Source organism: Pinus tabuliformis, chromosome 1_1 (assembly GCF_031772625.1).
Source record: "Pinus tabuliformis cultivar Carrire ecotype Pingquan chromosome 1_1, CPIR1, whole genome shotgun sequence".
NCBI lineage: Eukaryota > Viridiplantae > Streptophyta > Pinopsida > Pinales > Pinaceae > Pinus > Pinus tabuliformis.
Window position 1 is genome coordinate 250,316,905 of NC_142297.1, and position 72,089 is coordinate 250,388,993.

Genomic DNA, 72,089 nt, shown 5'->3' on the forward strand with positions numbered 1-72,089 from the left:
GGAAAGAATTGCAAGCAGCACAGGAGATACAATCTCTAAGGCAGCAGATACAAGAAAAGGAAGCCCAACTGGCTTGCATGGCTAGTTGGGCAATAGAGGCCATGCAATGTAGGTAGCCTACCAAATCATACGCCTTGTACCTTAAGGATCAATGGTTGCAGTTTCAGATCAACACCTTGGCCCAAAGGGGCACCATGCCATTTCAAGATTATCAGCAATTCATGACTCTATGTGAGAGTAGCTCATCAGAGGACAAGGCCAAATTGTCAGAGTTTTATCTACACAACCTATCCCTTTCAAACATGAACTCATGGGACCCCAACACTGTGGTAGGGGATGTGCAACTTATGGCCATGGCCTCTTGGCTAAATCACGAGGAAAAGAGGGTAGCAGAGGTCCGAAATATCATGAGCAGGGAACTCAATGAACCACTAATGATCAGGGCAGAACCGGAGGATCCCTCAGCACTCATAACCGCCCACCAGCACTTGGCCAACAACTCTCAGGCCTTACCGAATTACATTGAACAACAAACTCAAGCCATTGCCCATTTTGAGGATATGGAAAGACTGTTGGGGGACAACTGTGTTCACGCTTGCACACAAAGGTGGAACACACTGTCCCATAATATAAAAATACGGGAATACCACTCCCCAACCAGGATGAGGGAGGCCTTGGCAAGAGTACCCCTCTACAAACAGTCCGTGCAGAATCTTCAGGCCAACTGAATCGGCCTCAAGTTGAGTCCTCCTTTGCTTTTGGGACTGTTGGAAGGTGTCAGAGAAGAGGAAGAGCATAGGCAGTGGGAAGAAGTGGAAAAGAAAGAAAAATTTCATGACAGTAAGGAGGATATCACCGCGGAGGCCTGGGATGTGAGAGAGGCGGTCAAGGCAATCAAGGATGATGAGTTGGATTAGTTGCTTAGAGGATGAGCAACCCATTCACCAGGGGGTGATGATGAGCCCTTAAATTGGGTAACTTATTGGGATCATTTTGCCTAATTTTTCTTTGTCAATCCACCATTTTTCATAGTTCATGCATGTTTTTTGAGTATATTTATGTTAATTGAATGAATCAGGATAGTCACTTGACCAAGAAGGCTAACATGTGATTATTGCATATTTTTGGACAAATTTTGGACCAATGCCAAGAAATTATGAGCTAGATGACAGCTAAGCATGAAGGAACAAAGGTGAGGATTCATAGGAAGGGTGTCTTCTGCATTAAATGGCCCCTTCCTCGAAATCTCCTCCCTCAGCTCGGAGTTCACAAGCCACCAAAATGGATTTCCAAAGGCAGCTGAGCAGTCTTGTGTCAAGTAACTGATCACTGGCAGTTAGAGCAGCCAAGCCCTTTGAGTCAAGCAGGGTTGTTGGAGACCCTCGTAGGCACAAATAGGAAGGCTTCCAGCCTTCGTAGGTTACTTTTTGAGCAGTTGTATCTTGCACCATAGTGTTGCCAGTTTCTAAGATCATTTTTTGTAGCTACTGCTGGACAACTTTTTGTGACATGATTATTTTTTAATAATGAAAGGCAGCTTTATTTGGCATCAGCTCTAAAGTTTCCTTAGGAGCCTCTATCTCTTGGGGCTGGGCCCAACCCAAGTGCAAAGGCTTCCTTTGTGTACTGTTATTTGCTTCTTATGTCTTTGCAAAATCATTTCTGTTAAGTAGATTAACATCTTGCTGGTTACATAGGTCATGGTTGATGATTAGGTAGGCTTTTCATGTTCAGATTTAGTTGATAGGCTAACAATAGGGAAGATATTTAGAAAAAGGGCCTCAAGCACCTCTGATCTCACCTCTTCCTCAGTGGGATCGTGAGCTGGGACAAAGGTGACATTGCTACCAACAAGAAAAACATTGTTTTTGCTTTGTCATGCAATCATTAGTGTTGGAATTCTCATTTGCAGACGTTGATATTAGTTGTGTTTAAATGCTCCAGTTTATGATTGCTTAGTTGCATAGTTATTTCATGTATTTCATTGCAAATAAACTCCTGTTCATTTCCTTTCGCTGTTACTTAGGTCAGATTAGAGTGAAGTAACTAGGTCATTGGTTTTCCAAGTGTTTGTTTGTTCAGTTTGAAAAATAACTTGCAAAGCGCCTATCATACTTCTCCATCTACCTGTACTCCATCCAACCTACCTGCTCCACCCTCTACTTTGGATCCCTACCTTACCATTTCCACGTTACCTCACTTTGACCTAATTTCCATCTTTTCATGCAACATTGCTCTACCCCTTCTTGAACAAATCCAACCATCCTCGCCACTCCTCAGCTCCATCCACCAAAACCTGGACCACCTCACACCCTTATTCAACCTCCATACCCACTTCTCCACCTTTCTTCACCCATCAACCCTATAAAACCCATTTTCTGAACATCCTGTAGAAATACATAGCATCCTGTAGAAATTCTGGAACATCCTGTAAAACCCCTGCAGACTTCCTGTAGAAGCTCACGAAAGCAGTTTTTTGAGACCCAATCTCTGTGAGACTCTCTGGAAGGGTGCTAGGGACTCCTTAGGCCTTCTTCTAACCTCACCAACCTCCTAAAAGCATTTCCTTTCTCCAAATCCACCTCTGCACAATCCAAAAACAGTTAAAAGCACATGCATAATAATCCTACAAAATCATTCAAAAATACAAAAAGATGTTTTCTTCAAATTTCATTATAAAAGTAGCTTAGACACATGCATTTCACCCTCCTAGAAGTCAATGGCATCTCATTTAGCAGCTTGCATCTTCCTTCTTGCATCAGTAGGACTAGCTGGTAGAATTAGGGTTTGCTAGTGTTTATGTTTCTTTTTGGCTTTCAGTTTCTTTCCGTAAGTAGATCAACCTCCTTTGAGTTAGCTTTCATCCATCAGTTGAAAAGCTTCTTCTAGGAGCTCATAGAAGTTGGCTTAAGCTCCTAGCGGACTTCTGCCAGCTAACCAAGTGACAATTGCGGCAAGAGCTAGTACTTGTGCATACAGCACCATCGCTTCCAAGTTTGTTACAAACAACCGGGTTGATAAAATTAAAGAAGGAAGTCCCAGGAGTTGCAGCATTATTGCTGCAATACTGCAGCCCACCATGTTGTCAACTCTAGTTTAATCCCTTCTACTGTACAAAAGCTTTTAAACTCATTGGAGACATATTCTCCACCATTATCATTCCATAAAGCTTTAACCCTCTTGCTTGACTCTTTCTTGACCAATGCTTTGAATTCAAAGAACTTTGGGAATATTTGATCCTTTCTTTGCATGAAAAATATCCAACATTTACGAGAATAGTCACCTACAAATATAACATAATACTTGTGTTTGGCACTGGATACTATCCAGAATGGTCCACACACATCTGAATAGACTCTCTCCATAATATACTATGCTTGATTGTCTCTGTCTCCAAAGGAAGCCTTGGTGTATTTTCCCAAAGTACAACCCTTGCATGTATCAACTTGCTCAAGCATACCTTTGCGAATACAGGTAGATATTTACTGCAATATCTTCAAAGCTCCATGATGCAAGTAGCCCAATCACATTTGACACAACTCGTTGATGTCTCAACTCAACATCTTTTTCACTTTTGTACTCAAAGCAGCACAATCCTCTAACTCTATCTTATAGAGATTTTGAACTCGAATCCCTATCTTCTTTACTTGACCTGTTGCTATGTGTCGAAGGAATGCCTTTCCTTTTGAAAAGATCACATCATAGCCTTTATCCTCAAGCATGGCAATGTATACCAAGTTCTTCTTCAGTCTAGGTACATGCATAAAATTATTCAAGGTGAGTGGAGCTACATGCTCCCACTAAAAAGTAATAGTGCCCACACTAGTAACACTATACTTATCATCATCACCCATCTCGATATGCATCTTGAGATCCATTTCACTGAATAGCTCTTTGTCACGAGTCATGTGGAAAGAAGCTCTACTACCTAAGTACCATATTGTTCCCATCATTGAAGACACCGTGCATGCAATGAGGGAAAATTCATTATTCACATATTATTTCAAGAGTGTTAATTTGTAATTCACCCCAATAGATTCAATAAAAGTGTCACCTTCACCAATATTTCCTTACTCATTCATGTACCAGAACCATGATCCAACTCTGTACCTAAGCCATGATTGGTACACCATGATCCAATAATGTACCTGAGCCATGATCCAACGAATACTATAATGGATGTGACGTGATGAAGGAGAATGAGGACACCCTTAGTCAAAATTTAAACTCAAATCTATGAAAGGGGAAAACATGGACAATCATTGTAAATTGGGGCAAATTCTGCTTAAACAGAGCTAAATTGATGCAATTGATAAGTCTCTAGAAGCCTTGATTAAATGTAATTATCTACCATGTATTCATATAGATAGATTTACGGGTTTGATTGAGAGATTGCGGGAGAAACTCATGGATATTAAACAATCCCTCCCTTTTTAATATAAGAGAGTCCGTGTTGTGTGAAAGAGATATATAGAGTATGCAATGTAGTCGCAGGGCGATTTGTGATTCAGCCTGTGAGGCCTTAGCCTGTAAAGAGATAGGATCTACAATGTAGTCGCAGGGCAATTTTTTATTAAGGCCATGAAGCCTTAGCCTTTAATCAAGTTCTATATATAATTGAAATATGTGTGTTATCTAGATTTTGTGTATATGTGTATTGTTTACATATTGTAAGTTGAAAAATATGCGTATGCGAGTCTAAGGGAGAAAGTTCTTATGAACTTTGCCTTAAGAAAGTATGGCAGAGATAAATTTGTCTTGTAATGAGAATTCCATCGATAAGTAAACGAGAGCTGTTAGATTTGAGAACTGATCAACAGAGGAGATTGCAACTAGAGTTGATTGAACAGAAGAGCGGAAACCATCAGATCGTCTAGATCGATAGATAATATTGGTGGAACGAGAGAGCACAAAAAAAGTTGTGTGTATTCGGAGGAAACATCATAGTCATCCAACGGAAAAAGATCCATAGTGATCACGTGTTAACAAGCACAAATGTTAATTTAAAAAACGGGCGTGAGAATTTATAGAACTGAGTTAATAGATCAGTTAATCATGACCGTCTACTTGAAGGGGTCAGATCTGATGTAATCACGTCGGAAAATGCACGGGGTTTGATCCAAATTTTGGACGTGATATTTTATGGACCGTGATTTAATCCAATTTGATTTTGGATTGATCGTAGCCATTCATTGTGAAGCATTGAGATCCGATGGATATCGCTCCAGAAGGTGCGTGCTACTTACTCTAAAATCCAGACGTGATAAGGTTTAAACTAGATTTTAAATAATTTGGGATCCACATAAGAGATCAGTGTTTGATATTTTAATTAAACATGTTTTTAATTGTTTAAGTTTTGGATTTATGTAATTGCCGTAGCTTCACTTCACCAAAGATGTATATGTGGGCCCATAACCCACAGGTCCAAGTAGGAATTACGTAAAGATGGAGCTTTGCTGGTATCAGAGCAGAAGAAGATTCTTTGTAGAGGTGAAAACTTGTTGAATATTGGTGAGTTTGTGGTCTTTATATTGCCTTACAGCAAATGACAGAAGAAGGTGAGAAGATTGCAGAAATCTAGAGCAAGGAGTGCTCAAATGGTTCCAAAGAAGAAAGAACTAGGGAGATGCCAAAAGACTGAGCTTAGAGGAGAGAAGCTTGGTGAGGTATCGTGTAGCAAGGAGGGCTTGTTACTATAGAGGTTTTGTTGTAGCTCACAGAAATATCATAAAGGAAATTCCATAGAGGATGTGGGTAGAATTGCTAAGGGATGAAGAAGGCATATGACAAGGAGGTCATAAAATTTTTGTACCTCGGAAGTCTGATGCAGGAGCATCAGGATAACCTTCGCCAAAATTTAAACTCAAAGTTGTGAAAGAGGAAAACATGGACAATCATTTTAAACCGGGGCAAATTCTATTTAAACAAAGCTAAATTGATGGAATTGATAATTCTTTAGAAGACATGATTAAATGTAATTATCTACCATGTGTGCTTATAGAGAGACTTAGGGTTTTGATTGAGTGATTGTGGGAAAAACTCATGGATCTTAAATGATCCCTCCCTTTGTAATATAAGAGAGTATGTGTCTTATGAAAGAGATATATAGAGTACACAAGTAGACACAGGGCAATTTGTGGTTCAAGCCGTGAGGCCTGAACCTGTAAAGAGATAGGATATACAATGTAGTTGCAGGGCAATTTGTGATTAAGGCCGTGATGTCTTAGCCTGTAATCAAGTTCTCTATATAATTGAAATATGCCTACTATCTGGATTTTGTGTGTGTGGTATTGTTTACAAATGTTCTTTATTATAAGTTGATAAATATGCATGTGTGAGTGTAAGGGACAAAGGTCCTATGAACTTCGCCTTAAGAAATTATGGTAGAGTTGACTCTATGTTATAAAGCGAATTCCATTGATAAGCGAATGAGAGCCATTAGATATGAGAACTGATGAATGGAGTAGATCGCAACTGGAGTCGATTAAACAGCACAATGGAAACCATCAGATCATCTAGATCGACAGATAATATTGGCGGAACGAGAGAACACGACAAAAAATATGGGAATTCAGAGGAAACATCATAGCCGTCCGATGGAAAAAGATCCATGGTGATCGCGTGCTAACAAGCGCGAACGTTAATTTCAAAAACAGGTGCTAGAATTTATAAAACTGAGTTAATAGCTAAGTTAATCATGACCATCTATTTGAAGGGGTCAAATCTAATGGTAATCACGTCAAAAAATGCATGGGGTTTGATCTAGATTTCGGACGCGATATGTTATGGACCGTGATTTAATCTAGTTGGATTATGGATCAATTGTAGTCCTTCATTGTGAAGGGACGAGATCAAATGGATATCGCTCCAGAATATGCATGCTGGTTATTCTAAAATCCTGACGTGATAAGGTTTAAACTAGATTTTAATTAATTTGGGATCTGCCTAAGAGATTAGGGTTCGATAGTTTAATTAAACAGGGGTTTAATTGTTTAATTTCTTGATTTGTGTAATCACCGCAGCTTCACTTCATCAAAGATGTATACATTGTCCCATAACCCATAGGTCCAAGTGCGAATTACGTAAAGATGCAGATTTGTTGTCATCGAAATGGTATTAGAACAAAAGAAGATTCTGCGTAGAGGTGCAAATGTTGAAGATTGGTAAGTTTGTGATCTTTATATTGTTGCACAGCGAACGATAGAAGAAGGTGATAAGATTGTGGAAACATAGAGTAAGGAGTTATCAAATGGTTCCAAAGAAGAGAGAGCTAGAGAGATGCCGAAAGCCTGAGCTTAGAGGAGAGAAGCTTGGTGAGGTATCTTGTAGTAGGGAGGACTCATTACTGCAGAGGTTTTGTTGCAGCTCATAGAAATATCATAAAGGAAAATCCACAGAGGATGTGGGTAGAACTGCTAAGGGATGAAGAAGGCATATGATCAGGAGGTCATAAAATATTTGTTCCTCGGAAGTCTGATGCAGGAGCATCAGGACAACCTTAGTCAAAATTTAAACTCAAAGCTATGAAAGGGAAAAACGTGGACAATCATTGTAAACCGGGGCAAATTTTGTTTAAACAAAGCTAAATTGATGGAATTGATAAGGCTCTAGAAGGCTTTATTAAATGTAATTATCTGCCATGTATGCGTATAGAGAGATTTAGGGTTTTGATTAAGGGATTGTGGGAGAAACTCATGGATCTTAAATGATCCCCCCTTTGTAATATAAGAGAGTCTGTGTTGTGTGAAAGAGATATATAGAGTACGTAATGTAGTCACAGGGTGGTTTGTGATTCGGGTCATGAGGCCTAAGCCTGTAAGGAGATAGGATATACAATGTAGTCGCAGGGAAATTTGTGACTAAGGCTGTGAAGCCTCAGCTTGTAATCAAGTTTTTTATATAATTGAAATATGCATGTTATGTAGATTTTGTGTGTTTGTGTATTGTTTACATATACATTCTTTATTGTAAGTTTATAAATATGCGTGTGTGAGTGTAGGGGATGAAGTTCCTATGAACTTTGCCTTAAGAAAGTATGGCAGAAATAACTTTGTGTTGTAATGCGAATTCCATCAATATACGAATGAGAGTCGTTAGATTTGAGAACTCATCAACAGAGGAGATCGCAACTGGAGTTGATTGAGCAGCACAGCGAAAACCTTTCAATTGTCTACATCGACAGATAATATTGGTGGAATGAGAGAACATGACAAAAATCGTGGGAATCTAGAGGAAACATCATAGCCATGTGATGGAAGCAGATCCATGGTGATCACATGCTGACAAGAGCGAATGTTAATTTTAGAAATGGACGCGAGAATTTCTAAAACTAAGTTGATAGCTAAGTCAATCATGACCATCTATTTGAAGGGGTCAGATTTGACAGTAATCGCGAGGAAAATGCATAGGGTTTAATCTAGATTTCAGACGCAATATGTTATGGACCGTGATTTAATCTAGTTGGATTCTAGATCGATCGTAGTCGTTCATTGTGAAGGGATGAGATCCGAACGTGATAATGTTTAAACTAGATTTTAATTAATTTGGGATCAACGTAAGAGATCGGGTCTGATAGTTTAATTAAACATAGGTTTAATTGTTCAATTTCTTGATTTGTTTAATTGTCGCAGGTTCACTTCATCAAAGATGTATACATGGTCCCACAACCCACAGGTCCAAGCAGGAATTATGTAAAGATGCAGCTATGTTGTCATCATGATGATTCTCCACTTTATCTATGCACTTCATTTTTCCATGACATTTGTTCTTGGACATGTGCATTCTCTTTATTGAAATTTATTATAAGAACTCAATATTTCAATCCATTGTAATGTGACGTTTAACATTTTGACTAAGTCAAATTACATTAAAATAAAAATAAAATGTTTGTTTACAAATAAAATTAAAGAAAAACATTAATGTAATGTAAACATTTTAACTTGGTCAAAATAAAATAAAAGTAACCAAATAGAAATAACCCTATAAAATTTAAATAAAAATAAAAATAACTTGGTTAAAATAAAATGAAAGTAACCAAATAGAAATAACCTTATAAAAATGAAATAAAAATAAAAATGGTCCATGGTATTGAGAACCCATGGTATTGACCCATATTATTGATGTGGAAGGTAGCCTATTTAAATTAGGAATTAAACCAACCTAGATCCATTTTAACTCATCTATCAAGTGTTGAGAGGAATCAAATCTCCTGATTTACAAACCTATTTTAGAGTGAAAAGAGATTTGATCCCTCTCAACAAATTCCCATCAACCCTTAGATTTAAAACTAAAATAGATCCCTCGACATTTAAATTTAAAATTAAAATAGATCTAGAGTGGTTCTTGAAACAGTGTAATTAAAAATATAATATAAATAATTTTTATATTATTTCATCATTTTACCACTATCTTTTTGCATATCGAGTTTACTTTGGTTTCATTTTATTTTCCTCAATTTTGTACAATTGATTAATTAATGAATGAAATATATTTGACAGTGTTGTTTCCAGAAACCATAAAGGTAAAGCTGACATTTCATATTTGGTTTTAATAACTATGATCATCCATATACTTATTATAAATAGTAATTTTGGTTCAATGCATCATTCTTGTATTCACAAATCTTCCCATCTGTGTATTGATCCAGTTGAGTTAGAAATATGGAAATGGAAGAGAGAGGTCTTGTTGGTAGCTGTTGGGCAGAATCAGTTGATCTTCAAATGGAGATATTAGCTCAGCTACCAGTGGAATATGTGTATAGTTATCACATCTTCTTGAAGCAATGGAACAATTTTCTTTCTTCAAACTACTTTTTAACAAAGTGGGTTGACGCACCTCTCAACAGGCAACAACAACCATGACTTGTTCTGTTCAATAAGAATATCAATATGCGATTTACAGTGTTCTGTTTCCACACACGGACATGGATTAAGTCCTGCATTACCCTTTCTTTCTTGGAGGACTGGATACTGGAAACTTGGACGAGAGATGTTTACAAATAGTCTGTGGGAGGACTCACCTTCCTCGTCAGACTCGATTTCTTCGGCAGTGCAACTCGCAAGGTTTGCAATCCTTGTTCCATCGAAATGTGTAATGTGCAGTCTCTCTAGGAATTTCCTCAAGCTGAGATACACATTGCATAGTTCCAGTCATCAAGCTTCCACCTTGACTATTGGAACTGTGTAGTTCGCATTTCCCATAGTCAGTCAGTCACCCATGTTAAGAAAAAATGTGCAATCCCTCACAGAAGTGCCCATCTTGCTACTTGAAGTTGCCTTGAAGTTATTTTTGTTTCTAAAGGACATTTTCTTGCCATGAGTGTCATCTATGTCCCTTAGTTACAACACTTGTGGAGAATCTCTCTAGTAGTGACAATTAACATGCCATCCAAGAGATCTACATCAAAGTAAACCGCCAAGAGAATGATTGGGGAAGAATTTAAGTATATATCAGTTGATTTACCAGTATATGCAGATACTGGCCTGTTTATTCAGAAGGGAAAAACAATGACATGGAAAAAAATCAAAAATACATTTGCAAAAGACTTTAGGGGAGGTTTGGAGAAATGACAAGCTTATCTTAGAATTCGACAGTCAGGGTTATACAAGTTTGCATGCATGTATCTTGCCTTCCCATGTGAAGACATCATCAATTGGATTGTCTCACATACAGATGAATAGACTTTGACATTGAGTAGTGCTAGCGGGATGAATCTTTCCACCTTCAACGTATAATAATTTTAGCAGATGTATCAGTGTCCCGAGTCAGTGAAGCACATGGACTCACTCTTATATGCTACTAATAGATATGTGAACACAAGAGACATTATCAAGCATTGAGTGAAAGAATTGTGTAAAAGAGCTATCAAAGTTTAGATAAGAACCCACCCATATTTACAAGGAAAAGTCCCTCAAGAAGGCTTACCAGTTATTGATCATATTTTCTTGTAGAATATATGGTCAAGAGAGCACAAAGACCTTCCCTGAAGGGTGGGAAATCTTACTTAACTAGTTGGTAAGTGATGGTAGGCCACTCAACTTTTTAGATCTATTGGCTCAATAGTTGAAGTCCCATATAGCGAAGGCTCATAATCTGCCGAAGAATGAGCAAGCAAAGGTTTTGTATGTCTGCATACTTATTAGATGCAATCTGAATGCAACAACAGTTCCATGGTATGAGATGGATATGGACACCACAAGACACTGTCATGAACATCTATTGAAATTTTCTTTATGATTGCAGTTATCGAGGAGTGATGGCAAGGCTAACTGACCACTTTATCATCTCGCTATACAAGCTTATATTTGAGCAAGATCCACCTTGCATGTCTTGAGAATCAATGGAGCCGATAGTAAAAATTGCAGATTGGTATGCCTCGCCAGGTGGCACCTTCATCGGAATGTTTGGTAGAGAGAAGTCTATGCATGTCTTACCATGGTATGCCACTGAAAAACATATTTTGCAATAAGTATGATACCACCTTACTACAAGATTTTCAGCGGGACTATATAGGAAGAAGAAATCACCATGTCCCACTCTTCCTTTGGGAATCACATTATACGAGATTAAGAGCTTGAAGGATGAAAATGTCGAGGATAAGGACTTGGTGAAATTTGATTTCGACACCAAATATTTTAATATGTATGATCCACATAGTATTTTCAAGGACCGCTATTTGAGATTTTACTTTCCGTGGCTCAGCGGGGAATTTCATAGGCCAAATGAGGATCCTTGGAGGTATTACTACAATGCCTCGATAATGAAGGAGCTGATTAGTATACAAAGGGCTTGGAAGGCTCCTCCAAGGGATGACAATTGCTCCAGAAGAAAGAACAACAACAACAACAAAAGGAAGAAATCTAGTGTAGGGCAAAAGAAAGAGGAAGAATGCTAATGATCCAAAGGGAGAGAAAAGCAACAAAATGATGGAATATCTTATTACCATGAAGGTAGCTTTGGCAGTGGAAGAAAAAATGGAGTAGAGGATAAAGAGAGAAGAGCAAAGGAAGAGAGAAAAGTAGATGTTGGAGGAAGCAAAACTAAGGTTGTAGGAGACAAAGAAGAAGTTGAAGGAACAAGAATTTAGGAGGAGATAATGGAAAGATAAGATAAAGCAAGAAGAAGAACAACGACAAGGCATGATGATAAAAGAAACAACACCAATATAGGTTGATGATCCAGAACAACTAGTAGCTAAGGAAGAAGGTGAACAAATGCATGAACAGGAACTTGCTCAGGAGATTGAGAAATTGATTGTAGTGAAAAACATGGAGTTGGAACAATATTCTTAGCATGAGGACACTAACATGATGTGGAAAGCAAAACTGGTCATCCCTTAGTCTCCACCAATTGCAGTAGGAGATCCAACCCTCAATGAGCAAGGAGATGTGTTCCTTCTTGATGATGATCTGGTCATGCATGTGTAAAATATGTCATTCGATGAGTTTCAAAAGAGGATTATACAAGTGTAGAAGAATTACTTTTTGGATGATCACGCATCACCTACATTCATCAAGGAAAGGGTGATAGTGTCAAACACCAGGAAGCATCCAACTTCCATTTCCAAAGCCAACTTTGCTTATGTAGGAGAAACAAACTCAAACATTTAGTATATTATGGCAATTAATGAAAAACTGACAAAGAGCCTCCAGGATATTAGGAAATATGAAGAAAAACTCTGAGCATTAACACAGAATGTATTTTCCGCATTAGTGGAGATGAGAACAACTATACTTAATGAAGTATCGACACTTGGAGAAACCATGCAGAATCTCTATGACGGATTTGTCACCGTGCATAAAGCAGTTGTCTGTTTGCATGACCTACACCAGTGGAGCAAAGAGTTTGTTGGAACTCTAATATATATATATATATATATATATATATATATATATATATATATATATATATATACTATAATTTCCCTTGTACAAGAGTGGATGATGCCGTATAAAGGGGTGCTACCTGATTTTGTAAAGAAGATGAAGCCACAAGTATATTTGGAGAAACAAAAGGTCCCAATGTTGATTCAGAACAATGAGAAACTTGCCTCATTCATCAACATCACAGAGACCTCATATGTGTGGTTGTACAGTGGTTTGGATGTCCTAGTGAGAAAACACAAGTTCCCATCAATCGATTCCCTCATGGATGCTAAACCCAAGAACCAATTTTGACAGGGGGTTGATGAATACTTAGAGCAAATAAGACAAGAAGCCAGTAGTAGATACATGGAGTTGAACTTACACAACATGAAGAAACTTCTTAGATAAGACAAGAAGCCACCATTGGATACTTTCAGTCAACGCCAAGAAAATGTTTCCCATGCTTCAGAATAAGGTGGACACAGGTTGTAAGACAATATACCAAGATGCCATGGAGACTAGAGTCTGTTTCTAGAAATACATAATTAAGAAGTTTGGGGACACCATCACATAGTACCAATATTGGAACCAATATGTGACCGAGAAGCATCAAATGAATGTTGCTAAGATGGACTTCCCTCGAACTCCAGAATAACATTGTTGTGCCTTGTTAGTTTGTCCCCGTCCTATTTTGTCCTATATGGTTACATGTGGAAAATGTAATATTATTTGTAATTATGTTGTAAGTGAAATTCCAAGTGTCAATATTGGAATATGAAAAGTCACCATGTAATTTAATGTCATTGTGTCAATAAGTTGAAGAGTTGTGAGGGTAGTCTAAAGGTCACAAAAGGGAGTTGAAGAGTCACTCCTTTTTGTTAAAAGTAGAACCTCATAACTCATAGAACAGGATTTTGGGACGGAAGATTTCGGCTAGGCTTAGGCTTGGAAAGAGCTTGGGAGTATTTAGAAGATCCTTTGCTTCTCCATAGGGTAGAGGAAGTATACATCTTTGGAGGACCAGGTTTTCTTGATTGTAACATTCCACTATTGGGGCTAGTGGTCATGAATGGTGTATGGATGTAACTTTCCCTTATAATAATAAGATTAGAGTTAGGACGCTTTCATGCATATCCTTTAAATATATTAGCACTATTCTTGTTGTATTTCAAATGTATGTTATTCAACTTACACATATCCTTATGAACTACTTTGCATGAATTTGTATGAATCTTGTTGAATATGTGTTGTTGGATTAACTCATCACTTTAATTTGAGGAATATTTTTCATTTTAGCTTATGATGTTATTTCTCTCATGTATTCCTTTTAAGATGCGTACTATTAAAGGTTTCCAAAGGACACTTTATTTTCCCTTCCATGTGTTATAACCTTCATGCATCACACTTGAATCTCTGCGGGTTCACACACTTGCTCTCACCCAAAGTTATCATACTTTCCTTTATGCATTCCCATGCTCTAGACATTTAAAGGTCTAGGCTAGAGACGTGTTCCGGTGTCGTAAAGCCTGGTAACTGTTGTCCTCACTGATGCTTGGGTGATTCCTCCACTTTGAGACGATAAGTGCCAGTACGGACTTGTGTCGGCCGCCCTATTGATCGCAATGCACCGAACACAACATTCGGGAAGATTGACTGTCGTACCGTAAAAATTATTCTGCAGTTTTGCGATTGGTTTGGTACTCCCTCTACCTAGATCTCCAGAGTAGTCCCTTTTGTTCCTTTTCAGACTCATTAACGGAAAAGGTCCATCTGAGCACTTGTCACTTCAGGCTCATTAAAAATCGAAGGAGACTAGAGTCATCTTTTGTTTTTTCTCGACTCTTAAAAACTGAAAAAACAAGTTGTGTCAAAGCGTGTTAAAATTTATTTTAAACGGAATAATCATACCCTTTTCCTACGTTGATCTTTGGGTTGAGAAAATGGAGCCTACCAACCAAGGAATTCCCCTTGGTGGAAATCCTAGTCCCTTCTTCTCTTGGGGAGATGTTGGTGCGCCCCATATGGCCACATTGTCGCTTCCAGGACTGACAATTGGCTTGCCAGTATGGCTCTTCTCAACCAATGTCGTTCAGCACACCACTATTCCTGAACAGTCGAATCAGCAACTAGACGAGTCCAAAGTTGCCCACCAACCTTCTACTTCCTCTAACTTTTCCTCTCTTCCTTCCTCTTCGCTTGATGGGGCTGGTAAAGCCAAAAGTTAAGTTCTTAAGGAGAAGAAGGGAAAGAAGAAGAAGGAGAAGAAGAAGAAGGAGCCAAAAGCAAATGGGGGCAAACGAGTGTCGTCTAACGAAAATCCACACACTGCACCAACCAAGCCTAAATCACCATGTGTCATTTGCAGAGGAGACCACTTTCACAGAGATTGTACTTGCATCCCTCGGATACTAAGGGACTGGTCTCCTCGTTTGCACAATCCGGTGTCATCAACCTCTGGTGATCATGTTGAAAGCACACCGTCAACTAGAGAAAGTGAAGCCCCAGGACAAAAAGGGAAAGCTAGATTTCCCTGTAAACTGTGCGAAGGCAATCATGCCGTCCATCATTGTCCCTTCTTAGATGAAGCTAAAAGAGTTTTGGATGATCGTCCAGTTTCACCATTACGACTTCCTCCTGGATATAAAAAAATCTTGCCGAGTCCATCACTAGTTGAGAATCTGGCTGGCCCACTCAGGTGGTCGGCTGAAACGCCTATCATTGAAGATGAACCAACTGAATCCATACCATACGAAAGTCAAAAGGTCGAGGCGGCAGTTGACCCGGTCTTGCCTTCAGAGGTTTTATCTTCGGATGATACAGTCACTGAAGAGAACAAGGATGACACCGTCCAAATTCTTTTCATAAGCACAGACTCCAACGAACATGGGGGCAATTTACCCGTTCCTTTACCGCAGGAAGGAAGTTTGTCAGAGTTGTACCCGGCCGTCTACTCGGTCCCACCTCCAAGCAACCTAGTTGTCTCCTTCGACTGGAATCAACTAGGCAGACCTCGCTTACCAGCAAGCATACCATTCCGAATTATCGTTCAAATATATAGAATGGTCATGGCTGGTACCATCATAGATGAGGGGGCTTCTGTGAGTATCCTTTCCTCAACTGCTTGGAAAGCACTTGGTTCTCCATCGCTTTTGTCTGAGATGAGAAATCTGACGGGCTTTGATAAAGGAACCAGTCGACCTTTAGGGATCCTTCCCGATGTGCCCATAACATTGAGAGGGAAGATAGTTCGCATGAACGTCATGGTAGTTCAAGGACCCTTGGATTATAACCTACTCCTTGGACGAGACTATATTTATTGCATGGGAGCCATCGTCTCCTCACTCTTTAGAGTAATGTGTTTTCCGCACGAAGGAAGAGTGGTCAAGCTCATGGACCAGCTTTCATTTCCCGGATCATGCATAGCAAATAGTCATATACCATCCCTAAATGGTCTCTTCATGCAAGAAATGTCTCAATCCCCAGTCCGTCCTCCTGATGAGCACAAGTAATTCGGAGGGATATGACTGAAACCCAGGGGGAATGCATCCTGGTCTGCTTCGGCAGGAAAACTTCAGATATAGAGTAGGTTTCCGCGAGAGAATATGACTAGTCTATACCCCGCCCATGCTGGAAGAGGGTTATTCTAGAATAAGATTCTCTTGTCAAAGTTATGTGAGTGGGCGTGCCACGACACTTACCCTTGTTTATCTTGGTAGACATCGCCGAAGAAGTGTTTTGTTTACGCCGTAAATAGAACAATCTTTGGGTAACCTGTAAGAGGTAGGCCTCTCTCGGTAAAACAAATGTTTTAACGGACTAAAGAAGGGGTAACCTTGAAATTCTGTTCTATACCTGGGGGCATGCAAACCTTTTGGAATGCAAGCGAAGGGCAACTATTTATTTTTTAAATTTTTAGGTCCTCCCTTTAAACCCGTAGGCTAACCCTTTAAACTCGTAGGATTAGTCGTCACATAACTTGCATAAAGAAAGGATGTGGGGAAAAAATATAAAAGTTGCCGATTTTATATGAGACATTCTTATCATATGACTGGATTAATCGAGCAGTTTTAGCGCATAGTTCAAGCTCGTTAAAAAATAAACATAAGACCGAGCAAATATTTCCACCCGCATTTAAGCTCGTTAAAAAATGAACTATTCCCCAGTAAATAACCACCGTGAATGAAACATTTCAACCATTAAAGCCTTGGTCGTGTTTGCACCGTCACCTCCACTTTTCATTGGCCGATCATTCACCTCCATTTGATTGTTTACCCATTTTGAGGAACAGCTGCGAAGAGTGATTTCACTAGCCATCCTTGTAACACTGCCGTGATTGGAAAATTCCAAAGCTTACTTGGAATCAGCTGCTACCCATTTTATCACTCGTTCCTCAAAAGACGAGTCTTCTTTAAGCTCTTTTCAACTGACTCGTAAAATATGAAAAGATTGCCAAGTCCTTGGCCTTCCAACTCATTAAAGGGACAGGAAGTGCTATCCCTCCTCTAGATTTTAATCTTTTTGGACCTGAGGGATTATTGCACAAAAAGATCGAGCGCTTGTTTTGTTCGGCTCGTTAAAACTATCGAAAATTCATCCCTTCTGTATTGTTTTATACTTTTTCGGACTTAAGGGATTAGATGACGAAAAAGGAATTTTGGAGTTGCCTTTACGTACCTTTTCAGACTCTCTAAAAATGAAAAGGACCGAGTTATCTTTGTCGTTAAACTCGTTAAAAATATTAATAACGACAAACTTGTCTTTAGACGAGAACGAGTTTCACTATCGCTAGGCTCGTTAAAACATAGCGATGGGTTTGCCCGAAGGGAAAATTATAGAACAAGCATATGTTATCCTCCTCAAGCTTGACAAAAATAAAGAGGTACTGGTCAGCAATGACTAGGGAAAATTTGGGAAGAAAACTTAAAGAATCTTTATTGGTAGCAAGTCGCTCTTGAACATGACACTTCCACTCCGTGTCCGAGTCGGGTTGGGTTGTTTCATTCACCGGTCACATAACCATGGTCACGCCATACCATCCACATTTGGGGTAAATGCTACCAATCCATCACATAAGTGTCGCCGACATGTTCAAGAGAAGTCATCCAGAGAAGTCGCCTGTGTCCCGTCCACTACCATACATTATACTTCATTCTTTCATGACCGCCATCCTGAACCGTATATCATCAGATTGTTTTCACCTCCATCAAAATCATTTGCTCCGTTCCGTGTCATTGATGTGGGATTCATTAAGGCCCTCCTTTGACGGGTCGCTTCTTGTCGACATCAGCTCATTATCCAAGAAGTTGATCTAGGAACACCCCATTCAGTACTTTGAAGCTTGCATGCCTCAATGGCAAGTTTCTCACTTCCGGCGACAGGTATACCTCAATGACCTTCGACCGAAAGATTTTGCGTGGTGTTCGACGCCAAGTCCTTTATTCACACCACGTGAATTGTACTGCAGTACCTTGAGGGTCATTATCATTATCGGTGATTCCTCTCGTGCTTGTTAACAGTTTACATCATTGACTGGTAATCAAGCGATGTCTTTCCATGTTCGACTTCAAAACATTTCTCACATGGATCGACTTGTACTTCGAGTGAAGATTGGACGAGATTGAAGACCCCGGATCTAGTTCCATCCATTCGAGCTGCGATATATATTCAGGAAAATAAAGACATTGAAATGTACAGCATTGCAGCACAGATAATCATCCTACCAAAAGGATGATGGCTCTATCAGAATCATCAGTCTACCATCAGACGATTGTCTGTCCTATGTACATGAAAATGAATTTATAAAGCTGAGCATGGAATGCCCGCCTCAGCTAGATCATGAAAACAGTATGAAGATAATGTATTGTATTGTATTTTATTACAGGTCTCCTCCCAGCATTGAAAGAACTTCGGATCCTCCTAATAAAGCATTTCACCCGATAAATGGCCTCATACTTTAGGGGGCAACTGTTATAGACATTTTTGTGCCTTACAGCTCTAAGCATAAAATGTCCATAAACCAAGGGATCCTAAGTCCCTAAAAGTTTTGTTCCGACCCCTAAAGGAACAAGGTCAACAAATTACAGCTTCTCCTAGAAGTTCTCCACCATAAACTGCTCAGAATCAGTCAAATCAGGATCATTTCAGCTACTCCACTGGCTAGCTGCGTTGCATAGCACCCAAATACACTAGCTAGGTGCGTTGCAACGCACTTGAATGCACTACCAGGGTGCGTTGAGTGGGAAATGACAAATGGCAGTGCCATTCTGCGAGTTGGAAAGACAATGGAAGCTTCCAGAATCTTCTCCAATGACACTTGCCTCACTAAGTTCGACCAAGGATGAGTAAGAGGCTATGAGTCTCCAAGTGGAAGCAAGAACTAACAGAGAGAAGCCACTAGTCAAATCATAAGCTAACTCATCTTCCTTGCATACATCTATATATGGATCCCTCATCCCAGAGATCCAGAGGCTGGAATTTTGTACATTGCAAAGAATTGTTGTTGGTTTTGAGATAGATATGAGAGTATTGGGTGATTTATGCTTTGTTGGAGGTGAAGAGGGGCTTCTTTGCTGGGAGGTTGATGCTGGATCAGGAATCATTGGTTGTAACTCCTCCTGGATCTTCTTGTTATATCAATAAAACTATTTGAGTTTCTCCTACATGCTTGTGTATCATTGATGTTTGTTACATTTGTATGTTTAGCTCAAATCTGATCCTAAGCTTTTTATGAACATAAACCCATGTCTTTGTATAGTTTCCTTCTTCTGTGATCTTGCAGGTACTTGGTGAAGCTGGGCAAGTAAGGGAACAGGTAGCTGGAAGTTGTCAAAGAGGAGAGAGATTGGATCAAAGGACTAGCACAAGACACAGGTTGGTTCATCCTATTCCTCTTCGTTTATAGTTCATAAAGAAGAATACAAAAGTATTTTTCTCTGTTTGTTTCTAAGGTCACTGTCACACCTTAGTGGGATAGGGCCGTTCTGAATAGACACTTTTCTCGATAACAAAATGGCGACCATACTGGGGAGTGATTGTCTAATTAGTTTGTTTTTGTTTCTCTTGTTGTTTGTTTCATAAGCTTAGAAGTAGCAATTGAACTGCATTTGCCATTAACAAATGCAAAGTAGACATCTGCTACTTCAATCCATTCACTGGATCTGTTTATGATTTGAACAGCTGATTCACAAATGATCTGATTGTCCTTTGTGATAGCTCTTAGACCTTCTTTAAATCTACCCTCTGATTGTGCATTACTGATTGCTTTTACTCGGCCAAAAACCATAGATTAAACTGCAAACCGTGACCCAGAACCCGAATAGAATTCCGTTTCTGCCCCAGCGTAGGCTCTGTGAAGAGGTTCTGCATTTCAACGCAGGTCCCAAGAGGGCTACCTGCACTACAATCCAGTTTCTCTGTGTTCGTTTCAGGTACCCTCTCGGGACCTGCATTGAAATGCAAAACCTCTTCACATAGCCTGCGCTGGGGTAGAAACGAGAATTCTATCCGGGTTCTGGGTCACAGTTTGCAGTTTAATCTATGGTTTTTGGCCGAGTAAAAGCAATCAGTAATGCACAATCAGAGGGTAGATTTAAAGAAGGTCTAAGAGCTATCACAAAGGACAATCAGATCATTTGTGAATCAGTTGTTCAAATCATAAACAGATCCAGTGAATGGATTGAAGTAGCAGATGTCTACTTTGCATTTGTTAATGGCAAATGCAGTTTGATTGCTACTTCTAAGCTTATGAAAAAAACAACAAGAGAAACACAAACAAACTAATTAGACAATCGTCCCCAGTGGAGTCGCCATTTTGTTATCGGGATGTCTATTCAGAACGACTCTATCCCACTAAGGTGTGACAGTGACCTTAGAAACAAACAGAGAAAACTACTTTCGTATTCTTCTTTACGAACTATAAACGAAGAGGAATAGGATGAACCAACCTGTGTCTTGCGCTAGTCCTTTGATCCAATTTCTCTCCTCTTTCACAACTTCCAGCTACCTGCTCCCTTACTTGCCCAGCTTCACCAAGTACCTGCAAGATCACAGAAGAAGGAAACTATACAAAGACATGGGTTTATGTTCATAAAAATCTTAGGATTAGATTTAAGCTAAACATACAAATGTAACAAACATCAATGATACACAAGCATGTAGGAGAAACTCAAATAGTTTTATTGATATAACAAGAAGATCCAGGAGGAGTTACAGCCGATGATTCCTGATCCAACATCAACCTCCCAGCAAAGAAGCCCCTCTTCACCTCCAGCAAAGCATAAATCACCCAATACTCTGATATCTATCTCAAAACCAACAGCGATTCTTTGCAATGTACAAAATTCCAGCCTCTGGATCTCTGGGATGAGGGATCCATATATAGATGTATGCAAGGAAGATGAGTCAGCTTATGATTTGACTAGTGGCTTCTCTCTATCAGTTCTTGCTTCCACTTGGAGACTGAGAGCCTCTTACTCATCCTTGGTTGAACTCAGTGAGGCAAGTGTCATTGGAGAAGATTCTGGAAGCTTCCATTGTCTTTCCACCTCGCGGAATGGCACTGCCATTTGTCATTTCCTGCTCAACGCAACCTGGTAGTGCATTTAAGTGCGTTGCAATGCACCTAGCTAGTGTATTTGGGTGCTATGCAACGCAGCTAGCCAATGGAGCAACTGAAATGATCCTGATTTGACTGATTCTGAGCAGTTTCTGGTGGAGAACTTCTGGGAGAAGCTGTAATTTGTTGACCTTGTTCCTTTAGGGGTCGGAAAAACACTTTTAGGGACAAAAATGTCTATAACACCCACAGTTGGGACTCCTACTCCAAAGGGTGTGAGGTGTAGTTGGAACTTCACATTGGGGAGATCCCTTGAATGTTGGTGCATCCAACACTGTCAACACATGTCTACTAGCCTTAATGGAGATTTTTCTAGCTCACTTTGATCACGTATCGACATCTTGCGATATCTCTTGAAGGATGTATCCCGTGTGAAATTTATTCACAATAATATTATTTCTGTTAGGAATATAGATCGTATACTCCTTTCAAATTTCTCTACCCAACGAATAACTTGTTCTCTATAGTCTGATTTAACTTAGTGCATTTCTCATCTAGTAAATGGTAGTATGCTACACTACCAATGATCCTGAAGTGACTATCCTTTGGCTTCTTCCCTAAGAAAACATCTTCTGGTTTTATATTCCTTTATTCTCTATGAGGAACCCTATTCCGTGTATAAATCTCCTTGTTACATGTTTTCTCTCATAGAAACTTGGGCATGTCCTAGTGATATAACATAGCTTTCGATACCCTAACTATAGAGATGATTTTCCTCTCCACTACCCTATTATGTTATGGATTATATGGACATTTACACTCCCTCTTAGTGGCCACCTTTACATAGAAGCCCAAGAAGTCACTTCCTATGCACTCTCCTCTATTATCCATGTGAAGCACCTTTATTCTCTTCGCTGTCACATTTTGAACTAGAGTTTTCAACTTGTGGAAATGATTGAAGACCTCAGCCTTAGCCTTAAGCAAGTACATATAGGTCTTGATGGAGTAGTCATCTACTATGGTGACAAATTACTCATACCTTATGAGAGATATGATGGAGACAGGCCCACAAATGTTTTAGTGCATAAGAAACAACAGATCATCTTATTCATTGTCACTGCATCGTAATATTTCGTTTTCGTATTTTTGAAGTACACACCCTTTGTACACATCATCATGTTCCATGCTCAATTATGGTGCACTTGTCACTATCTTGCTAATCATCCTAGGTGATCCATGGTGTAGATGTACCATTCTCCTATGCCATAATTATTTCAGGTCTCTCCCATTTCGACCGCAATCAAGGTTGTTGTTGCTAACTAGTATCTTTGGGAAGTCTAGCTCTAACTAGTACAACTTGTTGCTATAATATCTAATTTGATTCCCTTCTTTCAGTTATGGTGTTTGATGAACACCTTTTTCTCTACAAAGTAGGAATCATATCCCTAAGTTTCTTATACTTATGATACTACACTTAGGTTCATACCCAAGCTTGTCATGCACAACACATTTGTAACACTAGTGCTCGTTTTTTACTCCCTCTCAATGTCGATGGTACATCTACCAATTGTAGTACATTTTCTCTTGTTTCTCATCTATATTTTGATGTTAATCTACGCCTCCTTGTACCTAGAGAAATAGTCTCTAACACTTGTCAAATGAGTTTATGCTCCACTGTTTATATTTCAGACACCCTATGAAATTGAGGTAGAGAGGTAAGATATCTTAGTGAATTCATATTCAAATCATGAAGTCAAATTCGCAGTGTCCTGATTGTTGGTCTTTCTACAACCATGCTATAAAATATGAGAATCTTCAAATACACTCAATAAGTCCTAGGTATATTTATTTGTGTGGTTTTCTCTTCTTTCCATAAGTAGATCTGCAACTTCAAACCCTTGTTGCAAATCTTTGTTCCCATATCTACTCTGGAAATTTACTAATCTACTCTCCAGAAATTCTTTGTCTCAAATAAATTTTCTTTCATACAATGTGAAAATTGCTTTAACTACGACAACTAAGTATTATTCTTTGAACTTAACAATTTATTGTCTTTTGTAATTATTATTATGACAAATATCACATAAACCACACTGCAAATCTTCACCAATTAATATATCCAATGGAAATAAAATTACAGAAATATGAAATATATGCACACATAACAAAAATGACAACAATAATTTGGACTAAACATCCTTGGAAAAATCCCATAGGGAAAATCCATGCAATGGATGAGGGTTTAATTTATTATGGAAAATTTTGGAAATTTTACAACTAGATTCCAAAGTGGAAATTCTTTGGAAAATATATATCGTAACTAGAAAAATATATTATAGATCTCATATCTCGTCTCGAAACCAACTCAACCTCTATCCAACCACTCACACTCTCGGTTTGCGACTCCTAAGTCTACCTAGAATGCACAGTGGTGGTTCTATATCCGATCAAATTTCTTGGAAACTGACTTTGACTCAGCCATCATGTGTCCCTCTATCATTGTAGATGACTCACCATTCCTTCTAGAAACAAGTCTGGCCTTCTACTATTGATCTAGGGATCTCTTGGAATCTTGCATAGGGGTTTCTATCTATTCTCTCTCCTTGTACGACCTCTTCTGCATACGAATGCAACCTTCGTTGCTTTTCAGTTTCAGACTTTAAAAATACTAGGAATCTCTCCTCTCAATATCTAATCTCAAATCCCAACTTCTCTCTCTTTTGGTGCTATTTTCTTGGCCCAAACTATGCCCTCCCTAAGGACTGCGAACTGGCTAGCTTGATTTTCCTTGCTTATAATGATCACAGTGATGTTATGTCCAACCCTTCTATCTATTCTTATATTCTCTTCTTGGAGTCTTAGGGGCTATGATATAATCTCTATCAAGAAATAAGATCAATTAGACTTCATCAATATAATTCTCTAGAGAAATCTCAAACATCATTAATTAATTATCATTAATTCACCACTTTTCCTAAGTCAAGAAATATTTTAATTATGCCAAAATAATTTAATTAAGGTGTTTCCCAAGATTATGTCATGAAACATTCTTTATGCTTTGGAGATCTAGTATTCCTTAGCCTCTTAGCATTATCTGAGACTCGAAAACCTTTTTGATGCTACCATATCAATCAAAAAGCAAAATTCAATGCATCAGTAAAGAAAAAAGATTATCAAAGAATAACTACAAACCATATAAATTTGGAATAAAATAAAGTTGTTTAGTAAACGGTTATTGTTAACACACCCTCAAAACCTAATGTAGGTAACACATAGAATGATGTTGTGGAAACACTAATAAGCAATTCCAACCACCTAGTCAATTGTAACAGTGATATTCTTAAAATCCTTAGCCAAAACAGGGAACTCCCTTGTTGTCACTTCCACTCTTGTAAATGATAACCTCCATCCTTCATCAAAGGTTTTAATAACTATGATCATTCATATACTTACTAAAAATTGTAATTCAAGAATTGTTCAATGCATCATTCTTGCCATCACAAATCTTCGCGTCTGTGTATTGATCCAGTTGACTTACGCAAATCTTCGCGTCTGTGTATTGGTCCAGTTGAGTTATAAATATGGAAACGGAAGAAACGGGTGTTGTTGGCAGAATCGGTTGATCTTCAAGCGGAGATATTAGCAAGGCTGCCCGTGGAATATGTGTATAGTTATCGCATCATCTCGAAGCAATGGAAGGATTTTCTTTCTTCAAACTACTTTTTAACAAAGTGGGCTGACAGCAACAGGCAACAGCAGCCACAGCTTGTTCTGTTCAATAAGAATATCAATACGCCATTTACAGCGTTCTGTTTCCACACACGGACTTGGATTAAGTCCTGCTTTACCCTTTCTTTCCTGGAGGACTGGATACCGGAAACCTGGAGGAGAGATGTTTACAAACAGTCTGTGGGAGGACTAATATTCCTCGTCGGACTCGATTTCTTCGACAATGCGACTCGCAGGCTCTGCAATCCTTATACACAATCGTTCGTCGATATTCCATTACCACAGAATTGGCCCTTCTTTGAATGCATATTCCCCGATAAGAATCAGAAATCTGATCATACTTTTGCATACAAAATTGCGGCTGTTGGGTACGACGAATCGGACGAAAATTGGCTGAGGCAGAGACAGTTGGTGCAAATTTAGGAATGAGGGCCATGGAATATTGTGGGATACTTTTCAGAGGATGTAAGGGTGGACCTAGATCTCATTTTCTGCAACGGCTCATTCTACAGTTATTTTTCGGTGGAAGTGGACGTAACTATTGGCATCGTGTGTTTCACCATGCCTCCAGAGCCAAACGGTTCAGATGAAAATGTAGAGCCCAACTCCATTCCCGCGCTGTTTGCACCATTCCCTCAAATAGTGCGGGATTTGGGCCGCGGTTGATCACATGTGGGTCCCGTCTACTGTTAGTCGCTATGGCATGGCCGCCAGCTCTGCCTGAACAAGCTGGTGGAGAAGGCGAAGGGGAGGCGGCTATGGATACAGATACAGATACGCGGACAGTGGAGATTATCATCTGGGAGTTTAAGAATGAGGGCCGCCCCAAAGGAACTGTCTCAAAGTCAAAGTCAAAGTCGTGGAAATGGGTGGAGATTGCACGAATGCCTTCTGTGTTTTTCATAGAATGGTGTAATAAGCTTCGGTCATATTATGAAAGGGAATTTCTATGGCATTGCTGCATCGGAGTGGGAGATAATGTGTGTTTCGTACCGTCGTATTCAAGGTCTAGCTTATCAGATCTGGTAGAGGTGATTGTTTACAATTTAATTGATAATACATGGAGTTGGCTTCCCCGCTGTCCTAAAAGCCGTGGAGAAATTTACAAACCTATGGCTTTTGGACCAAATCTAGCTAGTAAAGCTGAGTAACACAATTTGGGGATTATTTTATTTATTCTAAATAAAAACAGTTCTAAAAATTGAAATGTCATAAAATTTGGTATTAATGATTATTAAGATTTTTATGATAAGTGTAAAAGCAAAAAAGTTATAATTACTTTGGAGGTATATCTTAGCCCTCCATCCTCACAATGATAGATAGACAAAAGATAGTGGGTGATTCTTTTTATCTTTTTATTCTTGTATTTTCTTTAACATGATTGATCCAAAATATAGGTTTAATATTTTATAGCCAATTATGTTTTTTTTATTAATTTAAATACTTTCTTAAATACAATACAATGGGATCATATTTAAGAAAGAGAGTGACATAGAAGGGGGAGAGAGAGAAAAGGAGAGAAGGGAGATAGTGACAAAGTTGGAGGGTGGAGAGAGAGTGTGTGGATGATGGGGACATAGACAAAGGGAGGTGGGAGAGAGAGGAAGGAAAAAGAGAGAGGGAAAATTTTATCAACCATCCCTGGATGATGCCAAACATATGTTGAGAAGATCCCTTCCACTTGACACGAAAATGAAGAATGTATGCAGGAAAAACCTATCTATGAAGAAAGAAATAAGAGCCACTAAAAAAAAGTTTAATGAATTTCAAGCCAAATATAGGGGAAGATTAGACCTATTGGTTCAAGTAGCCAAAATATTAATGTTGGAAAGGGTGAAGTAACACAATCTTTATTATTGGATTTTACCTTAAAAGTATTATTATTTATAGGGTTGGATTTCGAGGAGATATTTTTTTTTGCATAAAGTTCCCCTAGTAGTCACATCTAGTGAGAACTCTGAAGCTGTATTGAAGAAGTAGCTTTGTAGCATTTTGTGCCCTAGCTATCATTAGGGTTATTTTATGTGAAGTTGGACATTTTTCATTTTTGGTCAAAGGATGATAGAATGGGTTATATAACATGGTCATTACAATTTTAGAATTATCATCGGTGGTTCATATTGTCTAAAAATATCCTTGAACACTTAAACTATAAATGAATATGGCACGATGCTTCTAAGAAAGGTGTGTGTTATTTGCTATAAGAGGATTTTCCAGAGTTTGAGGTTTTGTATGGTAAAGGAAAGCTTCTAAAGGGGAAGGTGTTAATATGCATATGTTTTTTGCAGGTGTTGGAGCTATCAATAATCTTTGGAACTAACCAGAAGTGTTTCAACCATCAAGTATTCTGGATTTACATTGCATTTTTGTAGTTCTAGAAGTTTAGGAGTTTGCGTAGCACCACGCCTTGCATTTCCAAACAGAGTTACTATTGATCAACTTATCTTAGTATAAAGATGTTCTAATTTGTTTTCTTAGGTGTTAGTAGTTGTATTAAAACATTTGCACTCTCACAAGCTCCATTTTGGATTTAGGAATTATTGCAAAGTGCTTAGAAAATATTTAGTTATGTCGTCCCTATTTAGCCAGTTAGTTCTATTTTCCTCGTAGAACTTAGAAACGACAATCCAAATGAGGAATTTGACCCATAGAGGTAATAAGTGAATCATTTTTGTCTATTTATGATGTGAATGTAATTGAGCAAAATATTTTCCATATTGGAGGGAAGAAGACTTGTGTATATGATATCTTTTCTAAAATCTTGCAAGTGAATGAAAGACAGAAGGTGATTTGCCACATTTCTTATGCCATATATATATATATATATATATATATATATATATATATAGTATAATTAGTGTTGTACATAGATTGTTCTGATAAGAGATGTTTTTATTAAAATGTTGTTTTTTGAATAAATTAATGAGGCTTAGTTACAACTTTAAATGTGATTAAATTAAAACAAAAACTAAAAAAGTTATTTTGTAATAAACCCATGACACGACTCTATCGTTTTATGTGAAATGCAATAAAAGTATAACGATATGGCTTGCGGTGCGAAAGATCAACGACTAGTAGACCGCTTTGCACCCCACAAGCCCATCAAATGTTTAATGAATGGAGGTGGGTTCCAAAGAAAGGTCAACCCTCATATTGCCTCCGCCACGTGCCCCTCTCATATTCACTTTGCACCCCCTAGCTCCAAAACCGCAAACCACATTCTTACCCCTCCGAAACCCGCTCTCTCCCAACCATACACCCATTACACCAGTTAAACCTCCCTTTCCGCCAATTGTCACCAACATAAAAGCATTTTTATGTTTCATTTAAAGATATCAATTGCTAATATTTCCTCTGTGCTTCACCAAGTCATAAACTAAACCATTTCTACTAGTGACAAATCCAAACCCACCCAAATGACCAATGGAATTTAAGAAACCATTCAAGCTATCAACCAATAAGGGAATCATTTTCTCTGAGTAATTACATTTGTTCTCATTCCTTTTCTTTCAGTCATGTCTTCCAAGAAGTAATCAAAAGATTCAGAAAACCCCATGCTTCCTCCAATTATCGACTTGGACCATCATCCATTGGTTGACCAACTTTATAAAGTTTCTTAAACCAATTGTGAGTTCGATCTTTATGAAGTCCACAATTGGTTAAAATAGAAGTTTTTATACCTAAGGGATGAATTAAACCTCTGGCACTCATCTTTACCTCATTTTATCATTCCACAAACCCATCAATTCCCTGATTTTATTTCATGGTGCCATCTTAAATATGTTTCCAGTCAAAGAGCAGTGGTTTCCCAAAACAATGAAACTCTTTTTACATTTACTGCTGAATCAAGTAATCAATTGTTACATATTCAAATTCATGAACCATTGTGTCCATTTTCTTATGAATCCCTCATGGATATCTATAAAAATCTTGACTTTCCCCAAAGAGAAAATATTTTTGAAACCTTTGAACCAGAAAGTGTTCAATTTCCTAAAACCAACCCACCATATATATCATATATGTTTCTAAAAATGACCAAGAAAATAATATCCATCGTCTCATGTATGTTAGGTTATTATTCCGATGGGTGGGTCGATGAGGTTCTTATAGGTTTCTTGTCAATATTCTTAGTAAATGAAAAGAAATCTCTTATCTTCAATTACATGAATACTTAGCAGAATCAAATCATGATTAGTTCTGAAGTTCTCTACAAAGGGAGTGTTCAAGTAATATTTTTTTTTTTTTTTTTCATGTTTTATCAGTCAGAGAGGTCTTATTTTCCCTTACAGAAGATAGATAGCCATGGAAATCCATAATCAATAATTATCTGAACTTCCTTGGTAAAGAAGAACACCACTGAATTTACATTCAGTGACTTTGTGGATCCATTCTTTGTACAAAATCCTTTAGATTCACAAGCTAATGCCATTTGCTAAAGCAAGAGACAAGAATATACTTCTACTCTTTACAACTAAAGCCCATAAACATCCAGAAAAAAATAATCAGTGGAGGAAGAGAATCAAAGGCACATAACACAATAAATATCCGGGCAAAGGCACAACTAAAAACCCCACTATCTGTTTTGTGTTAATCTGGAAAATCAAGATGAAATTACAATGCTTTCTCTCTTTATAACAATCCTAACACTCAGAAAATTCAATCTCCAACTCATAAACAAGCTTAAGGCCAAATCTTAGCCAATTCACAAGCTCTCCAAGTCTCTATTCCAATGTGTAATGCCTATGCAGAATAGCTTGTATTCGAAGGGAAATAAAGCCTCTAAAAATAACGCAATCCATCAAGGGTCAGTTCTTGATTGTATGCATTCTCAGTGAAACTCAGAAAAGTCCAAAACAATTACTACACTATCCCTGCACTCTATTCTCAACTATGTCTTTCTCAGAATCAAAATGCATGACTTTATGATGGTGGAATATTTAGTTAACTAGAGTAGCACTAATTAGGTGACTAGTGTCCCAACTGACTGTTTACTCACTATATTAGTTCCTGAAAATAATTGGAACTAATTTAACTGGACTTAACTCAATAAACTTAGTTCACTAATTACAACCCATCCATAACTCATCCCTAACGCCTATAACTTAGGGAGAACATATACATGTCTTCTAAAAGACTTCCAATTTGAATTTCCTAATTTAATTATGTTAATTAAACTTAATTAATTATTTTCAAATTGTTATGAGAAAAGAATTCTATTTTAATTCATAGTTTAATTCAAGGAAAAATTAAACTGGAATTTTTTGTTGCCATTTCTTGACACTCCCTCTCAACAAGAAAGAGAATATTCACTACCCCATTCTTGTCTCTTTGAAACTCGAATTTACCAGTTAGAGGAATCTCCATGTGTTTACTTCTCTCCATGAGAAATCTCCTAAGTATCTCGTTGGCATACTTGCCTTGAGAAACAAACAACTACCAATATCCTTGCCACACCTCCATTCTAAGAAAGTAATGGATGAGCCCCATGTCCTTCATCTCAAACTCTCTTCCAAGGTCCTCTTGCAATATTTGACGAGCTTCTCATCACCTGTCAGGATGAGATCATCTACATAAAGTACAATGATCAAAATCTTACCTTCCACCACTACATGTTCACATCTGCTTCACTCTTTGGGAAGCCCAACCCAATGAAGTAGCTATCTATCCTGGTGTACCATGCATGAGGTGCTTGCTTCAGCCCATACGGCGCTCTCTTGAGTCGGTACACATGCGATTCACGGTCCAAGGTTTCAAAAGCTTCGGGCTGCTCTATGTACACCTCTTCCTCAATCATGCCGTTGAGGAAGACAGTCTTCGTATCCATCTGATGGATACTCCAACCCATCTGTGTAGATAGTGCGAAAATAGATCCGATAGATGAGTGCCTTGCAACAGGAGGAAAGGTCTCATCATAGTCAATCCCCTCTACCTGTGAAAAGCCATGCGGCACAAATTTGACCTTATGCTTCTCAACATTACCACCTACAACTTTCTTTACCTTGTAAATCCAATGAGAGCTCACAACTTACTTTTTCTCCCGTCTCGGGACCACATCGCAAACACTCTTTTGAACTATGGAGTTATAATCCTCCGCCGTCGCATCAACATAAATTTGTTACTACACTACTTCCTTAAAGGAATATGGCTTTGTCACAACACATGCAGCCATAAGTGCCATGTATCCAGTGTACCTCTCTGGTGACCTCTTTTGTCTACACCAAGAAGAGGGTGCTTCCCCATTCTCCCATGCATCATCCAACAATCTGTTAGCCCCTCTACTATGCTTTTTTCCCTCTCTGGAAGACTCCGCCTTAGTGGATGTATCCACTTTAAGAACCTCTTCATGTGGATAATCCCTATCAATCTAAGGATCCTCAACCTTAGGAACTAAAAGTTCCTCCTCTCCATGTAGATGAAGCTCCCTCTCAAGGGATACTCACATCGCCTTCTCCACATCAAACTTGGAGAAACCATCTAGAATCTTTATGACGGATTTGTCACCGTGCATAAAACAGTTGTCTATTTGCATGACCTACACCAGTGGAGCAAAGAGTTTGTTGAAACTCTAAAATAGATATATATATTTTGATCACCCATGTACAAGACTGGATGATGCCATATAAAGGGGTGCTACCTAATTTTGTAAAGAAGATGAAGCCACAAGCAGATCTGGAGAAACAAAAGGTCCAAATGTTGATTCAGAACAATGAGCAACTTTCCTCATTTATCAACATCATAGAGACCTCATATGTGTGGTTGTACAGTGGCTTGGATGTCCTAGTGAGAAAACACAAGTTCCCATCAATCGATTCCCTCATGGATGCTAAACCCAAGAACCAATTTTGATAAGGGGTTGATGAATACTTAGAGCAGATAAGACAAGAAGCCAATGGTAGATACATGGAGTTGAATGTACACAACATGAAGAAATTTCTCAGATAAGACAAGAAGCCACCAGTGGATACATGCAGTCAACGTCAAGGAAATGTTTCTCATGCTTCAGAATGTGGTGGACACAGGTTGCAAGACAATATACCAAGATGCCATGGAGGCTAGAGTCTATTTCCAGAAATACATCGTTAAGAAGTTTGGGGACGCCGTCACATAGTACCAATATTGGCACCAATATGTGACCGAGAAGCATCAAGTGAAGGTTGCTGAGATGGACTTCCATCGAACTCCAGAATAACATTATTGTGCCTTGTTAGTTTGTCCTTGTCCTATTTTGTCTTATATGGTTACATGTGGAAAATGTAATATTATTTGTAATTATGTTGTAAGTGAAATTCCAAGTGTCAATATTATAATATGAAAAGTCACCATGTAATTTAATGTCATTGTGTGAATAAGTTGAAGAGTCATGAGGGTAGTCTAAAGGTCACAAAAGGGAGTTGAAGAGTCACTCCTTTTTGTTAAAAATAGAACCTCATAAATCATAGAACGGGATTTTGGGACCCAAGATTTCGGCTATGCTTAGCCTTGGAAAGAGCTTGGGAGTATTTAGAAGATCCTTTGCTTCTCCATAGGGTAGAGGAGGTATACATCTTTGGAGGACCAGGTTTTCTTGATTGTAACATTCCACTGTTGGGGCTAGTGGTAATGAATGGTGTATGTATGGATGTAACTTTCCCTTATAATAATAAGATTAGAGTCAGGATGCTTTCATGCATATTCTTTTAATATATTACCACTATTCTTGTTGTATTTCAAATGTACGTTATTCAACTTACAAATATCCTTATGAACTACTTTGTATGCATTTGTATGAATCTTTTTGAATATGTGTTACTGGATTAACTCGTCACTTTAATTTGTGGACTATTTTTCATTTTAGCTTATGATGTCATTTCTCTCATGTGTTCCTTTTAATATGCGTACTATTAAAGGCTTCCAAGGGACACTTTATTTCCCCTTCCATGTGTTATAACCTTCATGCATCACACTTGCTCTCACCCGAAGTTATCATACTTTCCTTTATGCATTCCCATGCTCAAGGCATTACACTACCACCCACAGTTGGGACTCCTACTCCAAAGGGTGTGAGGTCTAGTTGGAACTTCACATCTGGGAGATCCCTTGAATGTTGGCGCATCTGACACCGTCAAAACTTGTCTACTAGCCTTAATGGAGATTTTGCTAGCTCACTTTGATCACCTATCGACATCTTGCGATAGCTCTTGAATGCTCTATCCTGTGTGAAATTTATTCACAATAATATTATTTCTGCTAGGAATATAGATCATATACTCCTTTCAAATTTCTCTACCCAACGAATAACTTGTTCTCTATAGTTTGATTTAACTGAGCGCATTTCTCATCTAGTAAATGGTAGTACGCTACACTACCAATGATCCTAAAGTGGCTATCCTTTGACTTCTTCCCTAAGAAAACATCTTCTGGTTTTATATTCCCTTATTCTCTATGAGGAACCCTATTCCATGTATACATCTCCTTGTTACATGTTTTTTCCCATAGAAACTTGGGCATGTCCTAGTGATATAACATAGCTTTCGATACCCTAACTATAGAGATGATTTTCCTGTCCACTACCCCATTATGTTATGGATTGTATGGATATTTCCACTGCCTCTTAGTGGCCGCCTTTACATAGAAGCCTAAGAAGTCACTTTCTATGCACTCTCCTCTATTATCCATGCGAAGAACCTTTATTCTCTTCACTGTCACATTTTGAACTGGAGCTTTCAACTCGTGGAAATGATTGAAGACCTCAGCCTTGGCCTTCAAGAAGTACATATAGGTCTTGATGGAGTAGTCATCTACTATGGTGACAACATACTCATACCTTATGAGAGATATGATGGAGATAGGCCCACAAATATTTTAGTGCATAAGAAACAACATATCATCTTATTTATTGTCACTTCATCGTAATATTTTGTTTTTGTATTTTTGAAGTACGCACCCTTTGTACACATCATCATGTTCCATGCTCAATTATGGTGCACTTGTCACTATCTTGCTAATCATCCTAGGTGATCCACGGTGTAGATGTACCATTCTCCTATGCCATAATTCTTTCAGGTCTCTCCCATTTCCACTGCAATCAAGGTTGTTGTTGCTAGCTAGTATCTTTGGGAAGTCTAGCTCTAACTAGTACAACTTGTTACTATAATCTCTAATTTGATTCCCTTCTTTCAGTTTTGGTGTTTGATGAACACCTTTTTCCACACAAAGTAGGAATCATATCCCTAAGTGTCTTATACTTATGATACTAAAATTAGGTTCATACCTAAGCTTGGCACATGCAACACATTTGTAACACTAGTGTTCGTCTTTTACTTCCTCTCAATGTCGATGGTACATCTACCAATTGTAGTACATTTTCTCTTGTTTCTCATCTAGATTTTGAAGTTAACCTACACCTCCTTGTACCTAGAGAAATAATCTCTAACACTTGTGAGATGAGTTGATGCTCCACTGTTTATATTTCAAACACCCTATGAAGTTGAGATAGAGAGGTAAGATATATTAGCGAATTCATATTCAAATCATGAAGTCAAATTCGTAGTGTCCTGATTGTTCGTCTTTCTACAACCGTGCTAGAAAATATGAGAATCTTCAAATACACTCGATAAGTCCTAGGTATATTTATTTGTGTGGTTTTCTCTTCTTTCCATAAGTAGATCCACAACTTCAAACCCCTGTTGCAAATCTTTGTTCTCATATCTACTCTGCAAATTTACTAATCTACTATCCAGAAATTCTTTCTCTCAAATAAATTTTCTTTCGTACAATGTGAAAATTGCTTTAACTATGACAACTAAGTATTATTCTCTGAATTTAACAATTTATTGTCTTTTGTAATTATTATTATGACAAATATCACATAAACCACACTGCAAATCTTCACCAATTAATATACCCAATGGATATAAAATTACAGAATTATGAAATATATGCACACATAATAAAAATGACAACAATAATTTGGACTAAACATCCCTGGAAAAATACCGTAGGGAAAATCCATGCAATGGATGAGGGTTTAATTTATTATGGAAAAATTTGGAAATTTTACAACTAGATTCCCAAGTGGAAATTCTTTGGAAAATATATATCGTAACTATAAAAATATATTATAGATCTCATATCTCCTCTGGAAACCAACTCAACCTCTATCCAACCACTCACACTCTCGGTTTGCGACTCGTAGGTCTACCTAGAATGCACACTGGTAGTTCTATATCCAATCACATTTCCTGGAAACTGACTTTGACTTAGCCATCATGTGTCCCTCTATCATTGTAAATGACTCACCATTCCTTCTAGAAACAAGTTTGGCCTTCTACTATTGATCTACGGATCTCTTGGAATCTTGCATAGGGGTTTCTATCTATTCTCTCTCCTTGTACGACCTCTTCTGCATACGAATTCAACCTCCATTTCTTTTCCAGTTCGACGCTATAAAAATACTAGGAATCTCTCCTCCCGATATATAATGTCAAATCCCAACTTCTCTCTCTTTTGGTGCTCTTTTCTTGGCCGGAACTATGCCCTCCCTAAGGACTACAAACTGGGTAGCTTGATTTTCCTTGCTTATAATGATCACAATGATGTTATGTCCAACCCTTCTATCTATTCTTATATTCTCTTCTTCGAGTCTCAGGGGCTATGATATAATCTCTATCAAGAAATAATATCAATTAGACTTCATCAATAGAATTCTCTACAGAAATCTCAAACATCCTTAATTAATTATCATTAATTCACTACTTTTCCTAAGTCAAGAAATATTTTAATTATGCCAAAATAATTTAATTAAGGTGTTTCCCAAGGTTATGTCATGAAACATTTTTTGTGCTTTGGAGATCTAGTACTCCTTAGCCTCGTAGCATTATCAGAGACTCGAAAACCTTTTTGATGCTACCATATCAATCAAAAATCAAAATTCAATGCATCAGTAAAGAAAGAAGATTATCAAAGAATAACTACAAACCATATAAATTTGGAATAAAATAAAGTTGTTGAGTAAATGGTTATTGTTAACACACCCTCAAAATCTAATGTAGGTAACACATAGAATGATGCTGTGGAAACACTAATAAGCAATTCCAACCAATTAGTAAATTGTAACAGTGATATTCTTAAAATCCTTAGCCAAAAGAGGGAACTCCCTGGTTTTCACTTCCACTCTTGTAAATGATAACCTCCATCCTTCATCAAAGGTTCTTTACATGACTATGTAAATTACATTGGGGATGTAAAAAATAAAGGTAATGTGTGATCCATTCATTATTACACTAAAAAATATGACCATGTCTATTCTTATGTATACCTTATACGTGGGACTCAGGCCTTAACACATTAAATCTATAAGGGTGGGTAAATGAAAAGAATTCTCATAACCATTAACAATGGAACTAAAACTTCATTATTCACATAATCTTTCAAGAGTGTTAATTTGCAATTCACCCTAATAGATCCAATAAATGTGTCAGCGTCACCAATATATCCTTACTTAATTGTGTACCAAAACCATGATCCAATATATCCTCACTCAATTGTGTAGAGAACCATGATCCAATCGTGTACATGAGCTATGATCCAAGGAATACAATAATGCATGTGATGATTCTCTACTTTACTTATGCACTTCATTTTACAAATAAAACTAAAGAAAAAAATTAATGTAAGATAAATTGGGTCAAAATAAAATAATAGTAACCAAATAGAGATAACCCTATAAAAATTACTTGGTCAAAATAAAATAAAAGTAACCAAAGAGAAATAATCCTAGAAAAATTAAATAAAACTAAAAATGGTTCATGGTATTGAGAACCCATGGTATTGACCCATATTATTGATGTGGAAGGTAGCCTATTTAAATGAAGATTTAAACCAACCTAGATCCATTTTAACTCGTCTATCAAGTGTTGAGAAAAATCAAATCTCTTGATTTACAAATCTCTTTTAGAGTAAAAAGAGATTATCCCTCTCAACGAATGCCCTCTCAACGAATGCCCCTTGACCCTTAAATTTAAAATTAAAATAAATCCCCAGACCCTTAAATTTAAAATTAAAATTAAAATAGATCTAGACTAGTTCTTCAAAAAATTCTATTTTTTTTAATGTAAATTACTTTTATATTATTTCATCATTTTACCACTATTTTATACTATTTCATTTTATTTTCCTCAATTTTGTACAAATGATTAATTAATGTAAGAAATATATTTGACAGTGTTGTTTCGAAACCGTAAAGGTACAGCCGACATTTCATATGTGGTTTTAATAACTATGATCATTCATATACTTATTAAAAATTGTAATTCAAGAATTGTTCAATGCATCATTCTTGCCATCACAAATCTTCGCGTCTGTGTATTGATCCAGTTGACTTACGCAAATCTTCGCGTCTGTGTATTGGTCCAGTTGAGTTATAAATATGGAAACTGAAGAAACGGGTGTTGTTAGTAGGTGTTGGGCAGAATCGGTTGATCTTCAAGCGGAGATATTAGCTCGGCTGCCCGTGGAATATGTGTATAGTTATCGCATCATCTCGAAGCAATGGAAGGGTTTTCTTTCTTCAAACTACTTTTTAACAAAGTGGGCTGACAGCAACAGGCAACAGCAGCCACGGCTTGTTCTGTTCAATAAGAATATCAATACGCCATTTACAGCGTTCTGTTTCCACACACGGACTTGGATTAAGTCCTGCTTTACCCTTTCTTTCCTGGAGGACTGGATACCGGAAACCTGGAGGAGAGATGTTTACAAACAGTCTGTGGGAGGACTAATCTTCCTCGAAGGACTCGATTTCTTTCGCAATGTGACTCGCAGGCTCTGCAATCCTTATACACAATCGTTCGTCGATATTCCATTACCACAGAGTTGGCGCTCCTTTGAATGCATATTCCCCGATGAGAATCAAAAATCTGATCATACTTTTGCATACAAAATTGCGGCTGTTGGGTACGACGAATCGGACGAAAATTGGCTGAGGCGGCGGAGACAGTTGGTGCAAATTTACGAACATTCCAAAAAAACATGGAATATTGTGGGATACTTTTCAGAGGATGTAAGGGTGGACCTAGATCTCATTTTCTGCAACGGCTCAGTCTACAGTTACTTTTCGGTGGAAGTGGACGTAACTATTGGCATCGTGTGTTTCACCATGCCACCAGAGCCAAACGGTTCAGATGAAAATGTAGAGCCCAAGTCCATTTCCGCGCTGTTTGCACCATTCCCTCAAATAGTGCGGAATTTCCGCCATGTCTCGTGTACGCCGCGGATGATCACATGTGGGTCCCGTCTACTGTTAGTCGCTATGGCATGGCCGCGAGCTATGCCTGAACAAGTTAGTGGAGAAGACCAAGGGGAGGCGGCTATGGATACAGATACAGATAGGCGGACAGTGGAGATTATCATCTGGGAGTTTAAGAATGAGGGCCGCCCCAAAGGAACTGTCTCAAAGTCAAAGTCAAAGTCATGGAAATGGGTGGAGATTGCACGAATGCCTTCTGTGTTTTTCATAGAATGGCGTAATAAGCTTCGGTCATATAATGATGTGGGATTTCTATGGCATTCCTGCATCGGAGTGGGAGATAATGTGTGTTTCGTACAGTCGTATCCAAGGTCTAGCTTATCAGATCCGGTAGAGGTGATTGTTTACAATTTAATTGATAATACATGGAGTTGGCTTCCCAGCTGTCCTAAAAGCCGTGGAGAAATTTACAAACCTATGGCTTTTGAACCAAATCTAGCTGGTAAAGTTGAGTAACACAATTTGTGGTTATTCTAAATGAAAATAATTTCAAAAATTGAAATGTCATAAAATTTGGTATTAATGATTATTAAGATTTTTATGATAAGTGTAAAAGGAAAAGGGTCATAATTATTTAGAGGCATATCTTAGTCCTTCATCCTCATAATGATAGATAGACAAAAGATAGTGGGTGATTTTTTTTTATCTTTTTATTATTGTATTTTCTTTAACATGATTGATCCAAAATATAGGTTTAATATTTTACAATCAATTATGTTTTTTTATCAATTTTAATACTTTCTTAAATGCAATATAGTGGGATCATATTTAAGAAAGAGAGTGACGTGGAAGGGGGAGAGAGGGGGAGAGAGAGAAAAAGAGAGGAGGGAGATAGTGACAAAGTTGGAGGGTGGAGAGAGAGTGTGTGGAGGATGGGGGTAGAGGCAAAAGGAGGTGGGAGAGAGAGGGAGAAAAAAGAGGGAAAATTTTTAAATTATAATAATTTACTATAAAATAAGTCTAGTATAATTAGTGTTGTAACATAGATTGTTTTGATAAGTAGATGCTTATATTTAAAATATTATATATAGATAAAAAAGTGATATGAGAGAGAGAGAGAGAGAGAGAGTAGGAACAGTCACCTTTCTAGTTACAAAGGTCACAATAATATTTGCAATAAAGATTACCTTTCAGGGAGAACATTGGTTCAAGGGCATGGGCCAATTGTGCCTATGGTTAAAACTACAATAGTTGTTGTCAAGTCAAATGGAAAAGAGAAATTAATAAAAGAAGATGTTAATAATGAAGAAATACCTGTAGCTAGGATTACAACATCCTCACCTAAGAAGCTACAAATCCAAGAAGAGAAGAGAATTCAAGACGGGATGATGGAGGTAGATGAGGGGAGGCACACTTTTAACATGTTGAGAAGGAAACTAAAATATGCTCACAAAGATATCTATCATCTCAAGGAACATGATGAAATGATGAGAAATAAACGTAGTGAAGAATGAAGAATGTATGCAGGAAAAACCTATCTATGAAGAAAGAAATAAGAGCCACTAAAAAAAGGTTCAAGGAATTTCAAGCCAAATATAGGGGAAGATTAGACCTAGTGGTTCAGGTAGCCAAAATCTGAATGCTGGAAGGGGTGAAGTAACACAATCTTTATTATTGGATTTTACCTTAAAAGTATTATTGTTTATAGGGTTGGATTTCTGGGCGATATTTTTTTTCATAAGTTTCCCCTAGTAGCCACATCTAGTCAGAACTCTGAAGTTGTATTAAAGAAATAGCTTTGTAGCATTTTGTGCCCTAGCTAGCATTAGGGTTTTTTATGTGAAATTGGACATTTTGCTTTTTTGATCAAAGAATGGATTATATAACATGGTCATTACAATTTTGGAATTATCATTGGTGATTCATATTGTCTAAAAATATCCTTGAACACTTAAACTATAAAACAAATATGGCATGACGCTTCTAAGAAAGGTGTGTGTTTTTTGCTATAAGAGGATTTTCTAGAGTTTGAGGTTTTGTATGGTAAAGGAAAGCTTCTAAAGGGGAAGGTGTTAATATACATATTTATTTAGCGGGTGTTGGAGCTATCAATAATCTCTAAAACTGACCAAAAGTGTTTCAACCATCAAGTGTTCTGCTTTTACATTGTGTTTTTGTAGTTCTAGAAGTTTAGGAGTTTGCATAGTGCCACACATTCCATTTTTAGACAAAGTTACTATTGATCAACTTATCTTAGTATAAAGATGTTCTAGTTTGTTTTCTTAGGTGTTATTAGTTATAATAAAACATTTTCACTCTCACAATACCCATTTTGGATTTAGGAATTATTGCAAAGTGATTAGAAAATATTTAGTTATGTCGTCCCTATTTAGCCAGTTAGTTCTATTTTCCTCGCAGAACATAGAAACGACAATCCAAATGAGGAATTCAGCCCATAGAGGTAAGAAGTGAATCATTTTTGTCTATTTATGATGTGAATGTAATTGAGAAAAAGGTTTTCCATATTGGAGGGAAGAAGACTTGTATATATGATAACCTTTCTGAAATTTTGCGAGTGAATGAAAGACAAAAGGTGATTTGCCGGATTTCCTGTGATCTCTCTCTCTCTCTCTCTCTCTCTAGAGATATAGATAAAAAAGTGATATATATATATATATATATATATATATATATATATATATATAGACAAGAAAACAAAAATACAGAAAAAAAAAAAAAAAAAATATGATGAAAATCCCAAAATGTAGCGGGTTTGTTAAAATGTTGTTTTTTGAATAAATTAATCAGGCCTGGTTACAACTTTAAACGTGATTAAATTAAAACAAAAAAAGTTATTTTGTAATAAAACCATGACATGCCTCTGTCATTTTATGTGAAATGCAATAAAAGTATGACGATATGGTTTGTGACGCGAAAGATCAACAACTCGTAGACCGCTCTGCACCCCTCAAGCCCATTAGTTGTTTAATGAACGGAGGGGAGGGGGGTCCAAAGAGAGGTCAACCCTCATATTGCCTCCGCCACGTGCCTCTCTTATATTCACTTTGCACCCCCTAGCTCCAAAACTGCAAACCATATTCTAACCCCTCCGAAACCCACTCTCTCCCAACCATACATCCATTACACGAATTCCGCCTATTTTAAATAAACCTCCCTTTCCGCCAACTGTCACCAACATAAAAACATATTTACATTTCATTTAAAATTATCGATTTCTAATATTTCCTCTATGCTTCACCAAGTCATAAAATGAACCATTTCTACCAGTGACAAAGCCAAACCCGCACAAATGACCAATGTAATTTAAGAAACCATTCAAGCTATCAACCAACAAGGGAATCCTTTTCTCTGGGTAATTACATTTGTTCTCATTCCTTTTCTTTTAGTCATGTCTTCCAAGAAGTAATCAAAATATTCAGAAAACCCCATGCTTCCTCCCATTATTGACTTGGACCATCAGCCATTGGTTGACCAACTTTATAAAGTTTCTTAAATCAATTGTGAGTTCGATCTTTATGAACTCCACAATAGGTGAAAATAGAATTTTAGACCTAAGTGATGAACTAAACCTCTGGCACTCATCTTTACCTCATTATATCATTCCACAAACCTATCAATTCCCTGATTTTATTTCATGGTGCCATATTAGATATGTTTCCAGTCAAAGAGTAGTGGTTTCCCAAAACAATGAAACTCTTTTTACATTTACTGCTGAATCAACTAGTCAATTGCTACATATTCAAATCCATGAACCCTTACCTCCATTTTCTTATGAATCCCTCATGGATATCTATAAAAATCTTGACTTTCCCCAGAGAGCAAATATTTTTGAAACCTTTGAACCAGAAAATGTTCAATTTCCTAAAACCAACCCACCATATATATCATATGTGTTTCTAAAAATGACCAAGAAAATAATATCCATTGTCTCATGTATGTTAGGTTATTATTCTGATGGGTGGGTTGATGAGGTTCTTATAGGTTTCTTGTCAATATTCTTAGTAAATGAAAAGAAATCTCTTATCTTCAATTACATGAATACTTAGCATAATCAAATCACGATTAGTTCATGAAGTTATCTACAAAGGGAGTGTTCAAGTAATATTTTGTTTCAGTATATTTTTTTATGTTTTATCAGACAGAGAGGTCTTTCTTTCCCTTACAGAAGATAGACAACCATGGAAATCCATAATCAATAATTCTGTGGACTTCCTTGGTAAGGAAGAACACCACTGAATTCACATTCAGTGACTTTGTGGATCCTTTTTTTCTACAAAACCATGTAGATTCACAAGCTAACGCAATTTGGTAAAGCAAGAGACAAGAATCTACTTATACTCTTTACAACTGAAGCCCATAAACGTAGAGAGAAAAATAATCAATGGAGGAAGAGAATCAAAGGCACATAACAAAATAAATATTCGAGCAAAATGACAATTAAAAACCCCACTATCTGTTTTATATTAATTTGGAAAATCAAGATGAAATTACAATGCTTTCTCTCTCTAGAACAATCCCAGCTCTCAGCAAATTCAATCTCCAACTCATAAGCAAGCTCAAGGCCAAAGCCTAGCCAATTCACAAGCTCTCCAAATTTCTATTCCATTGTTTAATGCCTATGAAGAATAACTTGTATTTGAAGGGAAATAAAGCCTCTAAAAATAGTGCAATCCCTCAAGGATCAGTTCCTGATTGTATGCATTCTCAGTAAAACATAGAAAAATCTAAAACAATTACTACACTATCCCTGCACTCTATTCTCAGCTATGTCTTTCTCAGAATCAAAATGCATGAGTTTATGATGGTGGAATCTTTAGTTAACTAGAGTAGCACTAATTAGGTGACTAGTTATACTCCTCCACAATTGCATCAACACAAATTGGTTATTGCACTACTTCTTGAAAGGAATATGGCTCTGTCACAACACATGCAACCATAAGTGCCATGTATCTAGTGTACCTATCTAGTGACCTCTTCTGTCTGCACTGAGAAGAGGGTGCTTCCACATTCTCCCATGCATCATCCAACCATCTGTCAGCCCCTCTACTACTATTTCTTCCCTCTCTGGAAGACTCCGCCTGAGTGGATGTATCCACTTCTAGAACCTCTGCATGTGGCTACTCCACATCAATCTAAGGATACTCAACCTTGGGAACTAAAAGTTCCTCCTCTCCATGTCGCTGAAGTTCCCTCTCAAGGGATACTCACATGGCCTTCTCCTCATCAAACTTGACATCCCTGCGAACCACTATCATCAGACTGGTTTGCATGTACACTCGATAGTCGTGGGGAGTATCAGTGCACCCCAAAAAAATCCCCAACTCTGTTGTTGGCTCAATATTCTTTTGTGCATATTTGGTCACATGGAAATAAAATGATGGCCAAAAAATCATGAAGTGACCAACATCTGGCCTGTTACCGGAATATGCTTCCTCTAGTGTTTTACTCTCAAGTATCCGATGTGGGCTACGGTTCTAAGCATAAACCGTTTGTGTTGCATGCCTTAGCCCACAAGTGTTGTGGTAGGCCTTGATCATGCAACATAACCCTTGCTACCCATACTATACTCATGTTCTTCCTCTCTGCAACCCCATTATTTTGAGGGTTGGGAGGTGCCATCAACTCTAGTTTAATCCCTTCCACTATATAGAAGTTCTTAAACTTTTTGGAGACATATTCTCCACCATTATCATTCCATAAAGATTTAACCCTCTTGCCTGACTCTTTCTCGACCAATGCTTTGAATTCACAAAACTTTGTGAATGTCTAATCCTTTGTTTGCATGAAAAATATCTAGCAATTACGAGAATAGTCACTTACAAATATAACATAATACCTATGTTTGGAAGTGGATATTGTCGAGAATGGTCCACACACATTTGAATGGACTCTCTCCATAATATACTATGCTTGATTGTCTTTGTCTCCAGAGGAAGACTTGGTGTATTTTCCCAAAGTACAACCCTTGCATGTATCAACTTTCTCAAGCGTACCTTTGGGAATACCAGTAGATGTTTGTTGTAATATCTTCAAAGCCCCTTGATGCAAGTGGCCCAATCGCATGTGACACAACTCGTTGATGTCTCAACTCAACATCTTTTCTACTTTTGTACTCAAAGAAACACAATCCTCTAACTCTATCTTATAGAGAATTTGAACTTGAATCCCTATCTTCTTTACTTGAACCGTGGCTATGTGTCGAAGGAATGCCTTTCCTTTTGAAAATATCACATCATATCCTCTATCCTCAAGCATGGCAATGTATACCAAGTTCTTCTTCAGTCTAGGTACATGCATAAAATTATTCAAGGTGAGTGGAGCTACATGCTCCCACTAAAAAGTAATAGTGCCCACACTAGTAACACTATACTTATCATCATCACCCATCTCGATATGCATCTTGAGATCCATTTCACTGAATAGCTCTTTGTCACGAGTCATGTGGAAAGAAGCTCTACTACCTAAGTACCATATTGTTCCCATCATTGAAGACACCGTGCATGCAATGAGGGAAAATTCATTATTCACATATTATTTCAAGAGTGTTAATTTGTAATTCACCCCAATAGATTCAATAAAAGTGTCACCTTCACCAATATTTCCTTACTCATTCATGTACTAGAACCATGATCCAACTCTGTACCTAAGCCATGATTGGTACACCATGATCCAATAATGTACCTGAGCCATGATCCAACGAATACTATAATGGATGTGACGTGATGAAGGAGAATGAGGACACGCTTAGTCAAAATTTAAACTCAAATCTGTGAAAGGGGAAAACATGGACAATCATTGTAAATTGGGGCAAATTCTGCTTAAACAAAGCTAAATTGATGGAATTGATAAGTCTCTAGAAGCCTTGATTAAATGTAATTATCTACCATGTATTCATATAGATAGATTTACGGGTTTGATTGAGAGATTGCGGGAGAAACTCATGGATATTAAACAATCCTTCCCTTTGTAATATAAGAGAGTCCGTGTTGTGTGAAAGAGATATCTAGAGTATGCAATGTAGTCACAGGGCGATTTGTGATTCAGCCTGTGAGGCCTTAGCCTGTAAAGAGATAGGATGTACAATGTAGTCGCAGGGAAATTTTTTATTAAGGCCATGAAGCCTTAGCCTTTAATCAAGTTCTATATATAATTGAAATATGTGTGTTATCTAGATTTTGTGTATATGTGTATTGTTTACATATTGTAAGTTGAAAAATATGCGTATGCGAGTCTAAGGGAGAAAGTTCTTATGAACTTTGCCTTAAGAAAGTATGACAGAGATAAATTTGTCTTGTACATGCATAAAATTCTTCAAGGTGAGTGGAGCTGCATGCTCCCTCTAAAAAGTAATATTGCCCACACCAGTAGCACTATACTTATCGTCATCACCCATCTCAATATCCATCTTGAGATCTTTCTCCTCCATTTCACTGAATAACTCTTTGTCACGAGTCATGTGGAAAGAAGCTTCATTGCCTAAGTACCATATTATTCCCATCATTGAAGACACCATGCATGAAATGAGGGAAAATTCAAATTCAAATTGGGAGGTCAGAGCCTCACTCACCGCTCCTCTTGAGGACATCTCCTTGGACTTCTTCAATGGACAATTTGTAGCAAAGTGAACCATCTTGTGACAATGAAAGAATTTAACTTTCGTCATGTCCTTCTTCTTACCTCCATGATAAGAATATGATTTGGAACGAGAAATTTTACCTTTCCACTTCCTTTCCTTAATTGCTAAACCACAGTTCACTTCAACATCTGTCTTTGATGAAGAGCCATCACTGGTGTTCCTCCTTATCTCATCCTGCATCGAATTTGGCCACTCAACCATTGGCAGAGCCTTGATAACAGTGTAAACTTTTTGGGAGTCCAAGAAGAGAAAAGCTCAACATATCCTCCTCAACAACTGTGATTCCAACACTTCCACATAGCATGCATATTTTCCTTTCCATGGAGACTCGATACAATGTGGTCTCAAAATCACTCAAGGATTATCTGCCTTGACTTTGCCACACACTTCTTCCATTTAGCCAAGTTTTGTGCATCCATAGCTGCTGGCTTGGGGACTTCTTGATCAATGAATTCCCTAAAGCTATTATCTTCTAGCACATTCTCCATCCTGTCCCTCCAGGCTATAAAGTATGTATACAAATTTGACTTCACTTTTAACCCAGAAACTCAAAACTTTGAAATCTCCTCTAGAGAGCTTATTTTAAATTAGCAATATCTCCCTCATTCAAACTCTGATTTGGCCACTTTTTTTTTGAATTTGGGTATCTTTTCCCAAGGAATCCAAATATGTAAATTTTTTTTCAGAAAAATTTTCATAGAAATTCTTAGAACGCCTCTGCAAATTGTTGGCCCAAAAAATAATCTTTCTCTGATGCCATGTAGAAAAAACCTCGTAGATTCACAAGCTAATGGAATTTTCTAAAGAAATAGACGAGAATCTACTTCTATTGTTTACAGATAAATCCCATAAACATCAAGCAAACAATAGCCAATAGAGTAAGAGAATCGAAGGAACATAACACAATAAATATCTAGGGAAAGCCACAACTCAAAACCCCACTATCTATCTTGTATTAATTTGGAAAATCAAGATGAAATTAAAATGCTTGTTCTCTCCAGAACAATCCCAACACTTAGTAAATTCAATCTCCAACTCATAAGACAGCTCAAGGCCACAACTTAGCCAATTGACAAGCTCTCCAAGTCTATATCCCAATGTGTAATTCCTATGGATAATAGCTTGGATTTAAAGCGAAATTAAGCCTCTAAATAGAACAATCCCTCAAGGATCAGTTCCTGATTGCATGCACTGTCAATGCAACTCAGAAAAATCTAAAACAAATAGCACACTATGTTGTAGTGTTCTCTTCTCAGTGATGTAGGAAAAGGACCCACTTAAGATTGTGGATGACAAACAATGTCAACAATATAGATGGATGTTAAAAATTGTAGATCCATAACAATTGATAGAAACAAAACCTGCCAAAACTCTAATCTATGCTACGATCATAGTTAAACAACAAAAGAAAGAGTAATAACTCCAATCATCCAATGGAAACCAAATATGTAAAGAATAATTTTATAATAACATGTTTGAAGAGAACAGATAAGTGTTACCAGTCCCCCTCTATGGGATGGGTTCTTGGCTATTCTCAAATGTCTTCATCTTGTGCAGAGTCTCTCTTCTCTATAATGAATAAACCAAAAAAAAATATGGAGTGCGACAATGAAAATAATTAGAGTTAAAACAATGAGTGCAAAAAATGAAAATAATCAAAAGTGAATAATGAATGGAAAACTCTTCTATTTATAACAAAATAATGATTTATCCTCGAATAATGAGCAATAATAAAATATTATTGATCCCATTCTTGGAATAACCACCTCGAATATTTTATTATATTTTTTTAGGAGGGAAAATGTATTTAAACTTTTATTTAGCAATAATAAATAAATAAATTATTTATTTATCATCTCAAGGAATTAATTAAGGAATAATAAACAAATAATTATTTATTTAATTATTCCTAAGAGATTTAGTCAAATTTAGCAAAGAATAATAATTAATTAATGATTAATTAGTTATTCTTGGAGAAAAATAAGATAGATAATGATTTATCTGTTTATTTTTCATGATTGGTTCGAATTTGACAAGGAATATTAATAAAAAATGGTTTAATTAATTATTCCTAGAAGAAAATCAAATAAATAGTGATTTATTTAATTATTCTTTATGGGGTTAACTATAAATTACCTAAGAAATGTGATTTATTAGGTAATTTCTCACAGTGAACGCAATTTTAGTATGGTAAAATTGGCTTTACATGGTATACTTCGATCCATCTAGTAAATTAGGCTAGATGATCAATTTTTTGGAGATAGCAGATTACCCCCTGACATACAAGTGTTAGGAGAAAATGGTATGACCAAAGTATGTTGTAAAGACACAACCACTAAACAACGTACATTGACTGAAGTATGTTGTAAGTACCTAAATGCATGACAGAAATAAGTACGTGAAAATCAATGGAAAATGCTACGGTTAAAACTTCTTGAGGCAGAGTGCATTATGAGGATTGGGAAGGAGTTTGCCTTCAAAGTCCTCTAAGAGATATGCCCTCTTACCTAAGTCTTTACGAATGATATAAGGTCCTAGGCATAATGATTCAAACTTCCCATTCCCCAAGGTATCATTGGCCTGGTCATACACAAGAACAAGATCACCTTCATGAAAGGCACGAGGGTTGAATTTTCGGTCATATTGAGCTTTGGTGCAATTTTTCGTTGCTTCAATGGTTTTCAGAGAAACATGACCATATTCAGAGGTGCGTTCAAGCATGACAATTCTTTTTTCTAATGGTTGGGTGTCAGGGAGAAGTTCAATAACTAGGTGGAGGGAGGGATCTCACACTCGATTGGTAAGACAAACTCCTCTCCAAAGACAAGGTGCGGGAAAGGAGTAAAACCAGTGGTGGTTTTAACAAAATTTCTATAGGCCCACAAAGTTGGGAAGAGCATAGGGTGCGAGTTGGTCTCAAATGATTATTCACTATTTTTTGAATCATCATCTTGAGAATCTTGTTGACTACTTCAACTTGTCCATTACCTTGGGGGTAGTAAGATGATGAATAATGGTTCTGGAAACCTAGCAGTGAGGATAGTTCATGTCATACCTCATCTTCAAAATGTCAGCCATGGTTAAAGTCCAATTTCTTCGGAACCCCAAATTGAGTGATAACATGGTTAAAGAAGAAAAGGGTTGCGGTAGTCACTATGTTATTGAATTTTGGCATGGCCTTAACCCATTTGGTAAAATAATCAACTACCATGATAATATACTTATGGTTATTAATAGATGGTGGTTGACACTCCATAAAATCAATGGCCCATTTACATAAAGGACTAGCAGTGATGATAGGATGGAGGAGAGATAGTGGAGCTCTTGCCTTCGGGGAAAAATGTTGACAATTGGGGTAGTGTTTAACTACCTACTTTTTGGGCAGTGGCCATACCAGAGAGGAAACCACCACAAGCGTCATTGTGACAGGAAATTAGCACTTTCTTTACTTCAGGACGGGTGAGACAACAATGGAGGATAGAATCCACATCGCAACAATAAAGGTCATCACCGATGAGGAGGTAGTAAGGGGCTTGGTATCAAATCCATTGTCGATCATCATAGGTAATATGGGGGGTGAACTTTTGGGTTCGAAAATATGTGATAATATATCTATACCATGGATTTTCTGAAGTGATGAAAAAAAGTGTTCATTAGGGAGATCGTTGTTAACCAGCAAATGACATGCACTAGTGGGTAATTCAAAAATGAGCTCAACGAGGGCCAAACCTCTCTTACTCTTAGGCATAAAAAACTTGATATCGAATTCCTGGAGGATGACGATCCAACATGCATACTTCCCGTTGATGATCCGCTGACTCAATAGGAAGGTAATAGGGTTGGATTTTGTTATGACCTTGGTGGTATGCATGAGGATATAGTGACAAAGATTTTAGACAGGAAAACACAACAGCCTGTGCCAACTTCTCTTCATGGGAGTAGTTCATAGGGAGACCTACTAAGTTCTTATTGACATAATAGATAACATGCCCATTTCGATGCTCATATTCTTGGATAAGAACCCCAATGACCGAATGCGTAGAAGCTGAGATGTATAAGATGAAGTCCTTGGTGAAGGTGGGGGGAATAATCAAGGGTGCGAAAGTGAGAGAATTCTTTAGGGCATCAAAATACTATTGAGCACGGTCATCCCAAACCAATGCGATGGTGGAGTGAAGGAGTTTGAGAAACCCATGTGAGGTGGTTGCATAGTCAAGCATGAAACTATGAAGGAAGTTAGCTTTGCCTTGAAGGCATTGTAACTCGTGCAAGGTATAGGGAGGTGGCAGTTCAAGAATGGCTTGAACTTTCAAGGGTTCAAAAGTTATATCGTCTTTCGACACAATGAATCCTAGTATATGACCAACAAGAATACAAAAGACACATTTCAATGGATTAAGATGAATGTTATACTTGCGATAGCGGAGTAAAATGGTGCACAAATCATGGATATGTTGCACCTGAGACCTCGAACGAGCGATGAGACCATTAAGGTAAGTGAGGATAAGGTGTGCCAAGTCATGAAAGAAGTATTACATGGCCCACTGAAATGTAGCTCCAAACATTTTTAAACTGAATGGCGTGATGCCATATGTAAAGGTTCCCCACAGACTAATGAACATTGTCTTTAACTGATCGGCATGACCGATACTGGTCTTGTTGTACCCAGAGAATCCATCTATAGACAATAGAACCTCGTGCCTTGCACACTCATCAATGATCTGGTCAAAAAAGGGTGTGGGAAAGTTGTCTTTTGGACAAGCTTTGTTCAAGTCACAAAAATCCATGCAGACACGAATGGTGCCTTGCTTCTTGAGAACAGGAACTGGGTTAGATACCCATATGGTATACTCAATGGGATATATGAGATCCACCTACTTGAGTTTGTCAATTTCAGCTTTGTGGCCTCATGCCAAGAAGTGTGGATGGCTCTCTACTTCTGTTGGACAGGAGTGGCATCAGGCCATGTCTCGATATGATGTTCAACAATGGCAGGATCAAGTCTAGGCATCTCAAAATAGGACTAGGCAAAAAAATAATGAAATTCTTTGAATATCTTGTTGTAAGATTCAATTTCTTCCCGGGTGAACTCTGCCCCCAAGGTAATGTTTTCTTCAACCCCTAGTTGATATGAAATATTTATTTTGATAGTAGGAGAGATGTTGGCCATGTTCCCTTCTTCAAAAGCATCTCGCAAAGGTATGGGATTTTGAAACCAATCGACTTCACCATGAATGAAGTATTTTTATTCCACAACATACTCCTCATGTGACTACTATGGGAGGAAGTATGCACAGTGGTGCATATCATCCCAACGATAGTGAGGGGTAGAAATGGCTTCAATGATGTCCTCATCGGAATGTAAGATGGGCGGATGGGAGGAATACTGGCTACATTATGTGGTGGCATTACCTGGTGCATCAACCTGAGAAATAAGGTTCACATATGCATCATTTGAAATGGAAGATGATGAGTTGGTAGATATAGGATCTACTGATGTTGAGATTTGGGATTCCGTTGAAGGAGGTTCAACAAAAGCACATGCAAAAACCTCAGAGAGGTTGACCTGTGAGGAACTCAAGGATGATTCCATTAACATATAAAATATTATAGAATTAATATCTGAGATGGGAGGGGGAGGACCAGGGAAAGCACCCAACAATGAGGAGTCTTTATAGACTCTGGGTGAAACACTGATGGAGAGAAGGGAGATAGTGACAAAGTTGGAGGGTGGAGAGAGAGTGTGTGGATGATGGGGGCATAGACAAAGGGAGGTGGGAGAGAGAGGGAAAATTTTATCAACCATCCCTGGATGATGCCAAACATATGTTGAGAAGATCCCTTCCACTTGACACAAAAATGAAGAATGTATGCAGGAAAAACCTATCTATGAAGAAAGAAATAAGAGCCACTAAAAAAAAGTTTAATGAATTTCAAGCCAAATATAGGGGAAGATTATACCTATTGGTTCAAGTAGCCAAAATATTAATGTTGGAAAGGGTGAAGTAACACAATCTTTATTATTGGATTTTACCTTAAAAGTATTATTATTTATAGGGTTGGATTTCGAGGAGATATTTTTTTTTGCATAAAGTTCCCCTAGTAGTCACATCTAGTGAGAACTCTGAAGCTGTATTGAAGAAGTAGCTTTGTAGCATTTTGTGCCCTAGCTATCATTAGGGTTTTTTTATGTGAAGTTGGACATTTTTCATTTTTGGTCAAAGGATGATAGAATGGGTTATATAACATGGTCATTACAATTTTAGAATTATCATCGGTGGTTCATATTGTCTAAAAATATCCTTGAACACTTAAACTATAAATGAATATGGCACGATGCTTCTAAGAAAGGTGTGTGTTATTTGCTATAAGAGGATTTTCCAGAGTTTGAGGTTTTGTATGGTAAAGGAAAGCTTCTAAAGGAGAAGGTGTTAATATGCATATGTTTTTTGCAGGTGTTGGAGCTATCAATAATCTCTGGAACTGACCAGAAGTGTTTCAAACATCAAGTGGATTTACATTGCATTTTTGTAGTTCTAGAAGTTTAGGAGTTTGCGTAGCACCACGCCTTGCATTTCCAAACAGAGTTACTATTGATCAACTTATCTTAGTATAAAGATGTTCTAATTTGTTTTCTTAGGTGTTAGTAGTTGTATTAAAACATTTTCACTCTCACAAGCTCCATTTTGGATTTAGGAATTATTGCAAAGTGCTTACAAAATATTTAGTTATGTCGTCCCTATTTAGCCAGTTAGTTCTATTTTCCTCGTAGAACTTAGAAACGACAATCCAAATGAGGAATTTGACCCATAGAGGTAATAAGTGAATCATTTTTGTCTATTTATGATGTGAATGTAATTGAGAAAAATATTTTCCATATTGGAGGGAAGAAGACTTGTGTATATGATATCTTTTCTAAAATCTTGCAAGTGAATGAAAGACAGAAGGTGATTTTCCACATTTCTTATGCCATATATATATATATATATATATATATATATATATATATATATATATATATATATATATATATATATATATATATATATATATATATATATATATATATATATAACTAGTATAATTAGTGTTGTACGTAGATTGTTCTGATAAGAGATGTTTTTATTAAAATGTTGTTTTTTGAATAAATTAATGAGGCTTAGTTACAACTTTAAATGTGATTAAATTAAAACAAAAAAAAAGGTTATTTTGTAATAAACCCATGACACGACTCTGTCGTTTTATGTGAAATGCAATAAAAGTATAACGATATGGCTTGCGGTGCGAAAGATCAACGACTAGTAGACTGCTCTGCACCCCCCAAGCCCATCAAATGTTTATTGAATGGAGGGGGGTTCCAAAGAAAGGTCAACCCTCATATTGCCTCCGCCACGTGCCCCTCTCATATTCACTTTGCACCCCCTAGCTCCAAAACCGCAAACCACATTCTTACCCCTCTGAAACCCGCTCTCTCCCAACCATACACCCATTACACCAGTTAAACCTCCCTTTCCGCCAATTGTCACCAACATAAAAGCATTTTTATGTTTCATTTAAAGATATCAATTGCTAATATTTCCTCTGTGCTTCACCAAGTCATAAACTAAACCATTTCTACTAGTGACAAAGCCAAACCCACCCAAATGACCAATGGAATCTAAGAAACCATTCAAGCTATCAACCAATAAGGGAATCATTTTCTCTGAGTAATTACATTTGTTCTCATTCCTTTTCTTTCAGTCATGTCTTCCAAGAAGTAATCAAAAGATTCAGAAAACCCCATGCTTCCTCCAATTATCAACTTGGACCATCATCCATTGGTTGACCAACTTTATAAAGTTTCTTAAACCAATTGTGAGTTCGATCTTTATGAAGTCCACAATTGGTTAAAATAGAAGTTTTTATACCTAAGGGATGAATTAAACCTCTGGCACTCATCTTTACCTCATTTTATCATTCCACAAACCCATCAATTCCCTGATTTTATTTCATGGTGCCATCTTAAATATGTTTCCAGTCAAAGAGCAGTGGTTTCCCAAAACAATGAAACTCTTTTTACATTTACTGTTGAATCAAGTAATCAATTGTTACATATTCAAATTCATGAACCATTGTGTCCATTTTCTTATGAATCCCTCATGGATATCTATAAAAATCTTGACTTTCACCAAAGAGAAAATATTTTTGAAACCTTTGAACCAGAAAGTGTTCAATTTCCTAAAACCAACCCACCATATATATCATATATGTTTCTAAAAATGACCAAGAAAACAATATCCATCGTCTCATGTATGTTAGGTTATTATTCCGATGGGTGGGTCGATGAGGTTCTTATAGGTTTCTTGTCAATATTCTTAGTAAATGAAAAGAAAACTCTTATCTTCAATTACATGAATACTTAGCAGAATCAAATCATGATTAGTTCTGAAGTTCTCTACAAAGGGAGTGTTCAAGTAATATTTTTTTTTTTTTTTTTCATGTTTTATCAGTCAGAGAGGTCTTATTTTCCCTTACAGAAGATAGATAGCCATGGAAATCCATAATCAATAATTATCTGAACTTCCTTGGTAAAGAAGAACACCACTGAATTTACATTCAGTGACTTTGTGGATCCATTCTTTGTACAAAATCCTTTAGATTCACAAGCTAATGCCATTTGCTAAAGCAAGAGACAAGAATATAATTCTACACATTACAACTAAAGCCCATAAACATCCAGAAAAAAATAATCAGTGGAGGAAGAGAATCAAAGGCACATAACACAATAAATATCCGGGCAAAGGCACAACTAAAAACCCCACTATCTGTTTTGTGTTAATCTGGAAAATCAAGATGAAATTACAATGCTTTCTCTCTTTATAACAATCCTAGCACTCAGAAAATTCAATCTCCAACTCATAAACAAGCTTAAGGCCAAATCTTAGCCAATTCACAAGCTCTCCAAGTCTCTATTCCAATGTGTAATGCCTATGCAGAATAGCTTGTATTCGAAGGGAAATAAAGCCTCTAAAAATAACGCAATCCATCAAGGGTCAGTTCTTGATTGTATGCATTCTCAGTGAAACTCAGAAAAGTCCAAAACAATTACTACACTATCCCTGCACTCTATTCTCAACTATGTCTTTCTCAGAATCAAAATGCATGACTTTATGATGGTGGAATTTTTAGTTAACTAGAGTAGCACTAATTAGGTGACTAGTGTCCCAACTGACTGTTTACTCACTATATTAGTTCCTGAAAATAATTGGAACTAATTTAACTGGACTTAACTCAATAAACTTAGTTCACTAATTACAACCCATCCATAACTCATCCCTAACGCCTATAACTTAGGGAGAACATATACATGTCTTCTAAAAGACTTCCAATTCGAATTTCCTAATTTAATTATGTTAATTAAACTTAATTAATTATTTTCAAATTGCTATGAGAAAAGAATTATATTTTAATTCATAGTTTAATTCAAGGAAAAATTAAACTGGAATTTTTTGTTGCCATTTCTTGACACTCCCTCTCAACAAGAAAGAGAATATTCACTACCCCAATCTTGTCTCTTTGAAACTCGAATTTACCAGTTAGAGGAATCTCCATGTGTTTACTTCTCTCCATGAGAAATCTCCTAAGTATCTCGTTGGCATACTTGCCTTGAGAAACAAACAACTACCAATATCCTTGCCACACCTCCATTCTAAGAAAGTAATGGATGAGCCCCATGTCCTTCATCTCAAACTCTCTTCCAAGGTCCTCTTGCAATATTTGACGAGCTTCTCATCACCTGTCAGGATGAGATCATCTACATAAAGTACAATGATCAAAATCTTACCTTCCACCACTACATGTTCACATCTGCTTCACTCTTTGGGAAGCCCAACCCAGTGAAGTAGCTATCTATCCTGGTGTACCATGCATGAGGTGCTTGCTTCAGCCCATACGACGCTCTCTTGAGTCGGTACACATGCGATTCACGGTCCAAGGTTTCAAAATCTTCGGGCTGCTCTATGTACACCTCTTCCTCAATCATGCCGTTGAGGAAGACAGTCTTCGCATCCATCTGATGGATACTCCAACCCATCTGTGTAGATAGTGCGAAAATAGATCTGATAGATGAGTGCCTTGCAACAGGAGGAAAGGTCTCATCATAGTCAATCCCCTCTACCTGTGAAAAGCCATGGGGCACAAATTTGACCTTATGCTTCTCAACATTACCACCTACAACTTTCTTTACCTTGTAAATCCAATGAGAGCTCACAACTTACTTTTTCTCCCGTCTCGGGACCACATCGCAAACACTCTTTTGAACTATGGAGTTATAATCCTCTGCCATCGCATCAACATAAATTTGTTACTACACTACTTCCTGAAAGGAATATGGCTTTGTCACAACACATGCAGCCATAAGTGCCATGTATCCAGTGTACCTCTCTGGTGACCTCTTTTGTCTACACCAAGAAGAGGGTGCTTCCACATTCTCCCATGCATCATCCAACAATCTGTTAGCCCCTCTACTATGCTTTCTTCCCTCTCTAGAAGACTCCGCCTTAGTGGATGTATCCACTTTAAGAACCTCTGCATGTGGATACTCCCTATCAATCTAAGGATCCTCAACCTTAGGAACTAAAAGTTCCTCCTCTCCATGTAGATGAAGCTCCCTCTCAAGGGATACTCGCATGGCCTTCTCCACATCAAACTTGGAGAAACCATGCAGAATCTTTATGACGGATTTGTCACCGTGCATAAAACAGTTGTCTATTTGCATGACCTACACCAGTGGAGCAAAGAGTTTGTTGAAACTCTAAAATAGATATATATATTTTGATCACCCATGTACAAGACTGGATGATGCTGTATAAAGGGGCGCTACCTAATTTTGTAAAGAAGATGAAGCCACAAGCAGATCTGGAGAAACAAAAGGTCCAAATGTTGATTCAGAACAATGAGCAACTTGCCTCATTTATCAACATCATAGAGACCTCATATGTGTGGTTGTACAGTGGCTTGGATGTCCTAGTGAGAAAACACAAGTTCCCATCAATCGATTCCCTCATGGATGCTAAACCCAAGAACCAATTTTGATAAGGGGTTGATGAATACTTAGAGCAGATAAGACAAGAAGCCAATGGTAGATACATGGAGTTGAATGTACACAACATGAAGAAATTTCTCAGATAAGACAAGAAGCCACCAGTGGATACATGCAGTCAACGTCAAGGAAATGTTTCTCATGCTTCAGAATGTGGTGGACACAGGTTGCAAGACAATATACCAAGATGCCATGGAGGCTAGAGTCTATTTCCAGAAATACATCGTTAAGAAGTTTGGGGACGCCGTCACATAGTACCAATATTGGCACCAATATGTGACCGAGAAGCATCAAGTGAAGGTTGCTGAGATGGACTTCCATCGAACTCCAGAATAACATTATTGTGCCTTGTTAGTTTGTCCTTGTCCTATTTTGTCTTATATGGTTACATGTGGAAAATATAATATTATTTGTAATTATGTTGTAAGTGAAATTCCAAGTGTCAATATTATAATATGAAAAGTCACCATGTAATTTAATGTCATTGTGTGAATAAGTTGAAGAGTCATGAGGGTAGTCTAAAGGTCACAAAAGGGAGTTGAAGAGTCACTCCTTTTTGTTAAAAATAGAACCTCATAAATCATAGAACGGGATTTTGGGACCCAAGATTTCGGCTATGCTTAGCCTTGGAAAGAGCTTGGGAGTATTTAGAAGATCCTTTGCTTCTCCATAGGGTAGAGGAGGTATACATCTTTGGAGGACCAGGTTTTCTTGATTGTAACATTCCACTGTTGGGGCTAGTGGTAATGAATGGTGTATGTATGGATGTAACTTTCCCTTATAATAATAAGATTAGAGTCAGGATGCTTTCATGCATATTCTTTTAATATATTACCACTATTCTTGTTGTATTTCAAATGTACGTTATTCAACTTACAAATATCCTTATGAACTACTTTGTATGCATTTGTATGAATCTTTTTGAATATGTGTTACTGGATTAACTCGTCACTTTAATTTGTGGACTATTTTTCATTTTAGCTTATGATGTCATTTCTCTCATGTGTTCCTTTTAATATGCGTACTATTAAAGGCTTCCAAGGGACACTTTATTTCCCCTTCCATGTGTTATAACCTTCATGCATCACACTTGCTCTCACCCGAAGTTATCATACTTTCCTTTATGCATTCCCATGCTCAAGGCATTACACTACCACCCACAGTTGGGACTCCTACTCCAAAGGGTGTGAGGTCTAGTTGGAACTTCACATCTGGGAGATCCCTTGAATGTTGGCGCATCCGACACCGTCAACACTTGTCTACTAGCCTTAATGGAGATTTTGCTAGCTCACTTTGATCACCTATCGACATCTTGCGATATCTCTTGAAGGCTCTATCCTGTGTGAAATTTATTCACAATAATATTATTTCTGCTAGGAATATAGATCGTATACTCCTTTCAAATTTCTCTACCCAACGAATAACTTGTTCTCTATAGTTTGATTTAACTGAGCGCATTTCTCATCTAGTAAATGGTGGTACGCTACACTACCAATGATCCTAAAGTGACTATCCTTTGACTTCTTCCCTAAGAAAACATCTTCTGGTTTTATATTCCCTTATTCTCTATGAGGAACCCTATTCCATGTATACATCTCCTTGTTACATGTTTTTTCCCATAGAAACTTGGGCATGTCCTAGTGATATAACATAGCTTTCGATACCCTAACTATAGAGATGATTTACCTGTCCACTACCCCATTATGTTATGGATTGTATGGATATTTCCACTGCCTCTTAGTGGCCACCTTTACATAGAAGCCTAAGAAGTCACTTTCTATGCACTCTCCTCTATTATCCATGCGAAGAACCTTTACTCTCTTCACTGTCACATTTTGAACTGGAGCTTTCAACTCGTGGAAATGATTGAAGACCTCAGCCTTGGCCTTCAAGAAGTACATATAGGTCTTGATGGAGTAGTCATCTACTATGGTGACAAATTACTCATACCTTATGAGAGATATGATGGAGATAGGCCCACAAATATTTGAGTGCATAAGGAACAACATATCATCTTATTTATTGTCACTTCATCGTAATATTTTGTTTTTGTATTTTTGAAGTACGCACCCTTTGTACACATCATCATGTTCCATGCTCAATTATGGTGCACTTGTCACTATCTTGCTAATCATCCTAGGTGATCCATGGTGTAGATGTACCATTCTCCTATGCCATAATTCTTTCAGGTCTCTCCCATTTCCACTGCAATCAAGGTTGTTGTTGCTAGCTAGTATCTTTGGGAAGTCTAGCTCTAACTAGTACAACTTGTTACTATAATCTCTAATTTGATTCCCTTCTTTCAGTTTTGGTGTTTGATGAACACCTTTTTCCACACAAAGTAGGAATCATATCCCTAAGTGTCTTATACTTATGATACTAAAATTAGGTTCATACCTAAGCTTGGCACATGCAACACATTTGTAACACTAGTGTTCGTCTTTTACTTCCTCTCAATGTCGATGGTACATCTACCAATTGTAGTACATTTTCTCTTGTTTCTCATCTAGATTTTGAAGTTGACCTACACCTCCTTGTACCTAGAGAAATAATCTCTAACACTTGTGAGATGAGTTGATGCTCCACTGTTTATATTTCAAACACCCTATGAAGTTGAGATAGAGAGGTAAGATACATTAGCGAATTCATATTCAAATCATGAAGTCAAATTCGTAGTGTCCTGATTGTTCGTCTTTCTACAACCGTGCTAGAAAATATGAGAATCTTCAAATACACTCGATAAGTCCTAGGTATATTTATTTGTGTGGTTTTCTCTTCTTTCCATAAGTAGATCCACAACTTCAAACCCCTGTTGCAAATCTTTGTTCTCATATCTACTCTGCAAATTTACTAATCTACTATCCAGAAATTCTTTCTCTCAAATAAATTTTCTTTCGTACAATGTGAAAATTGCTTTAACTATGACAACTAAGTATTATTATCTGAACTTAACAATTTATTGTCTTTTGTAATTATTATTATGACAAATATCACATAAACCACACTGCAAATCTTCACCAATTAATATACCCAATGGATATAAAATTACAGAATTATGAAATATATGCACACATAATAAAAATGACAACAATAATTTGGACTAAACATCCCTGGAAAAATACCGTAGGGAAAATGCATGCAATGGATGAGGGTTTAATTTATTATGGAAAAATTTGGAAATTTTACAACTAGATTCCCAAGTGGAAATTCTTTGGAAAATATATATCGTAACTATAAAAATATATTATAGATCTCATATCTCCTCTGGAAACCAACTCAACCTCTATCCAACCACTCACACTCTCGGTTTGCGACTCGTAGGTCTACCTAGAATGCACACTGGTAGTTCTATATCCAATCACATTTCCTGGAAACTGACTTTGACTTAGCCATCATGTGTCCCTCTATCATTGTAAATGACTCACCATTCCTTCTAGAAACAAGTTTGGCCTTCTACTATTGATCTAGGGATCTCTTGGAATCTTGCATAGGGGTTTCTATCTATTCTCTCTCCTTGTACGACCTCTTCTGCATACGAATTCAACCTCCATTTCTTTTCCAGTTCGACACTATAAAAATACTAGGAATCTCTCCTCCCGATATATAATGTCAAATCCCAACTTCTCTCTCTTTTGGTGCTCTTTTCTTGGCCGAAACTATGCCCTCCCTAAGGACTACAAACTGGGTAGCTTGATTTTCCTTGCTTATAATGATCACAATGATGTTATGTCCAACCCTTCTATCTATTCTTATATTCTCTTTTTCGAGTCTCAGGGGCTATGATATAATCTCTATCAAGAAATAAGATCAATTAGACTTCATCAATAGAATTCTCTAGAGAAATCTCAAACATCCTTAATTAATTATCATTAATTCACTACTTTTCCTAAGTCAAGAAATATTTTAATTATGCCAAAATAATTTAATTAAGGTGTTTCCCAAGGTTATGTCATGAAACATTTTTTGTGCTTTGGAGATCTAGTACTCCTTAGCCTCGTAGCATTATCAGAGACTCGAAAACCTTTTTGATGCTACCATATCAATCAAAAATCAAAATTCAATGCATCAGTAAAGAAAGAAGATTATCAAAGAATAACTACAAACCATATAAATTTGGAATAAAATAAAGTTGTTGAGTAAATGGTTATTGTTAACACACCCTCAAAATCTAATGTAGGTAACACATAGAATGATGTTGTGGAAACACTAATAAGCAATTCCAACCAATTAGTAAATTGTAACAGTGATATTCTTAAAATCCTTAGCCAAAAGAGGGAACTCCCTGGTTTTCACTTCCACTCTTGTAAATGATAACCTCCATCCTTCATCAAAGGTTCTTTACATGACTATGTAAATTACATTGGGGATGTAAAAAATAAAGGTAATGTGTGATCCATTCATTATTACACTAAAAAATATGACCATGTCTATTCTTATGTATACCTTATACGTGGGACTCAAGCCTTAACACATTAAATCTATAAGGGTGGGTAAATGAAAAGAATTCTCATAACCATTAACAATGGAACTAAAACTTCATTATTCACATAATCTTTCAAGAGTGTTAATTTGCAATTCACCCTAATAGATCCAATAAATGTGTCAGCGTCACCAATATATCCTTACTTAATTGTGTACCAAAACCATGATCCAATATATCCTCACTCAATTGTGTAGAGAACCATGATCCAATCGTGTACATGAGCTATGATCTAAGGAATACAATAATGCATGTGATGATTCTCTACTTTACTTATGCACTTCATTTTACAAATAAAACTAAAGAAAAAAATTAATGTAAGATAAACTGGGTCAAAATAAAATAATAGTAACCAAATAGAAATAACCCTATAAAAATTACTTGGTCAAAATAAAATAAAAGTAACCAAAGAGAAATAATCCTAGAAAAATTAAATAAAACTAAAAATGGTTCATGGTATTGAGAACCCATGGTATTGACCCATATTATTGATGTGGAAGGTAGCCTATTTAAATGAAGATTTAAACCAACCTAGATCCATTTTAACTCGTCTATCAAGTGTTGAGAAAAATCAAATCTCTTGATTTACAAATCTCTTTTAGAGTAAAAAGAGATTATCCCTCTCAACGAATGCCCTCTCAACGAATGCCCCTTGACCCTTAAATTTAAAATTAAAATAAATCCCCAGACCCTTAAATTTAAAATTAAAATTAAAATAGATCTAGACTAGTTCTTCAAAAAATTCTATTTTTTTTTAATGTAAATTACTTTTATATTATTTCATCATTTTACCACTATTTTATACTATTTCATTTTATTTTCCTCAATTTTGTACAAATGATTAATTAATGTAAGAAATATATTTGACAGTGTTGTTTCGAAACCGTAAAGGTACAGCCGACATTTCATATGTGGTTTTAATAACTATGATCATTCATATACTTATTAAAAATTGTAATTCAAGAATTGTTCAATGCATCATTCTTGCCATCACAAATCTTCGCGTCTGTGTATTGATCCAGTTGACTTACGCAAATCTTCGCGTCTGTGTATTGGTCCAGTTGAGTTATAAATATGGAAACGGAAGAAACGGGTGTTGTTAGTAGGTGTTGGGCAGAATCGGTTGATCTTCAAGCGGAGATATTAGCTCGGCTGCCCGTGGAATATGTGTATAGTTATCGCATCATCTCGAAGCAATGGAAGGGTTTTCTTTCTTCAAACTACTTTTTAACAAAGTGGGCTGACAGCAACAGGCAACAGCAGCCACGGCTTGTTCTGTTCAATAAGAATATCAATACGCCATTTACAGCGTTCTGTTTCCACACACGGACTTGGATTAAGTCCTGCTTTACCCTTTCTTTCCTGGAGGACTGGATACCGGAAACCTGGAGGAGAGATGTTTACAAACAGTCTGTGGGAGGACTAATCTTCCTCGAAGGACTCGATTTCTTTCGCAATGTGACTCGCAGGCTCTGCAATCCTTATACACAATCGTTCGTCGATATTCCATTACCACAGAGTTGGCGCTCCTTTGAATGCATATTCCCCGATGAGAATCAAAAATCTGATCATACTTTTGCATACAAAATTGCGGCTGTTGGGTACGACGAATCGGACGAAAATTGGCTGAGGCGGCGGAGACAGTTGGTGCAAATTTACGAACATTCCAGAAAAACATGGAATATTGTGGGATACTTTTCAGAGGATGTAAGGGTGGACCTAGATCTCATTTTCTGCAACGGCTCATTCTACAGTTACTTTTCGGTGGAAGTGGACGTAACTATTGGCATCGTGTGTTTCACCATGCCACCAGAGCCAAACGGTTCAGATGAAAATGTAGAGCCCAAGTCCATTTCCGCGCTGTTTGCACCATTCCCTCAAATAGTGCGGAATTTCCGCCATGTCTCGTGTACGCCGCGGATGATCACATGTGGGTCCCGTCTACTGTTAGTCGCTATGGCATGGCCGCGAGCTATGCCTGAACAAGTTAGTGGAGAAGACCAAGGGGAGGCGGCTATGGATACAGATACAGATACAGATAGGCGGACAGTGGAGATTATCATCTGGGAGTTTAAGAATGAGGGCCGCCCCAAAGGAACTGTCTCAAAGTCAAAGTCAAAGTCAAAGTCATGGAAATGGGTGGAGATTGCACGAATGCCTTCTGTGTTTTTCATAGAATGGCGTAATAAGCTTCGGTCATATAATGATGTGGGATTTCTATGGCATTCCTGCATAGGAGTGGGAGATAATGTGTGTTTCGTACAGTCGTATCCAAGGTCTAGCTTATCAGATCCGGTAGAGGTGATTGCTTACAATTTAATTGATAATACATGGGGTTGGCTTCCCAGCTGTCCTAAAAGCCGTGGAGAAATTTACAAACCTATGGCTTTTGAACCAAATCTAGCTGGTAAAGTTGAGTAACACAATTTGTGGTTATTCTAAATGAAAATAATTTCAAAAATTGCAATGTCATAAAATTTGGTATTAATGATTATTAAGATTTTTATGATAAGTGTAAAAGGAAAAGGGTCATAATTATTTAGAGGCATATCTTAGTCCTTCATCCTCATAATGATAGATAGACAAAAGATAGTGGGTGATTTTTTTTATCTTTTTATTATTGTATTTTCTTTAACATGATTGATCCAAAATATAGGTTTAATATTTTACAATCAATTATGTTTTTTTATCAATTTTAATACTTTCGTAAATACAATATAGTGGGATCATATTTAAGAAAGAGAGTGACGTGGAAGGGGGAGAGAGGGGGAGAGAGAGAAAAAGAGAGGAGGGAGATAGTGACAAAGTTGGAGGGTGGAGAGAGAGTGTGTGGAGGATGGGGGTAGAGGCAAAAGGAGGTGGGAGAGAGAGGGAGAAAAAAGAGAGGGAAAATTTTTAAATTATAATAATTTACTATAAAATAAGTCTAGTATAATTAGTGTTGTAACATAGATTGTTTTGATAAGTAGATGCTTATATTTAAAATATTATATATAGATAAAAAACTGATATATATATATATATATATATATATATATATATAGAGTGTGAGAGAGAGAGAGAGAGAGAGAGAGTAGGAACAGTCACCTTTCTAGTTACAAAGGTCACAATAATATTTGCAATAAAGATTACCTTTCAGGGAGAACATTGGTTCAAGGGCATGGGCCAATTGTGCCTATGGTTAAAACTACAATAGTTGTTGTCAAGTCAAATGGAAAAGAGAAATTAATAAAAGAAGATGTTAATAATGAAGAAATACCTATAGCTAGGATTACAACATCCTCACCTGAGAAGACGGGATGATGGAGGTAGATGAGGGGAGGCACACTTTTAACATGTTGAGAAGGAAACTAAAATATGCTCACAAAGATATCTATCAACTCAAGGAACATGATGAAATGATGAGAAATAAACGTAGTGAAGAATGAAGAATGTATGCAGGAAAAACCTATCTATGAAGAAAGAAATAAGAGCCACTAAAAAAAGTTCAAGGAATTTCAAGCCAAATATAGGGGAAGATTAGGCCTAGTGTTTCAGGTAGCCAAAATCTGAATGCTGGAAGGGGTGAAGTAACACAATCTTTATTATTGGATTTTACCTTAAAAGTATTATTGTTTATAGGGTTGGATTTCTGGGCGATATTTTTTTTCATAAGTTTCCCCTAGTAGCCACATCTAGTCAGAACTCTGAAGTTGTATTAAAGAAATAGCTTTGTAGCATTTTGTGCCCTAGCTAGCATTAGGGTTTTTTATGTGAAATTGGACATTTTGCTTTTTTGATCAAAGAATGGATTATATAACATGGTCATTACAATTTTGGAATTATCATTGGTGATTCATATTGTCTAAAAATATCCTTGAACACTTAAACTATAAAACAAATATGGCATGACGCTTCTAAGAAAGGTGTGTGTTTTTTGCTGTAAGAGGATTTTCTAGAGTTTGAGGTTTTGTATGGTAAAGGAAAGCTTCTAAAGGGGAAGGTGTTAATATACATATTTATTTAGCGGGTGTTGGAGCTATCAATAATCTCTAGAACTGACCAAAAATGTGTCAACCATCAAGTGTTCTGCTTTTACATTGTGTTTTTGTAGTTCTAGAAGTTTAGGAGTTTGCATAGTGCCACACATTCCATTTTTAGACAAAGTTACTATTGATCAACTTATCTTAGTATAAAGATGTTCTAGTTTGTTTTCTTAGGTGTTATTAGTTATAATAAAACATTTTCACTCTCACAATACCCATTTTGGATTTAGGAATTATTGCAAAGTGATTAGAAAATATTTAGTTATGTCGTCCCTATTTAGCCAGTTAGTTCTATTTTCCTCGCAGAACATAGAAACGACAATCCAAATGAGGAATTCAGCCCATAGAGGTAAGAAGTGAATCATTTTTGTCTATTTATGATGTGAATGTAATTGAGAAAAAGGTTTTCCATATTGGAGGGAAGAAGACTTGTATATATGATAACCTTTCTGAAATTTTGCGAGTGAATGAAAGACAAAAGGTGATTTGCCAGATTTCCTGTGATCTCTCTCTCTCTCTCTCTCTCTCTCTCTCTCTCTCTCTCTCTCTCTATGTGTGTGTGTGTGTGTGTATATATATATATATATAAAACTAGTATAATTAGTGTTGTAACATAGATTGTTTTGATAAGTAGATGTTTTTATTAAAAAAATTATATATAGATAAAAAAGTGATATATATATATATATATAGACAAGAAAACAAAAATACAGAAAAAATAAAAAAAAATATGATGAAAATCCCAAAATGTGGCGGGTTTATTAAAATGTTGTTTTTTGAATAAATTAATCAGGCCTGGTTACAACTTTAAACGTGATTAAATTGAAACAAAAAAAGTTATTTTGTAATAAAACCATGACATGCCTCTGTCATTTTATGTGAAATGCAATAAAAGTATGACGATATGGTTTGTGACGCGAAAGATCAACAACTCGTAGACCGCTCTGCACCCCTCAAGCCCATTAGTTGTTTAATGAACGGAGGGGGGGGTCCAAAGAGAGGTCAACCCTCATATTGCCTCCGCCACGTGCCTCTCTTATATTCACTTTGCACCCCCTAGCTCCAAAACTGCAAACCATATTCTAACCCCTCCGAAACCCACTCTCTCCCAACCATACATCCATTACACGAATTCCGCCTATTTTAAATAAACCTCCCTTTCCGCCAACTGTCACCAACATAAAAACATATTTACATTTCATTTAAAATTATCGATTTCTAATATTTCCTCTATGCTTCACCAAGTCATAAAATGAACCATTTCTACCAGTGACAAAGCCAAACCCGCACAAATGACCAATGTAATTTAAGAAACCATTCAAGCTATCAACCAACAAGGGAATCCTTTTCTCTGGGTAATTACATTTGTTCTCATTCCTTTTCTTTTAGTCATGTCTTCCAAGAAGTAATCAAAATATTCAGAAAACCCCATGCTTCCTCCCATTATTGACTTGGACCATCAGCCATTGGTTGACCAACTTTATAAAGTTTCTTAAATCAATTGTGAGTTCGATCTTTATGAACTCCACAATAGGTGAAAATAGAATTTTAGACCTAAGTGATGAACTAAACCTCTGGCACTCATCTTTACCTCATTATATCATTCCACAAACTTATCAATTCCCTGATTTTATTTCATGGTGCCATATTAGATATGTTTCCAGTCAAAGAGTAGTGGTTTCCCAAAACAATGAAACTCTTTACATTTACTGCTGAATCAACTAGTCAATTGCTACATATTCAAATCCATGAACCCTTACCTCCATTTTCTTATGAATCCCTCATGGATATCTATAAAAATCTTGACTTTCCCCAGAGAGCAAATATTTTTGAAACCTTTGAACCAGAAAATGTTCAATTTCCTAAAACCAACCCACCATATATATCATATGTGTTTCTAAAAATGACCAAGAAAATAATATCCATTGTCTCATGTATGTTAGGTTATTATTCTGATGGGTGGGTTGATGAGGTTCTTATAGGTTTCTTGTCAATATTCTTAGTAAATGAAAAGAAATCTCTTATCTTCAATTACATGAATACTTAGCATAATCAAATCATGATTAGTTCATGAAGTTATCTACAAAGGGAGTGTTCAAGTAATATTTTGTTTCAGTATATTTTTTTATGTTTTATCAGACAGAGAGGTCTTTCTTTCCCTTACAGAAGATAGACAACCATGGAAATCCATAATCAATAATTCTGTGAACTTCCTTGGTAAGGAAGAACAGCACTGAATTCACATTCAGTGACTTTGTGGATCCTTTTTTTCTACAAAACCGTGTAGATTCACAAGCTAATGCAATTTGGTAAAGCAAGAGACAAGAATCTACTTATACTCTTTACAACTGAAGCCCATAAACGTAGAGAGAAAAATAATCAATGGAGGAAGAGAATCAAAGGCACATAACAAAATAAATATTCGAGCAAAATGACAATTAAAAACCCCACTATCTGTTTTATATTAATTTGGAAAATCAAGATGAAATTACAATGCTTTCTCTCTCTAGAACAATCCCAGCTCTCAGCAAATTCAATCTCCAACTCATAAGCAAGCTCAAGGCCAAAGCCTAGCCAATTCACAAGCTCTCCAAATTTCTATTCCATTGTTTAATGCCTATGAAGAATAGCTTGTATTTGAAGGGAAATAAAGCCTCTAAAAATAGTGCAATCCCTCAAGGATCAGTTCCTGATTGTATGCATTCTCAGTAAAACTTAGAAAAATCTAAAACAATTACTACACTATCCCTGCACTCTATTCTCAGCTATGTCTTTCTCAGAATCAAAATGCATGAGTTTATGATGGTGGAATCTTTAGTTAACTAGAGTAGCACTAATTAGGTGACTAGTTATACTCCTCCACAATTGCATCAACACAAATTGGTTATTGCACTACTTCTTGAAAGGAATATGGCTCTGTCACAACACATGCAACCATAAGTGCCATGTATCTAGTGTACCTATCTAGTGACCTCTTCTGTCTGCACTGAGAAGAGGGTGCTTCCACATTCTCCCATGCATCATCCAACCATCTGTCAGCCCCTCTACTACTCTTTCTTCCCTCTCTGGAAGACTCCGCCTGAGTGGATGTATCCACTTCTAGAACCTCTGCATGTGGCTACTCCACATCAATCTAAGGATACTCAACCTTGGGAACTAAAAGTTCCTCCTCTCCATGTCGCTGAAGTTCCCTCTCAAGGGATACTCACATGGCCTTCTCCTCATCAAACTTGACATCCCTGCGAACCACTATCATCAGACTGGTTTGCATGTACACTCGATAGTCGTGGGGAGTATCAGTGCACCCCAAAAAAATCCCCAACTCTGTTGTTGGCTCAATATTCTTTTGTGCATATTTGGTCACATGGAAATAAACTGATGGCCAAAAAATCATGAAGTGACCAACATCTGGCCTGTTACCGGAATATGCTTCCTCTAGTGTTTTACTCTCAAGTATCCGATGTGGGCTACGGTTCTAAACATAAACCGTTTGTGTTGCATGCCTTAGCCCACAAGTGTTGTGGTAGGCCTTGATCATGCAACATAACCCTTGCTACCCATACTATACTCATGTTCTTCCTCTCTGCAACCCCATTATTTTGAGGGTTGGGAGGTGCCATCAACTCTAGTTTAATCCCTTCCACTATATAGAAGTTCTTAAACTTTTTGGAGACATATTCTCCACCATTATCATTCCATAAAGATTTAACCCTCTTGCCTGACTCTTTCTCGACCAATGCTTTGAATTCACAAAACTTTGTGAATGTCTAATCCTTTGTTTGCATGAAAAATATCTAGCAATTACGAGAATAGTCACTTACAAATATAACATAATACCTATGTTTGGAAGTGGATATTGTCGAGAATGGTCCACACACATTTGAATGGACTCTCTCCATAATATACTATGCTTGATTGTCTTTGTCTCCAGAGGAAGACTTGGTGTATTTTCCCAAAGTACAACCCTTGCATGTATCAACTTTCTCAAGCGTACCTTTGGGAATACCAGTAGATGTTTGTTGTAATATCTTCAAAGCCCCTTGATGCAAGTGGCCCAATCGCATGTGACACAACTCGTTGATGTCTCAACTCAACATCTTTTCTACTTTTGTACTCAAAGCAACACAATCCTCTAACTCTATCTTATAGAGAATTTGAACTTGAATCCCTATCTTCTTTACTTGAACCGTGGCTATGTGTCGAAGGAATGCCTTTCCTTTTGAAAATATCACATCATATCCTCTATCCTCAAGCATGGAAATGTATACCAAGTTCTTCTTTAGTCTAGGTACATGCATAAAATTATTCAAGGTGAGTGGAGCTACATGCTCCCACTAAAAAGTAATAGTGCCCACACTAGTAACACTATACTTATCATCATCACCCATCTCGATATGCATCTTGAGATCCATTTCACTGAATAACTCTTTGTCACGAGTCATGTGGAAAGAAGCTATACTACCTAAGTACCATATTGTTCCCATCATTGAAGACACCGTGCATGCAATGAGGGAAAATTCATTATTCACATATTATTTCAAGAGTGTTAATTTGTAATTCACCCCAATAGATTCAATAAAAGTGTCACCTTCACCAATATTTCCTTACTCATTCATGTACTAGAACCATGATCCAACTCTGTACCTAAGCCATGATTGGTACACCATGATCCAATAATGTACCTGAGCCATGATCCAACGAATACTATAATGGATGTGACGTGATGAAGGAGAATGAGGACACCCTTAGTCAAAATTTAAACTCAAATCTGTGAAAGGGGAAAACATGGACAATCATTGTAAATTGGGGCAAATTCTGCTTAAACAGAGCTAAATTGATGGAATTGATAAGTCTCTAGAAGCCTTGATTAAATGTAATTATCTACCATGTATTCATATAGATAGATTTACGGGTTTGATTGAGAGATTGCAGGAGAAACTCATGGATATTAAACAATCCCTCCCTTTGTAATATAAGAAAGTCCGTGTTGTGTGAAAGAGATATCTAGAGTATGCAATGTAGTCGCAGGGCGATTTGTGATTCAGCCTGTGAGGCCTTAGCCTGTAAAGAGATAGGATGTACAATGTAGTCGCAGGGAAATTTTTTATTAAGGCCATGAAGCCTTAGCCTTTAATCAAGTTCTATATATAATTGAAATATGTGTGTTATCTAGATTTTGTGTATATGTGTATTGTTTACATATTGTAAGTTGAAAAATATGCGTATGCGAGTCTAAGGGAGAAAGTTCTTATGAACTTTGCCTTAAGAAAGTATGACAGAGATAAATTTGTCTTGTACATGCATAAAATTCTTCAAGGTGAGTGGAGCTGCATGCTCCCTCTAAAAAGTAATATTGCCCACACCAGTAGCACTATACTTATCGTCATCACCCATCTCGATATCCATCTTGAGATCTTTCTCCTCCATTTCACTGAATAACTCTTTGTCACGAGTCATGTGGAAAGAAGCTTCATTGCCTAAGTACCATATTATTCCCATCATTGAAGACACCATGCATGAAATGAGGGAAAATTCAAATTCAAATTGGGAGGTCAGAGCCTCACCCACCGCTCCTCTTGAGGACTTCTCCTTGGACTTCTTCAATGGACAATTTGTAGCAAAGTGAACCATCTTGTGACAATGAAAGAATTTAACTTTCGTCATGTCCTTCTTCTTACCTCCATGATAAGAATATGATTTGGAACGAGAAATTTTACCTTTCCACTTCCTTTCCTTAATTGCTAAAGCACAGCTCACTTCAACATCTGTCTTTGATGAAGAGCCATCACTGGTGTTCCTCCTTATCTCATCCTGCATCGAATTTGGCCATAGTCATTCCCAATCTACCATCTTCACTCAACCATTGGCAGAGCCTTGATAACAGTGTAAACTTTTTGGGAGTCCAAGAAGAGAAAAGCTCAACATATCCTCCTCAACAACTGTGATTCCAACACTTCCACATAGCATGCATATTTTCCTTTCCATGGAGACTCGATACAATGTGGTCTCAAAATCACTCAAGGATTATCTGCCTTGACTTTGCCACACACTTCTTCCATTTAGCCAAGTTTTGTGCATCCATAGCTGCTGGCTTGGGGACTTCTTGATCAATGAATTCCCTAAAGCTATTATCTTCTAGCACATTCTCCATCCTGTCCCTCCAGGCTATAAAGTATGTATACAAATTTGACTTTCACTTTTAACCCAGAAACTCAAAACTTTGAAATCTCCTCTAGAGAGCTTATTTTAAATTAGCAATATCTCCCTCATTCAAACTCTGATTTGGCCACTTTGTTTTTGAATTTGGGTATCTTTTCCCAAGGAATCCAAATATGTAATTTTTTTTTCAGAAAAATTTTCATAGAAATTCTTAGAACGCCTCTGCAAATTGTTGGCCCAAAAAATAATCTTTCTCTGATGCCATGTAGAAAAAACCTCGTAGATTCACAAGCTAATGGAATTTTCTAAAGAAATAG

General features: G+C 37.2%; 1 protein-coding gene across 1 annotated transcript; it reads left to right on the top strand.

Annotated features, from left to right (window-relative positions):
* The first annotated feature begins 37,552 nt into the window (after positions 1 to 37,552).
* On the top strand, positions 37,553 to 38,887 carry LOC149212454 (uncharacterized). Its single transcript, XM_089388698.1, has one exon. It carries the CDS (start codon positions 37,553 to 37,555, stop codon positions 38,885 to 38,887), a length of 1,335 nt encoding a protein of 444 aa, XP_089244824.1.
* The last annotated feature ends 33,202 nt before the right edge of the window (positions 38,888 to 72,089 follow it).

Bases quoted from the DNA above. Each gene is read 5' to 3' on its own strand.
- LOC149212454 (XM_089388698.1), top strand. From the start codon at position 37,553: ATGGAAACTGAAGAAACGGGTGTTGTTAGTAGGTGTTGGGCAGAATCG.